The following is a 60948-nucleotide window of genomic DNA, read 5'->3' on the forward strand; positions in this document are numbered from 1 at the left end:
GACTTGTATGGCAAAACTTGTTTTGCATAAATCAGTTTCAGTCATACAACAATTTGTATCCACCTTGTGCTTCTGTTGCTAATAAAGATTTCCATTTGGCATCAACTTCTAGCACTGAATTGTTCTCTTAACAAGCACAGACAATCTTCTTTTGCTGTTACAGGTCAGGGAGGAGTTTTAATGTAGTAGCACTGCAATAGCCTATAAGACCCAGCTAACAGACTAGCTCAACCTCTGACAAATCAAGTGTTCCAGGCAATTATTGCAGGAAGCTCTGAGATCCCAACATGGGATCAAGAAGAGTACTTTTGTGGAAACTGCTTGCCTCATTAAAGCCAAACAAGATGTTAAGTGGGGCCATGGCAGGCACAAGTTGTGGCAGTGCTCCACCTGTTTTCATCGAAGCACATACAGCAAGAGTCCATCACCTCTGCAGCTGTACATGTGCCAGGTTGCAAACCATGAGTGAGAACTCAGACAATAGTATTATTTGTAATTATTCTCTTTATGTCCCCAGTGTAGGAGGCAAAGGCCACAGAATTGAGGATGTGTGAGGGGGAAATACGCAAACCAAAATAGATGAAGAGCAGCAGTTTATTTTAGGGATAGAACAGGCACATGTGCCTGCTGTTCTGTTGTATGATTTCACCAACCTGTGTTCCAGAACTCTGCTCCGCTGTGGTCCCTCAGTGTCAGGTCCACTGATTCTGAAGATTAAAAAAATCAAGTAGCAACAGGGCTAGGAAAGTATCTCAGAATACAGTGAAACCAGCCTGTTCACCCCACTTCCAGGGATATCTGCTTCTCCCTAGTTCAGCTGGGCCACAGGAGAGGAGAGAAGGGTAGCTCCTACTGCTTTACTTGAAATTCTGAGGGACAAAAGTGAGAATTCTCACTTGTTCTGGTGATCAGAACAGCAGCCCTAGGTTGTAGGAAAGAGAAACCTGAAATTAGCAGGAAGCCAATTTACTATGATCTATTTAACAGCCAGTACAGGACTCATCTTCATTAGGAAAGCACAATAAGAATGATGAGAGCCCAGGACACACTAACTGCCAGCAGCTAAGGCTATGTTCTGTATGGTGATTGCCCAGTGGGACAGGTGGCTGTACATCTCAGCATCACGAAAGCCAATGGAACTGCCTGAAGTTACAGTCCAGATCTGACAAGCCTCAAGACAACTCCTTATTTATCCCATTAGTATGTGGTTCCTACACTGTCAGCTCTCCATGGATGACAAATTCAAGCTCTGCTGCTCACAACTTCTGCTAGTCTGACTAATGCTTGTACCAAAGCACTACTGTGACTTCAGAGCTCCTGCATTAGTCCAGTTGTATACAAGCACTTACTATTATACAGGAGTATATAAAAAACGCTTCTGAGAGGTCATTAAAATGGAGAAAAACTTCCACTGTAGTTACAGAGTAGTCAGAGATGCAAGAAGAATGCTGTCCTGAGAAGCAATGTGTTCACTGTTACAAAGCAGGTTGTATCACTTTATTGCTTTGTGCTTCAATTTTCATAGCTATCAGATACAGAGGACTGATGCTGTCCTCTATAAATATTTCATAAATTTACAAATGGAAACTGGAAAAAAAAAAAAAAAAAAAAAAAAAAANAAAAAAAAAAAAAAAAAAAAGCGCTCATGTTACAAGGCTGTGTGCCTTTAGATCCCACCCTCTCTCTCAGTTTGTACATCCTTAGAGTGCCTAAGTCCGTTGCACTTGCTTAAACCTCTAATGTTTTGCAAATGTTGTAAAGAACATTTAAAAAAAAAAAAAAAAAAAAAAAAAAAAGCGCTGCAGCACTATGTAAAAAGTCCTGCCCTCCCACACAGAGTAACAGACTATTTGACCCAATGGCAAGACACCCCTTTCCTCCACACAAAATTCATTCTCCCTGTTAGGACAGCTCTTGGATATTTTGCAGAGCATAGCACAGCAAGCTTTCAAAAAAACAGCCTTCAAGATCTTTAAATGTTATCATTTGCTAACACAAAATCACTAAATTAATATTTGCTCTCATATCCATCCAACCCTCTCAGGCTGCCATAATGGTGAACGGACTGCTCCATCTATTATGCATATCCAGTAAAACATTATACAAATGAGAGAAGATATAGATGTAACACAAGTGAGCAAGTGAGCCTGTTGCTCCCATCTGAATTAAGCTGAGATCAAAGAGACAAGCTGAGATGGGGAAAAAAAGAACAGCAGCACATGGAAAGGCACCGGCAGCTCCTCCTAGGAACTCAGAAACAACCACCAGAGCAGTGGTAAAAACAGGCCTAAACTGAGACTAAGCTTGGCTATTCTCTCCCACATTTATGTCCTCAGTACTCTTTCATAGTCACTCATAACGTGCTTTTACTGGCAGAGAAACTGACAATGTAAGGCCAGTGAGCAAAACCCTGGACTCTTGCTGTCCTGGTAGCTTTCTCAGCTAAAAGCAAATCAACTCACATCCTTCACTTAAGCCTACAGCCAAGCACTTCCGTGGTGAATCTGGCATGAAGGAAGGCCTTGACAGAGAGGGGAAAAGAATATTATCATGCAGGGTGAATGTTGGATTCCAGTCAGAAGAGAGTTTCCGATGGGATGGAAGATGCTAACTTTTATGAGTCTTGTAAGGGATTCTGGACGACAGTGTGGTGGGCAGAAGAGTCTGTTCCAGCAGGATTCTGACACTGCAAGGGGCTGCGAGGCTGTAGTTTCTCAGGAAAATACAGTGTTTTGTAAATCAGATCTTGGATTGCAGAAACATCACCTTTTTCTACAGGAAAAAAAAAGAGAAAGACAATTGGCAGGGATTCTCAAAAGGTAGTAGCCCTTCTCCTCAAGAAGTACCCAGAACTCCAGTTCTCTAGCGCCAGCAGCTTTTCCTCTCTTTTTTCTTGTACATCCCTCATTCTGTGCACTCACCTACACCCAGCTCCTGCAGGAGACTGTCAAACTCTGGGTCACCCTCCAGGATTTTTAACAGGTTGGTGGACTCCATTCTCTCCAGCTGCACATCCCAGTAGATGTAGATCTTCTGATTGAAGCTGACATAAACTAGGCAGGGGCTATTGCTTCCTTGTTTGCATGCATATAAGCCTACAAAGAGCAAAATTATGGAGAATCTGTCTACTTCTCAAAAGACAAAGAAGGCAAATGGATAACTTCTCATGATGAGATAACAAAAACATTAGCAGAGAGCAGCAAGCACCTTCAAGGGAAGAACAGAGATAGACTTGGCTATGTTAAGCCCCCCATAGATGGTCCAGTTGTCTCGAAACTGTCAATAATGTATGCAGCTTGTGGATTTGTAAGCTGCTTTTTGCAAGTCTGAGCGAGAGGAATTAGCAAAGTCAAGGATCAGGCTGGCTCCATGAGGGTCTGTATCTCCAAGCGAGAACAGCTTAGAGACTGCAAATTAAAAAGCAGTGGAGAAGAAAACACTGCAGCACACTCAGACTGGACAGGAAAAAAAATACTCAACTAAACCAATCACAGCCATACCCCAGCATCATTCCCACTCATTCTGCTTTTCCCAATCCTACCAGAAGGAAGACTAGCTGTGCCTCTTCCTGCAGAATATACACCCCAGGAACATTATTCCCCATTGCAGACAGACAAAAGATCCCAGGTTCCCCAGAGGAGAGCAGTAGCTTTGATGGAGAAATGTTGTGAGGGCTAGCTTTGCAGTCAAGATCCTCACCTGCACAGAATGCACTGACATTCTCATCTGCTTGGAATCTGGCAACTGTGCGATTGTGGTCGATGATGTATGTCTGGCCATCCCATGCACAGGCAACTACCTCCTCGTGCCCATTGCCCTGTGGGAACAGTAAGATTAGCACAGACATCAACTATTCCCAGAGGCAGTCAAGAATCTTTCTGCTTGTTCAGAGGCAGAACACTACTAAATGAACAAGACAACACTCTTCATTAACTTGGAAACCATCTCTTCTTTCTCTATCACAATCCTTATGTATCCCATGGGCCTGTAGACAACTGAGGTATTGACAATTTGCAGAACTATTCGATTTTGCAGTGAGATAAAAGAGCAGTTAGGGGATGGAAAAATTCATTGCAGGGTGCAGTGCTCACTAGGTCAAACAGGCAGACACAACTCAACCTCTTGGAGGCAGGCAGACTGACACGAGTGCAGAATGCACTGGCACAGTCAGAGCTCTCTGTGTATCATCCTGTGATAATCCCAGCATTTTTTCAGCTCAGTCATACTCTCTCTGCCCTTCCTAAATTTATGCACAGAAATGCTATGCTGAATTTTTTGTCTTCACTCCTTCACTCTCAGACCTATTCATACAGTACTTACAGTAACATCCAGCTTTTCCAGCGCAAATAGCTGGTGATCAACCTGCACAGACCAGAGCAGCTTGTCTGCCCCTTCCATGAGTTTCAACGTCCCTGAAGGGGAAAAAAAAAGATTGTCTTGAAAATATTAAAAGCAAGCACAATGTCTGCTAACACTGGGCCCTGTGTACTCCTTCAGCACTCATGGTCTGCAGATGGAGGGGAGAGCAAAGTACAAACTGTAGCTGATAGCACAGTCTCATTTCTGGGAGGGAAGGTAGTTCGTTATATTTTCAGCAGTAACAGGAAACAGGAATAAATGGCAGCAGCCCTGCTAATTGGCTTGCACCCTAAGATAAAAAGAAAACTCTCCAAAACATGCTCCCTGGGTACAGTACATCAACAGGTCTCACATGAGACAACGTAAACTAGAATCTTCTCACCATGTCCCACAGATCACACAATCTCAAGAGAGCAGGTATCAGCTGAGAAGTGACTGGCTAGTAGTATAGAAGTGGCCTCCTGGATGCTAAAACCATGCTGGACACTTACCTCATACCATTTTCCTATTACCCAGAGGTACTGTGACAGTACCAGGTAAGGTGCTGGAAGCTAGTGGGAGATGCATATCCGTGTGACAGAAGGTCATACAACATAAACATGAACCTATCCTCACTGCACCCTCCAGTCTCAGTAAGGCTCATGAAGGAATTACAGCGTGACTGAAAGCCTTGCCCCTTGAGGCAGCTTCGCAGTTAAGGGCCAAATAAGAATCAGAAACTCCCTAGCAGGACATCATAGGGTAGATGGACATCTGGCCCATACAGACCAGGTTGCCTATCTGGGAACAGAGATATACAGCACCTTGTCTCCATACAGCTGCTTTTTGAACAGAATCCCTCCATTCAGTTTATTAGATTAAGTCTATCCTATCACTTCTCAGTCTGCAATGGAGCAGAAAAACATGGCCCCAGGGCAGCACGAGGCAAGATCTTCTCTACCAATACTTGAGTTTCAGCATCCATTTCCTTTATTGCTTTTGGAAACAACTCAAATCCCTTCAAGTACAAGGGCATCTCTCTGCTATGGTTTACAGGCTCTTGTTTACATGAATTGCACTGCTGAATTGGCATCTCAAAGAGTTGTTTAAATATTGGGTAAGCATGCGGCTTAGGAGTAAGCAGATGCTAATTCTAGTTTCAAGCTTTCAGTTTTGGGCCAACGACTTAACCTATTCATTCTCCAGCCTGCACACTGCAGCACAGCTTTAACAGTTCTATCCCCATAGGCCATGGAGCCATTCGAGTAAAATGCTTTGAAATCCACAGATGAAGGGACTGTAATAGAGAGCAAAAAAGACAAATGCTAAGACCTTGAAAAAACAAAAAAAACCCACATCAGCAGAAGGAGCAAGAGTCATATTCTCTTGCCTGCATCAGGAAACATTTCTGAAGCCCAGTTTCCTCTTCTTTCAAAATCAAAAGCACTGAGCACCTGTTCCCTACTTTGAATTAGGGACAGGCTCTTCTTCCAGGAAGGTGGTAGGACTTACCATCAAGAGTACATAGGGCAAAGAGACCCGAGCCATTACCCACACTGGAGCAGCCTGTAAATATAGAAGAGAATTACAGCTGAAACCTATTTATGAGCATTGTTCCTTCCTTCTCCCAAAAAAAAAAAGATTCAAAACAACAAGCCGACCCAGACTACCTTTTTTTTTTTTTTTTACCTAGTCTTGAAACTTTGCATAACAGATATCTGCAGTCTTGCAACCAATCCTACCTCATGCCAGCTTTTATTTGGAAGGCACATCTGTCAGTGCAAACCCAAGAATCCAACATCTTTAGTTTGCATTGATATGGGCATGTCTGGCGATGCTGACTGCTTCTAGGAGTTTGTTTATGCCATATGCATGCAGGCCTTCAGCAGTTCTGGTTGTAGTTAACATCATCATACCCTCTTGGCTCCCAGAATGCACAAACACAGGCACAATAATCACAAAGGGACAATGTGGATAATAGCCTAAGCTAAATGAATATTACAACGGTACCCTCACTGTTTCCTTCAGGGACAGGAATGTGGCCTTCAGGTGTTCCAGAAACAAGGGGAAAAAACAGATCCCACTAGGAGGACTACACCTCAGTCACAGTGGCACAAAAGCACCTTCACGGCAGCTCCTGAATGAGTCTGTAGAGATCATGATACCAATATTATCATTTTCACTAGAGGAAAACTGCACAGAAACTGTGGTTCCCACTCAGAAAACACTGATCAGATGCTACAGAGCTCTTGCTTTGAGAGTAGATTAGACATCTGTCTCAATGCTCATGCACCCAGTCTATGCTCCTACAGCTGTGAACTTCCTGCAAAGAGTTCCTCTCCAAAGCCTGTGTATCACACATTTGCGTGCAGGACTAACTAAACCTGAAGACAAGACTTTCCTGACCACCACTTCAAGAAAACTCTCTACCTGGCCATTAGTCAGAAGAGACATGCAAGATAAAGTTTTGAAAGTGATGTCACACTTGGTGGGGGAAGGCTGGAGCTTACTCAACTACAGCTGCATTTTCTGTTTGCAGACAGTGTGGAAAGAGGCATGGTCTCCCTGAGGTCTGCAGCAACCCAGGAAACCTGGCAGTCAGTGGCAAGCCAGCAGAGCTGAAAGCAGTTTCATGCTTTCCCCAGACAGTTTGGCCAAAATGACACTGTACTGCAAGCCTACCTCTGCCGCCCATGCGTAGCTCCAGGCTACAAACACCCCAGAACACAGACTACCCTATTTCTACAGGGTAGCTCACAGCAAACAGTTAGCCAGTTGGGTGCTATACTGCCTGTAGCTGACATTCATCCAGACAGACTCAGTTCTAAATGATCTGCTGTGCCCTCTACAAACTGGTCAGCACGACACACTCTAGCTGTCTCATTACTGCTGCTCCAGCACCAAGGAACTTTTCACAAGCTTCTCATCCCTTATTCTGCACGTCTTCATTCTTAACAGGTTCTTCTCATTACATGCAAGATTTTGTATACACTGAAATAACTGATTTCATGCTCCAGTGATCATGGTACTTGTAGCAGCTGAGACGCTGCAGATATGACAAGCTTAGCAACTGGGTAGGAATTGTACCCTATGGAACAGGGTAAAGGGGAGGGGGGTTCAGTCAGTTGTCCTTCTCTCTCAGCTCTAATCACATTGGACAGCCTAAGTCCTCCTCAGACAGCACTGCAGATGATAATACAAATGCAGATCAATTCCAGCCAGTTCCAGACAAGGAGGGAAAATGACCTGTGCATTGAATCTTCTTCTTTCTTGCATTATGCCCATACGCTCCAAGGGAGTGTGAAACTTGCATTCTCTATGCACCAAAACAGCGTTCAGCATGTGGGCAAGGCACAGACCAGACCACAAACCAGTTGCACGAGGGAAGCACTGGCAGCATGTAAGAAATGTCTGGATACAACAGCAGTGGGTTAGGGCTGAGAGAAGCCAGCAGCTGTAGGTAACAGTTGAACAGTATAAACTCAAAGGAGACAGAGGACAGAGACATAAATGAAATATGGAAGCAGCTCCAGAGGGGTTGGGACTCCATAGGTAAGGGAAGGGCAGGATATAGCTGCTGGAGGACAGGTACTAGGAATCAAGTGCTCAAATGCAAGAATAAAAATGAGGCTGTGGAAAGGAAGAGATGCATCTAGGTCAGTAAGAAGGGGGCATAAGCTGCAGTCATGCAAAAGCAAGGATCTGGTATATCTGCAGGAGCAGGACTTTGTAGCCATTCGAGATGAGTAAATGCAAACAAGTGGAGGATGCAGGGAAACTTGTGCTGGGTGAATAGTAACCAAGGGAAGGACCAAAGGCTGTAAAAAGTTCAAAAGCAAATATGCAGCTGTTCTTTGGAGGCTGACCAACAGGAGATGAGATCCTTCTGTTCTAGCTGCTAACTCACAAAATTTTTAATTTTCAGCCACCGGAAATCTGATTTCATGCTGAACTGCTATATTGAAAAAACATCAGAGACAACTCATGAGGCAGAGACCCCAAGCTCCTAACCTCTCACCTCGGCCAATGCTACCAATCAGATGAGTGGAAACATTCTTGTTGTGAATCCGGCCAGATGTTTGGTGGAGAATAACATCTCGAACAGGGGCCTCTCTAGGGAGAAAAGAGGCAGACATCAGGAAGGGTTAGGAGATCATGCCTGGACCTGTGTCAGAACAATCTCAAGAGCAGAGTACTCCAGAACTCTCCAAGTCCAGAGATGGATAGAGTCAGTGCACAGGCTAATCCTTTAATGAAATACTCAGGAACAGCATGCTATCCCAAAAGCAAAAAATGACAGAGATTGCTCTAAGTAGGGAGCATTTCAATCATTAGCAGAAGGATTACTTGCTGACAAAAAGCAATGAAAAGAAAGCACACCACCTCAGGAATGACAGAAATTTGCTAATGATTAAAAAACAAAACCTAATGATTTGTAGCATCAGAAAACTGGAAAGAACTCAAGGAGGTCAATAAAACACCTATTCTAAACAAGGACATCGGTGATTTTATTTTTTAACTTATTTACTGTCACACATGCCTGAATGCTATTCGTTCAGGAAAACTGTCTGCCTGTGGTTGAACAAGTTGGTCAGAGATCATGTCTGGGCCTGGGTTCTGGCCAGGTGATTACTTACATTTCATTAAGGTCTCTAAGACATCAAAACTTGCCCTGCTCCCATTCTGTAGGTTTTCTGGGTCTGCCTTAACATCTCACAGAACAGCACAGGAGTGCCTGAATAGTAGTCCCTCTAGGGACAAGGAAAATAAACTCACTGCTCATCCTGACTTCTCTGCTTGTAATTTACAGCACTGGCTCCCATGTTCTTATTAGGAAATCCTGCCCTACCTGGAAGAAACCAGTAGTGTCTTACCAGGGCTTCAGATTAATTGGCCTTGGCTCAGCCTTACAGATGCCACCCTTCCCATCATTAGACAGCTCCCCTGACTACTCCTCTTTCTTGAGATCCAGATCACTCTCTCCTTGGCCAACCCGAGAAGAAGAGTGGGACACAAGAAAAACAGTAGTAGTCATCTCTAGGAAAGAGACCTGAATTCATGGGCACTTGGGTGCTGGTGAGCTTAAGTCACGAACTCCCAGCAGGTAGTTCATAGCAGGTACTGGCTTCTCCAGGATGACAGCATTCCCCCTGAGAAAGGCAGTGGTGGTGGTGCCCTCTTGTGACAGGCATCTGTAGCAGAATCTCCTCATCTACTCCATGCAGTCACTGTTCACCTGCTTGGGGCAGAGCTGTCTCTTCCTTCTGTCATGGGTTGCTGCTCAGAGTCCCAGGTGCACAGCAGAATGGCATAACCGCAGCCTGGCTGGGACACCATCATCTCTGGTAAGCCATCAGGGCCTGGGTTCACAGAAAGGCTATCCACCTGTACTGGCACAGGATAAACAAAGATAGAGTTCAACTGAGAACCTTATATAACCTAGAAGTTTCCACTGTGCTCCTTGTACCTAAATCTGACTATTGCAGATTTTCTCACAGAAGCTGAGCATGAGCTAAACAGAGCCAGCTATAGGCAAAATATCCAGGTAAAAGGTATCTTCACCTAGCAAAATCCACTTAGCGACACCCATAGTGGAAAATGTTCTCTAGTCAGGTGAGAGAAGCTAATGGCTTCCCAGAACATCACACCAGCTTCCCAGCATGCACAGGGCAACTGCTGGGCAAATCTCCTTTCAAGCCATCAAGATAACAATTACTTTGTTGATAGGACTGAGATTTTGTGCCTCTTCCTGTATCCTTACCTGACCTTCCAGCAGCCATTTCTTCAGTAGGATCAGCTGCCCACAGACATGGTCTGAATTCTCCGACAAGTCCTCCCAGCGGAAGGCACGCACCACTCTGTCAGTGTAACCTACTACCAGCTCACACTTCCCATCTCCATCTGCAGGGAAACCAGGAGACAGAAGGGCTCTCTTAGGCCTTCGTAACTGCAAAATCTCCAACATCCAGGATCCTAATCCTGTTACAAGAACTCACACTTCGCGAAAATTTTGAAATTCTTGCTCCTCTCAAGGACTGGACTGTCTTTGTTCAAGCAACTGTTTCAGCTAGGTAGTCATTTTCTTCTGCGTGTTCCATACACTTTCTCTCTCCCCATCTCCACTTCACACCCCCAAATTCCCTCACCCTGCACTCCCATCCTCGCTGCCCCACTCACCTATGTCACTGATCAGCATGACCTTGGTGTTGGCAGGAATATGTTGCTTGAACACTGGCTTCTGCTCTTCCGCTAACTCATGGTGGCCTGAAGCATCCGGGTGCTTTGAAGGGGAAGTCAGATCAAAGAGATGAAACCAACCTTCTGCACTTACTGCCACTGCAAGATTCTAAGAGAGAAGGAGAACAGTCTTTGTATTATTTTTTTTCTTTTAAAAACTGTAGCAGGGCAAGGGAAGATGAATGACTGCTACAAGGGAATAAGAGACTATTTTTGGCCAGTATGCAAACCACTCAGGTCCTGAAGGGTCCAAACTTCTTGTTCATCATTTTCAGAATAGGATATCAAGCTGATGTGTGTGCACAATTTCCAATATGTGGCTTTCTCAAACCTCATTTCAGCTCTGCTCTCCCCTGGAGCACAGTATTTTAGGCAGGATGCCTAAAGTGAGAATTTCTGACTTCTTAGTCATTTGTTTAACTCTCAAAAATAGCAAGTCCCCACAAGAAGTCATATTAGACTCACCGGAATTTACTTAGAAGTCTAGTACTATTCTGTGGCTGTCTTGTTTAGGTGACCTTAAACACACACAGTCAAACAGCAGAAGAGCCATGACCCATAGTAGGGCCCAGTCCAGCAAGATAAAAGCCACTGAGGAAAAGGAGTAATCCCTAAACCCCTGAAGCCTCGTGGCACTCACACAGGAGGATGTGCTTTAAAGTAGTGCTTCCTAAATATAAGATCTCTTTGCTCACTTAGACTTGCACAATGTTCACAGACAGATGAGATGCAGGTTACATATAAACAGAAAAACAGTTTTAAAATAGTAGTGTTAAAATTCTGTGCATGAGGGCAGATCTTGAAGAGAAAACACCTACCATCTGTTCTCCTCCACACTCCAGACAAGACATGACCTAAATCTCCTAAGCACCTCCCACTCACCCTACAGACACAGATGGGGAGAGTTTGGTTGCTCTCACCTTTCCTTTATTGCATACATCTCCCACACCAACACACGTAAGCTGCAAGAGAAAAGAAGGCCTTAAGAGTCCATCTATGAGAGAAGGCAACCCAAAGAAGCACTTTTAGATAAACCCCTGCCCTACCCCCTGCTCTCCTCACAAACAGTCTCGTGAACTCAAACAGCCTTTTTAATGACAAAAAGAACAACCCAGGACAGAAACACATCAGCCACACAACTGCCCAGAGCTCTGGGGCAAAATTCACAGTGCGCAGGAACAGGCTCAAGGTGGGAGAAGCCCCAACACAGTTCCTGTGTTTGTTCAGTACTTTGCTTATAATTTCTAGACCCAACGGCTCACTGTAAGCAAAAGAGGGTCTTACATCACTAGATGAAAGGCATCAGAAGCAGTTCTGGTTGCCACTGCTCTCTAGCTTTCATATTGCAAAGCAGCGATCAAGGACAATAGTATGTACACACACTAAAAGGCCCAACCAGTTAAAAGCTTTGTCAAGAACTGACCATTCCTTGGCAGGATCGTACAGTCCAGGGTTTGCTATCATCATTTTTGTACACATAAAGTTTCCCATTGGTGTCTCCTACCACTAGTTCATTCAGCTGAGAGAGAAGAGAACAGGGTTAGTAAGAAGTTATTCACAATTTCAGTAACATAGCACTCCCAGCACTGTGAGAATTACAGAATTCATACCTGAATTGGATAAGAATCAGCAAAACATAACAAGAGTTAAAACCCTGAATGAGTAGGCAAGGTCTAGGAAAAAAAAATAAAGAGCCCTCATTTTATACAAGCAGACAAAACAGCTGGAAAGTGGCTCCAAAGAACAACATCCTAATATTCACTGCTTCTCTAGCCATTATCTCTGAAAACAATCATCAATTCCCCCGTCTTCTGTTCTTCAGATTGACTTGGACTTTCTTGATTCATCTGAGGAAGGTGTGGAGAAAATAAACCTCCGGGAAAAGTCTGCAAGAACATAATACATTTACACTGGATGTTCAGTCTCACTGGCAAACTAGCTAAGTAGAGATTACTTCCTGACAGACGACTGCTGAAAAGTCACCATCTCCTCCTGCTAATAAGCCCACTTACGACATCCCATCCTCTGCATTACGTTTCCACTTCAACTTTTTGCATTTCCTAACTCTCTTTGCACATAACCCCATGTAACACTAGTTCACACTGCTTGCTATAACGCTTTCGAGGATAGCAGCATAGGGCTATAATAAGATTTGTCCGTGGAGACAATCCTCATATATGCGTTCAAACTAACCTCTTCCTAATTACAGCCATATCAGACATATCAAAAACAGCTATTCGTGGAGCTGACACGAATAGTCCTGACACACATCAGCCCATCATACAGATCGAAGGACCCTTAATCTCGACTTTATTCCATCTGTGATCCACTGCACTACAACGCATTGTTTCTCCACAGCTCTACATTTCCAGTCGTGCAATCGTGGCAGCCTCCCTCCCGGGGACCAAAAGTTAATTTCCCTAACAACTTTACAACCCGTGGTGCCTACGATGTCCACCGCAAACGCTGATCGGCCGTAACCCACGGTGACGGTAACATTCCGTTTACGAGCGACCCTCTCTGCCCGCCCGCCCGCTGCGCGCAGCAGCTCCCCGCGTAGCTCCGCTAGGTTCGCCCCGCGCCGCCCACCCTAGCGCGTCATGGCCGCACCGTGTCGTTGTCGGCGTCCCCCAGGCAGATGGCGTGCGGAAAGAGGCTGCCGCCGAACTCGAGTGCCACGCGCTGCACGTAGCTGACAGACCGCATACCGCCGCCGCCGCCACCCCCTCCCCCCCCCCCACACACACACCCCGTGCCGGCCTGCCCTCCAGGCTGGAACGACGGGAAGGCTACGGCGGCTCCGCGGGCTCAAGCGAGGGGGTGACGTCAGAGCGGAGGTAGCGGAGGGGCGGAGCGGAGCTGTGGTCTCCTCACGATGCTGCGACGGTAGGAGCTGGTGTTCTGAGCTACGCGACTAGGCTCTTTTTTGTCGTGAGACTGCCCTACCGCGTCATGCGGAGCAGCTGCGTGATTCTTGATCGGGTGCAGGAAGTGGTTTCCTCTCGCTTATGTTGTAGGCAGTGCATCCACTGCCTCTAAAAATTCCTCAATACTGTATGGAGTACTGCAAAGACCCCTTACTTTAAGAACTGTCATCTCTGTGAAATTTTTTCAAATGGTTAGTAAGTTTCTAATTCTTCAACATTTGACCACCACTTCCACAGCAACAACAGCTTCAGCCACAGGTATACTCGATTTCCTGTAATAATTCTGAACAAATCAGTATTTTCTTGCTGGAGAAAAAGGACTCTTGCTCGACATCCCTGCTCCCCTTTCTGGTGATCTATTATTCTGTATTCCTGACTGAGAAAACTCTACATAGCTCTACAAAGCACTTCCGCTCATGGCCCAATTCACAGTATGAATCAAAATGCTTCCCTTTCACCATTACTATCAACTACAGCAAAAGTTTAAAAATTCTTCTCATTACTTCAGTAAAGTATACCTAACAGGGAAAAAAAATCTCCCTGGCTGTTCTATCATCTGAATTGCATTACTGAGATGGGAACTTGACTACTCCAGTTCCATTAGTGCAGGCATGTCCAACCTGTGGGCCGCACGCAGCCCAGCCCAGCTTAGCTCCCACTGTGGCCCTGGCCCCTGCTGCTGTGTCATCATGGCAGCAGCTCTGACCCACCTATTCTCCAAGACATGAGGAGCACAGTGCAGTACTGACAAATACTATGGTGTTGCACTTAATTTGCAAGGAAATAGTGTCAGTTTTCAAAGATTACAATTTGAAAAGACATATGCAGAAACATGCTGCCAAACTCAATGCCTATCAAGGAATACTTTGTAAAGATAAAATAACAGAACTGAAAAATGCCTGTCACCTCAACAAAACTTTTTTTTTTTTTTTAAGTTAAAACTCAAATGGTCTGTTATAAAAGCTAGTTATGTGATAGGAAGTGTTTCCAAAACAAATGGTGATGGTGAGTTTGTTAAGCAACAGATAGAAACCATAGCAGATATAGTGTGTCTTGATTAAAAAAAAATTTCTAAAATCAGTTTGTCTCATCAGACTAGAGCCAGCTGAACTGAAGAAACAGGAAAATCTATTAAAAGAACTTTTGGAGAGTAAAGCTGCTAATTTCAAATTTTATGTTTTAGTGATAGATTAAGGTACTGATGCTACAGATATGGCTCTAATTACCATTTTCATTAGAGGTACTGATAACAAATATACTGTCATAGAATTATAGTATGGCTTGGGTTGGAAGGGACTTCAAGGATCATCAAGTTCCAACCCCCCTGCCGCAGGCAGGGTTGCCAGCCACTACATCAAGTACTAAATCAGATTGCACAGGGCCCCATCCAATCTGGCCTTAAACACCTCCAGGGACAGGGCATCCACAACCTCTGGGCAACCTATTCCAGCACCTCACCACCCTCAGTTTAAAAAAAAAAAAGCTTTCCTCTGACATCTGATCTACTCTCCCTTCCTTTAGTTTTAAACCATTCCCCCTTGTCCTATCACTATCTACTTGTGTATAAAGTTGTTTTACCTCATGTCACTGAAGAAAGGCCTCCCACCTCCTTTCAAGGCTGTTGCAGAGGTCTCCCCAGAGCCTCCTCTTCTCCAGACTAAACAATATGTTCCCTCAGCTGCTCCTCATAAGACTTGTGTTCCAGGCCCCTCACCAGCTCCATCCTAATTCCCAATCTGCCATTTATGTATTCTCCCAATCCTTACATCCACTTGGGAAGGTATCAGGTCTATGCATACTGATAGCTTTATTTCATACTCGATGAATTAGAAAAGAATACATACCTCTGCTTCCAACCAAAACAAATATACAGTAGGCAACTTTCCATCTGATCCACTAAATCATGTATTTTCAAGGTGAAAATCACCTTATCTGTGCTGTATTTTAGACAGTGACGGTGATGGAAATTAAATTCCAGCAAGTTCAAGTTATGGAAAATAATTTCATGTATTTTGATATGTTGGCTAAACGCAGTCCTGTGAACAGTGAAAGATATGCAGCCTTGCTTTCTGTTTTGATAGAAGAATTTAGGTTTCATGATTTGAAAAGAAAAACCATCATTTTCTGGTATATTTGTGACTCCATTTTCTCACTCTTTTCAACTCACTAGGAATGGCAACCACTGCCACTGAACTAGCCTGATGCATTAGTTTCACAAAAACAAGCTCAAACATCCCACTAGCCTTATGCTTTTGTTGCTGTTTTTTAATAAAAATACATTTTAAAAAAGGACTTGTTACTTGAATATGTTGAATTTGTATATTTTATATGCAACCCATGACAACTCCTGTTTGCTCAATGCAGCCAAGGCAAAAGGTTGGGCAACCATGCATCTGTAGGATTCTCCCCATGTACTGAACATGTATAAATGTTCAATTTAGAGGCAGCTGTGCTCTAGTACAACATAAAGCAGCTTTCAAATATACAGGACAAGTATTATTGAATCAAAACTTACGAAAAGTACCTGCAGTAACTGTTGATGCTTAAGATTATACTAAGCAAATGAAACCGGTCCTTCAAAGTCAAGTCAAAGAAAACAGCATTTCCTTTTATCTGATTACATACAAAGACTATATTGCCTTTTTTCTCTCCTATCCCTTCCCAACATTATGACTCTTAGGGCACTGCTAAACACGCAGAAAGCAGTGCAGTTCATAGATCCGTAAGCTAGCTCCAATCCAGCAGTTGGTGGACTTATCATCTTGGGCCTGGGGTCAGGACAGTATGTCATGCAGGACTTACCACTTTGGTGACAGTTCCGGTCATAAAGCTGCTGGGCCCAAGCTCTCTCTCCTCTGGAACAGATAAAACTACCTTTCTTCTGAAGAACAAGTAATACATTTGTCCCTGCTGCTAGAAGGTTTCAGAAAAGGACAGCTGAGATGCTGAGTTTAACGCTACAGAACAACATGAACAGCACGGTTAAGTCTGAATATTCCATCTCGTACCTACAGAGAGAAAAATAAAAACAAGCACAACAATCCCCCTCCACACACACCATCCTCAAAGCCAACAGAAGAACCACCACAAAAAAAGCAGAAGAGTATTAAGTAGCTTTCTTGTGAGGTAAGGATAATGAGACACTGGAATCATTCAGAAGTTTGCATTTCATTAGGCATTATAAGCATTTTTACCATGTTTTACTATTAGCACTTAAATTTTATCTTCAAAGCCAGTCACTTTCAGGTATAAAAGTTTCTGGTCCAGTTTTACAACATGAAGGGAAAAGAGAAATATAAACAGATAATAATGCATAGGTTACAGGCTTGTGCACAGTTTTAAGCAACATTTTCTTCATTTACAAATAGATGAATAATTCTGTATCAATTGTATACACTTTTTTAAATGGCAATAAATCAACAACATCAGAAAAATGTAGATATTGTGGCTACTGTACAGCTATGTGGATAAGAAAATGCTGAATGACTAGAAGGCAATAGACTCATAATTCCTTGCAAATGCCAATAAAAAAAAACACAGAAAGTTCAACTTCCTTGAGCTTATTTGGAGCTTTATTACTTAAGCTGTGACTTCACAGTCTTCACCTTCAGCAATATGCAAAACAGAAGCATACAAAGAGGGTTACAACACTTAATGGAGGAAGGGGAAGAGGACAATGCCAAGGCAGTAGAACAAGGAGCACTGATTTGTTCTCAAATCTCACATGAAGACTGTTGGAAAAGGCCAATTGCTTTACAGAACAGAAAAAATAAAATCAAGGAAATGAATCCCAGATTCTTCCTAAATTTAAGTGAGCTGGAACCAGAAAGACACAAACACCAATGGCAAAATGCAGATAAACCAAGCGGAGTAAATCCAGACAGAACCCAACAGTAACAGAAGCTGTATGAATAAATAAAGTCCCTAGTATTAAATCAGATTTGTGCTGCCACTCAGCTTCTTTCACAGACATACAGAGCTGTTCCTGACCGTGGCGTGGCAACTCAGCCTCTGCTCCTCTGAAGCCACTGTCCAACCAGGTAGAAAAATAAAGGTCTAATTCACTGGAAATTCTTTCATTTACAAAACTAATGGAATATGGTTTGTTTATGCTTCTGTGTCAGCTTATTTATCTTCAACTCCATTCTGCTCATCTTTCATTTCCGCGTCTTCAGTGTGGCTGGTTTGAAGAGTAGTAGCTGGCTAAACAGAGACACACAAGATAAAGCAAATACCTTCATTTATTATAAAAAAATGCTAAAATTTGAAACAACACCAGAAACGTCATATAATGCCTATCACTGAACTGATTCTCAACATCATCTGACAATATATTGAGAAAAACAAACAAATCCTATACTAAAGTAGATAGCAAAAATTAAGAAGTGTTCTATTTTTACAGCATCTCTAGTGGTCTGCAGTGCATCAATCTGCTGTCTGTGAAGAACAGGACTCCACTGTCTTTCTTAGGGGCAGACATACATTTCAGTAGTGTTAACACAGTCCTTTTGCACTTTTCATGGCAACAGCTTGTTTCAGCAATCTGTTCAGATCTTGTTTCAGCAGCATATCTTTCCATGTGCCACACCTATGCACACCAGGCTCCTAGCAGCTGTGCTGCCTGGAAGGAACCTCCAAAGCACAGCCAGGTAATGAGCAATTCACAGAACCACTGCACTGCAGGGGTTGGAAGGGACCTCTGGAGATCATCTAGTGCAACTCCCAATTAAATCCTGAAATTTTACACGTGAAGATGCAAAACAGTTCTAGTTTGGCTGCTATACCTTAATCTTGCTCAGATTCTTCATTAAAAACAAGACAAGACACTGGGTAAGCACATATGACAGTATTCCAGGATCCAGTATACAAGGACTGCTTTAGCTGACTACAAAACCACCCTACTCACTGACAATGCCACTTTCCTCGCAGAATCAACAGGGAATTTTTAAGTGTTTGTGTACACTTATCCATGAGTAGGAGAACTAAATGCACAAAACTACTGCTACTTTTTGAGAAGCAAACAAACAAACTCACACAAACAGTCCAGAGCAGCTTGCCCATCTAACCACAGAATTAAGAATTATCTCCTCTTTCCCTCCCACCCTTACTACATGACTTCAGCAGAGCTGAAGCATGAAACGCATCAACCATTACCTCTGGGAGAAAACGTGATTTCTTACAGACTTCATTTTGAAAGAATGGGGGAGAGGCAGAGGAAGGGGAGTAATCTGTGATGTGTTTCATGTAAGAAGCAGTCAGCTGACGCAGTCTGAGATGCCTTAGTTGTCTGAATTGCCAGCTACATGCATTTCATTTGAGGACAATAGGCCCAAGACAGACTCATACCAGAGTCACCCAGCCACCAGAAACGACTGTTCTCAGAATAATCAGTTCAAGGACAAAAGGCACTTTTTGAATTCTTGAATGTTGCCCCGCTCACACCTCATCACTGCTTTCTTATTAATACTGCCCTGTTGCAAAATCAGTTTAAATAACTAAAAGGATTTTATGCAATATCCCTCGAGTACTGACAGTTGTCTTGTTCAGACAAGATGATTCCATCATGTTGAGCATTGCCTACCCCCATTATTTCCCCACTAAAAGCAGCTAGCTACTTGTGTGCTCTCTCACTGTATGAGAAGTAAGCCAAATACTCAAAATTCTATTCCTTGTCTAACGTGTGACATTAGACCATATGATCTTCTGGAGTAGTGCTACTTACCTTTAAGTCTTTGTCTGCAAGCCTTTGGAACATATTGGCATACATCTTTTTCTCTTTCTCATGCTGCTCCCGTATTTTTTGCTGACAAGTTACTAGTTGCACTTTGGCAGCTTTGTTACTTGGATAGAGTTGTATCACCTTCTGGAAATCTCCTCGGGCCAATTCAAAGTCATTGACAGCCAAGTGGGCTTCTCCACGCCGGAAGAGGCCTTTTTCATTGCTGCTATCCAGCTCAAGTGCCTGCATTTAAAATAGAGAAAGAAACAAAAACAACATTTGAAAACAGAGCAGTGTTTGTTTTTCGGTTTGCTTTTTTTTAAACTAATATGCAGACAGAGTATCAGCAACTGTTAGAAAATGAACATTCCTATTTTCACTCACTGTTGTCAGGACTTAGTAATAAATTGAATTAAATACAGCAAAAATAAGTAGAAGATACAATACGCTATATCCAGCACCTGCTGTTCGTACTTATTTTATTTGCTAATACCCAACTGCCAGCTGATCAGAAAGTCTGAATACCACATGGCCGGCTATTCCTCAAGTCATTAAAGCAAGAGATAAACCCTCAGATCGCTTGAGCAGTTTAAGAATGAATAGACCCTACTACCTTGTTGCAGTTCTCCAAAGCCTGAGAGTACTCCTTCAGCTTGAGATGGCACATAGCTAGATTAAGGTGGGCAGCGAGCCTCAAGCTCTTGGCTTTTATATCTTCCTCATCAGAGAGTCCTGATTCATGCTCCAGCCACGACACAATCTTCTTATACTGTAATGCTGCTCGTTTGTATTTCCCCTCCTGTAAACAAGGCAGTTTAGTTTTCACAAAGCTCATCACAGTTACTTTTATTTAAACTTCCCCCTGCCCCTTCTGCTTACCTAGAACAATAGATCTGAAAGAAGTAAAAAATAAATCAGAGTAATCAGAAAACAACTATTACCAAAAATACACTACCATCATAGTGTATCTCTACTGCAGTGGATTAGAAAAATCTATTTGGACATTGCAACTCTAAGGCTATTTTTTTTTTCCCCCCTTTTCAGACACCTTCCCCCACAGTCCTCCTCATAAAATGACAAAGCTATGAACACCACTCTCAAATGACCAAAGCTGTAGATAATTATCATCAGTTCATAATATGGACTAAGAAATATTATTGGGTATGATAATTTACCTTGAAGTATTGAGTGCCTCTCTCCTTCACCATGCAGCTTTGTTCCAATTTCTCTTCTGTATTCATTTCCCAAGACTCCTTAGCCTATCCAAACAGGAATAATTCAAGACAGTGACAAGGAAACTGTACGGCCATGCTATTTCTCAGTAACAGCACACTAGAAACAGACTTGGAAAAAACAGTTTTGTACAGCTACTGGAAACTGAGCTAGAGCAGGAGAGATGCTGACAGCAACAGACAGGAAATCAGTAAGGAGAATTTCAATCAAGAGCTCCCAGAGCATAATCACCACAGTAACATCCTCCCTATTTCAACTCAAAGGTTTAAGGATTCCATTGTCCTTTCTTAAGTTGCATCAACAATCCCCACACCTCCCAGTTTTTTTTGCTCTCGTTCCCACCTTTTCAAAGCTTTTGAGTTTCACTTCATATTGTAGTTCCGCATCCGGAGGGATCTGAAATTTCTCCTTCCCAGTACTTCCAAAACCATAGCTGCAAGATTGGGGGAAAAAAAAAGTTCCAAATCTGGATATTCAGACAAACCTCTACACAGGAAGCTGGAGGTAAAAACCACAAAAATCTGCGTATATAGCATATTGCAAGACAAAGTCAAGGAACTGCAGACAATTTTCCAGAATTTGCATGTGCAAGACAAAAGTGAGGTAGAAAAACCTAGGATTAATTTTACTAATTTCCACGTTACCGATTTTTGTTTTGGTTTTTGGTTTTGTGTTTTTGTTTTTCAAGTTTTACTTGTTGTTTGGTTGCTGCTGTTTCTGCGAAGGGAAAGCAAGTTAAAAATACTTTGAGGTTGCATACATCTTGCTTTATATTATAGCCCGAGACAGATATTGCAAAGGAAATAGCCAGTGTTCTATTTCCAGAAAGAAACATCAATACATAGAGATTAAGAGAACACCTGTTCATAAGATACTGCCAATCCACTAATTAACAGTAAATGACTATACAAAGGTTCTGCCCTGAACCTCCATTAACAAACTGTATACTATCAGAAAAGCCCTGAACATAGGTCTACTTTCCCTTTCTTCCATCAAATTCAGTTCCAACTTAAAAACAAATACATTCAAGTTTGATGGAAACAATCAATGCAAACTCAACTTGTTTTTTATTTGTTCACACTGTAAGAGGAAAATTAAATGCTCTTAAATGCAAGCAGAAAGTCCGTTTATATCTCTGAGTTAGTTGTTCTTGGTCTCAGAATTCTGAGATGTTACGTCCAAGGTTTAGACAAAACTCCACATTACTCCTCACAGAAAACTTGAATGTCTTCTTCCAAATTGCTTAAAAATTCAAGCAAACACTTTCTAGTAGCAAAAGGATTTCAGTTACTTTTAACTGACCACATTTCACCTGAACACTATATATCTTAAATCACATAAGGCTACTCAGAAGGCTTATTGGAACTTTTACTCTTCTGTTATTTAATCTAGGTGTCTTTATACACAGTGCTGCATATTAAGTATACTTCCATTATGAAGGACCCACATGAATGTAAGTTAAAAACAGCAACAGTATGTTATAATATTCACTAGGATCAACACTATAGAGACTTAAGTCAATTTCTTTTTCAATGCTAGTATCAGTGGCTAAGAAATCTTAGCTTCATATCTTCCACAAATCAAAGTTTTAGGTCTGATTATGTGTTTACTATAGCACTGAAAAGAGTTGAAAGACATTGCAAACACACTGCTCTCACTAGATGCTTAGAATAAGCACTCTCAAGTACCAGAAGATCATAAACAGCTTACCTGGGTTTGAGATAGAAAATGGATTCCTCAGATTTCTCCATTTTCTGGATTGCTTTTTCCAGACCATGAGGAAGATCATAGTTATCACCTTCTCCAACCTCAAACCGCAGCTCACGCCTATCAAAAACACGATCTCTGTATCTGCCTTCAAACTGGACTGGTAACAAAAAAAGAGAACCCAGACACAAATCAGAAGGTGTCTGTGTGTAGTAAGGGGTAGGTAGCACAGACAATACAAGTAATGCTAAAGCTTCCCCTTCTAACCCATCTTTTCTCTTTTTAAGGCTTACATGCTTATGTTAGATATTGGCAACAAATTCCACTTCTGCTGCTTTAGTTAATAAATACAAAAGTATTTCTTCAAGCTGTTGCGTTGTGTGGGATTTTTTTTCCCTACTTCAACAACAAACCTCAGAACTACTTTCCCTCTTGCTCCTCAGCAAATGGACATAGTTAGGCTCCTTAACTTTTGTGATCAGATAAGCACTTGATCAGATTTGGTATCTCTGAAGAACACAGCTGCTAGTGGAAAATCTAACCTTCTCTTTAAAGAGAATGAAAGCTTACTCTTAGTTATGTTACTTGCTAACGGGAAGAGAAGACTGGTATTCTTGTCTCCCAGAACAAAGAAACTGCAGGTAGAGAAAAACACACTTTCCATCACAGTAAACCCATTTACTAGTTGTGTAATATACATACTCTCTACAAGAGCACCCTCATTGGGCTTCGAGTAGCCTTCGCCTTTCTTACGGATTCTTCGGATGATGCCACCATCTTCATCATCAGTGAGGTCTTCCCCCTTAAACTCAAACAGCTCTATCTATGGAGGGAAGAAAAATCTTGCATTTACTTCTATCACATCAATTCAGTAACTCATAGAATTTGTACCTGAGTTCTTTGAAACCATAGCTGTTAAGACAGCCACTGTCTTAATACCCTGTAAGATATTAGGCAGCCAAGACTCTGAAGATGCCATATTTAGCAGATAATAAATGGAAACCTACTGAGCAGTTTCAAATGATTATTTAGGCTTTTTTTTTTTTTTTTTTTAAGAACCGCAGCAACTTTGGTCTTCCAATACTACAAATAAGATCCTTTAATTGAAAGGACTGTGAGACTGGCTTCTGAGTAAGTGTTACATGAGCCATAATATTTAAGGACTACTACAGAACAAACAAACAGATTCTACTGGTTTATTTAACAGCATTTTTCACAGAATCATAGAAGAATATCCTAAGGGCAAGTAGTAAGCTTGAGTTATAAGTAATGCAAGGAGAGAAGGAGCAGGAAAGTTAAATACAAAAGATGTGATCCTTCCCTTAAGTTCTGATCACACCCTTAATTTCATCTATCATCAAATTCAGATCAACTTTAGAGGGCTTGTAATTGAGCCCAAAATTTTCCAAATCTTTGTCCACCAATAAAAAAATTTCAGTGATATTGTTTTAGCTTAGATTTCAACTATTCTCCGTCCATTTCCTCACCCTCCAACTCTTTTGCCAAAGGACAACAGTTTCAAAACTTGCATCCTTCCTTGCATGCCTGAAGGTAGCTACTGTTCTCATTTTATTTCTCTGACATTCTCCTCTCTACTTACGCCTTATCTTTGTGTATTGCGGGAGCATTTCAGAAAAATGAGGACAGAGAAGAAACTAAGATGAGTAAATTATTTAATCATTAAGAAAGAAGTGTAAATAAAGTATTTGTAAAAATACAACAAAACCATGATCTGGTCCACCTTTTAGCCTAGAACTACTGCTGTAACAAATTGCTTAAATTTTTTAAGTTCTGATGCTAATGTTGGAAAAGACTATCCAGCCTGAATCTTCACATGGTCTTCCAAGACTTTAACTCAAATCATAGTTTGAAGTAAGAGTAACAAGACAAAACGGAAAAATGGCCTAGTCACAAAACAAACTTTGTGACAGCTACAAAATTAATAAAAAAAACTTTTTGCTATCTTATCTGTGAATAAAACAGTAAAAAAAAAACTGCACAGAAAAGTAACACAGTGTAGTCAACTTTGATTATGTCAGGCACATCCAACCCACAGGCCACATGCAGCCCAGCACAGCCCATACTAAGGCGCAACCCCTGCCCCACACCATTATGGTAGTGGCTCTCCCCCACTGAATGGCCCAACCCAGTCCCAGGCATGCAACAATCACTCAGCAACAACCAAAACATCAGTATGCTAATAATGCCATCTCAGCTAAAACAAGGACTAGAGGAGAACACAGTGCAGTGCTAACTCTGCGTCTCACACCTGCCATACATATTCTGTTGAACTGAAACCTGTGTCTATTACACATGACGTGCTCTTGTGCTGCTTGGTGAATAAAGTGCAGTGATTGCCAATAGTACTTCAATCTAGCCTGCGTCCTCTCAAAATAGAGGTGACCCCCCCAAAAAAGAAAACTGGGGATGAAGGAAGAACGCTTAAAGGGAAATAGATGAGGACAAATAATATGGCACTACGTTTAATTTGTAAGAAAATAATGTCAGTTTCAAAGATTAAAATTTGAAAAGACATCGTAAGAAAAAACACGCAGCCAAACCCAAAGCATATCACGGAATGTTTTATAAACACAAAACAGCGAACTAAAGAAAAGCCTGTCATCTCAACAAAATATTTAAAATAAAATTACAACCCAAAGAGACTCTATTCTAAAAGCTAGTTATATGGTAGCAAATCTGGCTGCAAAAAAGAAAATAAAAATCAAAAAATGTACTGACAACAAATTTATTAAGCAACATATGGAAAGCACATCAAATATATTTTGTCCTGACTAAAAAAAAAAAAAAAAAAACAACACATCTAAAATCAGTTTGTCTTACCAGATTACAGACAGGCAAACTGAATCACAGAATCACACAGAACTGTAGGGGCTGGAAGGGACCTCTAGAGATCACCTAGTCCAACCCCTCTGCTAAAGCAGGCTCCCTAGACCAGAAAGTGAAGAAACAGGAAAAATCTATCAAAACAAATTTGGAGAGTAAAGCTGCTAATTTCAAATTTTATGCTTTGGCAACAGATGCAAGTACAATGCTACAGATACTGCTGTACTTGCCATTTTTATTAGAGGTACTGAAAATAAATATAACGTCACTGAAGAAATGGCTTCTCTGGTGTTTTTAAAAGACACAACTACACCTCTTCATTTGTACAAGACAGCCAAAATTACAATAAAGCGATTTTATTTAAACTGTCATCAAATCTGGTATAGCCGCTGGTGCCCTGAAAACAAGTTGCTAAAAAAGAGAGACTTAGAAAATTAATGGAAGGCAATGCAATTGCCATCAGTAACTCACATTTGATGAAATACCACTGCGTCCAACATCAACAAAATTTATGTGCATATATCATGTAATGCAAGTCATCAAAGCTTTCAATTCCATGAAATTCAAGGGATTGAGTCATCACCAACTCCAGGAGTTCCTTAAATGTATGGATACTGATTATGGGGACATCATTTACTTTTCTGAAGCCAGGTGGCTAAGCCAAGGTAAAACACTGAAAATACGATATGATACAAGAAATGAAATCAAGTCCTTTATGGAATCAAAATGAAAATTTGTGCCAGAACGTAAGATTAAAAATTGCTCACAGATTTAGCGTTTCTGCTGGATTTGACTGCTCATTTAAATGAGTTAGACATGCAGCTTCAAGACGAAAATGACCTCATCTGCACTGTGTTTCAAACATAACAGCATTTGAAAGGAAACTTAAATTACAGCAAGTTCAAGTTACGTCAAATAATTTCATGCATTTTGATATGCTGGCTAAACACAGTCCAGTTAACAGTGAAAAATATGCAGCCTTGGTTTCCATTTTGAAAAAGGAATTTGAGAATAGGTTTCAGTATTTAAAAAAAAAACTATTTTCGTTGTATTTGCGGCTCTGTTTTCAGTTATCTAAATACATTACCTGCTAATTTTCAATGTACAGAAGTGCTATCAAATATTCAAGAATTTGATCGTGTCTGTTTATGAGACTTTTGAAAGACCTGTCTTAGCAGAGAAAAATATCCCTCATTTCACAATCATGTCTTATTCACGTCATTGCTTTTTTGGCAGCGTATACATTTGTGAACAATTATTGTCAAGGATGAAGCACAGGAAGAGTAAAATTTCAAAGATCTCTGATGAGCACCTTGAGAACAGAAGAACTGCAACCACTTCCACTGAAACAGACTGATGTATTAGTTTCACAAAGACAACGTCAAATACACCACTGGTTTCATATTTTTATTGCTCTATTTTTAATGTTTTATTTAAAAATACTTAAAAAATAACAGTTTTTTTTACTTATATTAACTATGCTATACATTCAGCCCAAGAAATTTCCTCTTCACTTGGTGCTGCCAGGCAAGCCAGAAGTTTACACACATGGTTTACAATAAAATACCTATTTTTAGAAAGTTCAAAGCTATCACTGCAGAGATTCATGAACTGAAGTAAAGCTACATGGAACACAAAAGGAATTGAATATGCATTTGCACAAAGATTATTTCTACTTGATATTTTGATAGATACCTAACACCAAATACAATCCTGGTCTAATTTAGTTTATCTGACACAGATGCTCCAAAACAGACCACTGATGACAATACAGGTTTCTCCACTTCTTTTAGCATGCTCCCTCCCTACCATACTCTACAGAAAGATCATGAGAGATATATATCTCAGACATCCGCTACTTCAGGTCATAGCCACCAGTATCCAAACACTGATTTGATGATTAATGATAGTTACTAAATCTCTCAACGGCAGCTTTAGAGAGTCCTAACATGAGCACATACACACACACACACAAAATAGTGTTTTATCTGTAAGGCAACTTGTACACAATTCTGGTGTGGTGATGGCATTTGCAAAGGAACCACACTAGCACTGTTGTTTTTGTTTGTTTTTAAGAAAAATATAGAATATTAAAATAAACTAGAAAGAAAATGTAGGAGGTAGACTAAAGAAAGTAGAAGCTTCGTAAACTAAGTATCTAACATTCCTGTTTAAAATGGTATTTTATCACATAATTTTCACAGTGAAATATCATGGTTTTTGTTTGCTCTTCAGTAGTACAGTTTACTTACCTCAAAAATCAGCGTAGCATTGGGAGGTATCTTTGGTGGGCTGCCAGCTAAGCCATAGGCATATTCTGGTTTACACGTAATCTGACAGATTTCACCAACCTTCATAGTTGCCACAGCAATGTCCCATGCTTTGATCACCTCACCTGCACAAACCAAATTTCTATCATGATTATTCTATCATGCTAGGTATACATTAAAGACATAATTGGCTCTTTCAGTACACAAAAGCTAAGACAAAAGAAGTACTGACTTATGCTCATTCTGGTTTATATACATCAGTTTTAACTGTAATCAAGTTACTTGGGCATGCAAATTTAACTAAATTTTTTTTCATTCTAAATATACCGATTCTTCTTCTCCCCTTACTTCCTCACCCATAGAGAACATAGGTAATCTGGACACAGACCATGTCTGAAGTGCCTGGCACAATCTCAAGTGCGAGCAAGTAGTAACACTCTTCAAAGAGGAAGGCCTTAGGGTAAGAGATAGTCTGCTTGTATTTTGAAAACAATCTACAATAGCCTTTTCTCTCTGCACTTTATCAGCTGGCAAAGACCAACACAAGTAGTAACTAAAAGTTGTGTGTGTTTGTAACAGAAGGGGAAAGGAAAGCAGAACAACCATCCCTTCTAAAGCCAAAGTAACAAAATCCTCTTCCTCAAGCTCTTCTACTTGTAGCTCCTTTCAATTCAATCAAGCTGCCTTTTTATTAGCCTTGTACTATTTGGTAAAACTCCTATCATCCCAGATTTCAGGACTCTATAGAATTTACCTCCCAAATAAAAAGGCAGTAGACAGAGAACTCCTAGTGAAAAACACAGACTGAATAGTAAAATTTGCTGGAACTAGGATGTTTGAATTTTCATACTCAAAAAAAAAAAAAACAAAGGTTTTTGATAATGAAGAGATTTACTTCAACAGTTAGATTTGGGAGCTTAGGGAAAAAGGGAGTACATTTCCTCTTTCCTTCAGTTGCAGCTGACAGCTGCCCTTGTGCACTCTGTCCCAGTATTCACGCATCCTTTCTCAGTACCCAGTCACAATAAAGTCCTCTTGAATCTGAGGCAACAAAATACAAAAGCAACGTAAAAACAATCAACAAAATACATGCTGTGGCTATTTAACTGCCTTTTATCACTGTATCTCACAGTAAATTCACATTGAAGTGAGTCTGCTTTCCCTGGAGTGTTGTACCTGAGGTCCTGAGAATTCTGAAGCAGGTACATAGCATGCCCATTCAGAAAGATCTCAAAGCACTTCTGATTGAATCATTTTAAGTGAATAAACCTTAAGCTCTGACAACAAGTTTAGACAGCAATTTTAATAAGTGATAGAGCCACATGTGCAAGGAAACTCCATCTCAATATTACTAAGATCAATCAGAAGCAAACATAAGGTATTACCTTTCCCCAGGTCAAATGAAAACTTGTCTCTCCTGTCCAGACTGGAGTCAAATTTTGTGCCATCAAGAAGCCATCCTGTATAATGGACTGTCACTTTATCACCTATCATCGGAGACTCTGTACCAGTGCCTTCTCTCTTGACAACCTGAGAAAAACAGTAAGCAACACTTAGATGATCATAACTACATTTGCCTATTGGACTTTAATTCTCTTCACTTAATGCGTGTGCCTTACCATCTCCAGTCAACAACAGATTTGCAGGTTTGCTTCAGTTATCTGGAAAGGTAACAATCATTCTGTCTAGAGATGAGTAATGTTTCAAATGCAGGAAGTACATAAAGGTGGCTCTGCCACCACCAGGTACAATCCTCTGGATACTATTCTGATTCAAAGCTAATGAACAATCAAAAGGACCTCTCCTGGAATCAATGCAATAATAGTAGTACAAAATTGGTTTAGGTCAGTTCAGTTACACCTTTTCAATAGGTGTAACCTGCACTCTTGTAACTACTACTACAAAAAAATAAAGTTTGGGCTGGCAGTTGTGCTGACTGGACTTCACAACCTCCACAATGTTTTGCCTTACCAGCTCATAATTGCACTTTTTTTTTTTTTTAAACTTTACACAACATCAGTTCTTTTGCCAGTATTCCCCTCCTCTTTTATATTTTTATTATCAACTGCTTCTTCACCATCAAAGTGTGGGTACTACATATGCTAGACAGATACTTCCTGCCTATGCTTCTTCTCTCTATCCTTCCTTACTATTTTCAAGTAATCAAGGTATATGAGACCTCCAGGCAGCTCCCTCAGCAGTCACACATGTGAGAACTCCAACCTGATACTGTGCTACACACAAAAGCTTGAAACTTTCACCAGAGTACGTCAGCAAGAAACATAGGAAATAGCATTGAGATCAAGCACCTGTTTTTCCAATGTGGTCCCAGCATCCTTCCTGGAAAGGCAGTGCTACTATGACAAACATGGAATCTAAAGCCAGAAAGCTCAAAAGGTTAAAAACAAAATTTTGCCTTTTCTGTGCTGTTGCTTTTAATCGTTCCTAACAATAAGCCTCAAATTTCAAGAAAGACTTCCAGTAATTGTGAAAAGTTTTTAAGACAGACTAGAAAACTTCCTAGAGATATGGAAATTGGATTTCTCCTGTCAGAGGAGGAAGTTAGTGCAACTCCCCTCTCACAGCATAAATTTTGCCAACCTTATCAACTGATGTACAAATACAAAAGAAAGAAACCATACTACAGCATTTCCAGCACACAGCAAGGGCAGAGACCATCACCACCAGCCTCGCAGACAGCTCTAACCAACAACCTCACCGGCAACTCCTAAATAACTCATTTTCTCTAAGAAGCTGAACCAGCAGGTAGCCTTCCCAGCTCTTGTCATCAAACACAAATAAGTCAGGTCCAAGTGTAAAACGCACCATCTCATGCTCCAAGAGATGCTCGTATCAAGATGGAGTGCCCTCATTGTTAGGCTGTTAGAAGCGCTCTGTTCCACCTACGTACAGCAGCAAAGCTCACTACCGGCTACACAAATGTAGGAGATGCACACGCTGTGCCAAGGCACCATCTTTAATTCCAGCCTCCGACCACGTGCTGGGGGCGGGACGGATCTGCGCACCCCCCCTCCCCCCCAAAACTAGCGAGTAGATTGCTCATCCCGGCTTTCCCATACCCACGCGGGACAGGGAGTGACGCCCCTTCTTTCCCCCCGCCTCTCCCTTGGGACTTCCTCACGGAAAGCGCGGGCTCCATCTCGTCCCCGGTTCCCACGGGGAGCCCCGTAAGCGGGTAGCGCCTGCGCAGGCCGAGACAGCCGCCTCCAGCGCTGCGGCTGATGTGTAACCCAGAGGGCTGCGCGAACATTCCGCGCGGCGGGCGGCCTGGTAACAGCCCTGCACCGAGAGGAAGGGGACAGCCGGCGAGCTGGCGGCGCGGGGAAGGACGCCCAAGGGAGCGCCCACTCGCAGGCCGATGCGGAGGTCCCTGCCCCGGGATGATACCCCACCGTCCCCTGAGTAGCACGCAGTGGTCTCTGCAGCCGCTCGGTACCTTGAGAACGCCCTCATCCTGTTTGGGGGTGATGTCCGTCCCCTCCAAGGGAGCCCCGTCCGTTTTCATCTCTTCCGCCGTCATCCCGTCTGTCGCTGCCACCGCTGCGCTAGGAAAAGGGCTGCCTAGTGGAGTCGGCGCCGGCCGCCGCGCTGGGCTGGGCTGGTGCCTCGCTGCACCTCCGGCGCCAAGCAGCGAGCGCAGGCTACGCGCACGCCTTCCCTCCTACCTTCACCGCAGCGCGGGCCTCGGGTCAGTGAGGAGGAGGAAGGGGAGGGGGAGAGGGAGGGGCCGAGAAGTTTCTAGAGAGGCGGCCGGGCTGCCGCAGAGCGTCCGCCTGTGATAGGGGCGGATTAAAGTGCGCGTCGTCCCTTGGGGCGGGGAGATCGGCGCTGAGTGAGGGATCTGGCTGAGCGGTGGAGGGGTTTGGGGAGGCGGTGGGGCTGAGCTGATGCAGTGCTCAGTTTTCGCTATGTGATGGGGTGCTTGGACTGGCAGTGAGTAGTAGTTGGTGGGCTGGGCTTCGGATTTTTCCCCCAAGCCTCGCTGTAACGTCCTGCTGCTAGTGTTCCCAAACGTATGGGTGTGATGGCTTGTCTCCCCGCGCCGCGGTAGGAGATTTATAGACGAAGTCGTACCGGTAGGCTCGGAAGCAGCGCTCTGAGCGTGAATAGTCTGCCTGTGGAGCACGGGCATCTTTTGGCTTGCTGGGCTGGGGGTCCCTTTCTAAGCCGTTATAACCTAGACCTTGATCTGCTGAGGTGCATAGAGAAATGCATATAAGCTGTTTCTGGCCCAGTAGGACTTAGTACTGCAGGCAGCAAAAATATGGAGGCATTTAATAAGTCTGTATGGTACTAAACGCGTGTTCTCTGGTCTGCACTAATGCTGAAGTTCACTGCACTCTCAAGTCATCCAGTTCCTGATTTCTCTTTTTATGTAGATTTTGTAATTCCATACTATATGTTGGTTTAAACTAAGCACTTGCTGGTCACCTGCCTTTTGTTAGGTAGTGAAATTGAAGGAAAAACAAGAAGAAGGTGTCATTGCAAAATAAAATTTGGGAAGAACAAAGGAAGGATAGGGGGTCCCTGCAAAACAAGATAAAGAAAAAGCTGAGAAGAGTTTCAGTCACAAGGATCTGGTTAAACAAACTTATCTTGCAAGTGTATGGCAGGAGATGCTAGCTTAGCACCTGTGTGTAAATCGTGTTTGCTGGAAAGAACAAAGAGCAACAGACTTTACAGGATACAAAGGCAGTTCTAGTTGGGCAAAAGAACAAACTGAACTCAGATTACAATGTATGTATAAACACGCTAAGGGGGGATGAGCTGATAGGTGTATGAGAAGAATGTGAGGTGAGAAGAATGTGAACCCTGACTACCTCAGCAAAGGGGGAAGGGCTCACTAGCATCAGGGTACAGGGATAAAAGAGGGGCTGTGACCCCTGGTACTTTGAGAGACCCCACAGGGGTTTGCCCCAGCAGACTCTCCCTGTATTCGAATAAAGGAAGCTGAATACTCTTTTCTGTCCCTTTTTGGAATAAAGATGATTGAGCAAGCTTATTAGAGCAGAAACTTTGTTAACAAAGTATATTGCTGGGACTAGTACTTTTTAAGCTGTATGTTGTGTATTTCATAAGCCAGCATTTAAGAAATGGTGGTGTGTAGAAATGATGCCAAATTAGCTATGATTGCCAAACATGCCGGAACCATGCATAAGAAAGTGATAAATAGTGAAAAGGAAAGCAAGCACCTTCTATTGAAGACCTCTTGGATGTGTTCTCTACCTCATATATTTTCAGCCATTTCCCTCAATTGCAGCGCAGACTCTTCCATAAGTAATTTAAACCCAGTGCAGTAGGCTGTATCCCTTATTGCCTTTTCAAAGGCTGCTGAAATATTGTCTGAGGGCCTCCGTTACGGTTCAGTAGTTGAAAATGAGTTGTATGTGGAGTGCTTTGTGGAAAAGGGGCACGGGTGATTAAAAATAAAAAGTGAGTGTTTTAAGTTATGTCAGTGACATAACGCCACTAGGTATGTAGGAATGGAAAGCGAGTCACAAGATAGACAAAAGTCTGAGCTTTCCCTTTTTAAACCTCCTTTTAATACTCTTTTAAGATATGTTTATAGTACTACAGCACTGGAAAGGAGCCTCAAAGTCATGACAGGCCTGTTTTCAAGAAGATATGCAATAGAGACAATTTTGAAAGCAAGATGGGGTGAGTACGAAAGAATGATTTCAGAACTTGATGGTTTCAAGCAGGAGAGGTGAAAATGAAAATTTTGGCAATAGCTTTCAGGTTGTTGCTGAAAGACTAGTAAAATGAGTATCTAAAATAGCAGAGAACAGCCTGGGCAGTAAAACATCCTGAAAAAGCTAATTGCAGGAAGACTATGGAACAGCCTTGAAGGAGGTAAAGCCTCGCTACTGCTTGTCTACAACTTGCTTCATCTTACTCCTTTGCTTCATCTGCACTTCCATGTCAGATGCCATTTTGTCAGACTGCCTCTCTGCTGCCATCTCTTGCATGGCAACAAAATGTAATGCAATGTTGGTGGGAAGGTTCAACATCTGCTTTACCACCAACTTCCTCTGACACAATGTGTCAATATAATAAAGTAGCAGGCATTACTTTCAGAGCAGCCCTCCTGTAAAGATTTGCCAGAGATAACAAGGTTTGGATATAGAAGAGGGACAGAGAGCAACATAGCTCAGTTGTAGCTTTTTCTGAATTGCACTTTTTGTTATTGCAAGCAGTGGTGCTACTCTTGGAAGTCCACAGCAGGGTACAAATATTAATCAGCCTAATTTTAAGCTGTCAGTTTGTGTGACACTGCTGTGAACGCCATTAAGGATGTCAGCTGCTGCCTGCAGACAAGTTAACCCTATATATTTGCCTTTCTCAGCTTCAGTGAGTTACCCCACTATCCTTGCTTTCCCTTGCTCTCAGCAGTGTATAGGAAAACAAGTCCCTTGTTGTCCTTTAAACTTAGAAGAGAGAAAGTTTTTTCTCATCATTTACCACATCACAGCAGACTATAGCAGATTGGTGTGACCCACATGCCTTAGAGGCCGGCCTCTTTTATTTTCCTTTTCAAATGAAGAACTGTGGTATTACGCTCATCTCTTGCTTCAAAACCTAGAAACATTTAAAGAAAAATGAGTTGAGCTGAGCTGTTACACTACAGGCATGTATAGGAAGACCCAACCCCTCCTCCGCTGGACTGGAAAAGGGCTCTGTATTTGCAGCTGAGATTTCTGAGCTGTTCTTCCCCTAATTCACCGACAGATGTCAGCACTTCTCTAAAACTAGGCCTGGGGCTTTCATTTAGCTAAGTTCTCATTTTCTGTAAGTTATTTTCTAGTAAGGTTATGATTCCTTCTCCTGTGCTTCTGAATGTAACTACTCCATATTATTTGGGAGTTTAATTTATGTCAGGCATATCCAACCCGTGGGCTGCATACAGCCCAGCACCACTTGCAGTGCGGCCCACCCCCTGCTCCGTGCTATCATGGTAGTGGCCAACATGCACCCATTGCTCAAATATCAGTGAGCTGTTAATCATAAGTGGGCTGAAACCAGGACAAGGAGAGAGAGCAGTGCAGTGCTAACTCAAGTTATGGCAAATAATTCTATGTATTTTGAAACATTGGCTAAACACAGTCTCCTGCAAACAGCAAAAGATACGCATCTGTGCTTTCCATTGTGACAAAGAAATTTGAGAACAAGTTTGAAGATTGCAAAAAAAATTATAATTTTTGTATATTTGTGACTGTGTTTTCAGTTGACATAAATACATTACCTACAATTTTTCACATGCAGTGTTGTATGGAAACTGTTGAGTCATGGCCTGAACCACTGATTGAGCACCTGGGGAAAAGACAGGGTCAGCCCTCAGAGCACAGGTGAAGGCAATTCACTGTGCGACCGGAAGGAGTGGAGCCAGGCTCCATCCCCCTTAGGCCTCATTTAAGGGCTGACTGTCACAGAGGAGGGATCTCTTTTTGGAGAGTTTCCCCTGTGAACCTATACTCTTGGAGATAGGTGAGCAATCTTTTTCCCTTCCCTTATAATACCTTTCTATGGTACAGTTCCTCTGTCATTACACTTTTGTAACATCTTTCCGTTGTGTTGATATTTCTGATTACTATGAATGTATAGAGTTGCAATCAGACATTCAACTCAAAAATTTGATCATGTCTCTTTACTGGGCATTCATAAGCCCTATCTTAACAGAGAAAAATATTTCTGGCTTCATAGTCATACCTTATATATGTCATCGCTTTTTGGTAGTGTGTATATTTGTGAATGACTGTTTTCAAGGGTGAAGCACAGGAAAAATGAAATTTCATCAGAAATCTCTGATGAACACCATGAGACCTCACTAAGAATTGCAACCACTGCTATTGAGCCAGACTGATATGTTAGTTTCACAAAAACAAGGTCAAATATCCCACTAGTTTTATGGTTCTGTTGTTCTCCTCTTTATGTTTTAATAAAAATATTAGAAATGAAAATGTTTTGTTACTTATATACATCACGTTATGTATTTTATGGAGGCAGCTCCGAAAGTAATGCCTGCTATTTTACTATGTTGGCCCTCAACATCAGAGGCAAATGTTGGTGGTATGGCTGTAGAGGATGAATTTCCCTACCAATATTCTATTACATTTTGTTGCCATGCAAAAGATGGCAACAGAGGGGCAGTTTGTCCAAATGGCGTCTAACATGAAAGTGTGTGAAGCAAAAATGTGTCATTGAATTCCTCCATGCAGAAAAAAAATGCACCCATTGACATTCATCAATGCTTGCTGAACACTTAAGGAAACCGAAGAGGGGATGTGAGCACAGTGAGTCAGTGGGTGATGTGTTTCAGCAGTGGTGACAGAACAGGTCACCTCTGCTGGTGCAGGCTTTTCCAGGCATGGCATGCGGGCTTCTGTTTATGGCTGATGAAAATGCAGAGCTAATGGTGGTGACTATGTTGAAAAATGGTGTTTTGTAGCTGAGAACTTGATCTATCAAACAGTGTTACTGTGCTCATTGTATCTGTTGTCGTTTCCATGGAAATAAATAGGAAGCATTACTTTTGGAGTGACCTACATAAATGCAGCTCAAGACAATTTCTCTTCACTTAGTGCCCAGGCAAGCCAAAAGGTTGGACACACATTGTTTATGTGATACATGCTGCTGCCGCCCCTTTTAGACCACAGTTCTAGATTTAAAAAGAATACAAAATAGTCCTTTTAAAAATAAATACTGTTATGATTCTGTGCATTCATGTCTTTACATAAGCCTACTTTTGTGGGCAGATAGGAATTTAGTCAAATTTTACTTTAGACTTTCATTACATTTTCAAATGCAAAATTGTTTTAAAACTCCCAGGGAGATGTAATCAGCTGCTTTCATTCTATTCTTTCCTGATCTTCAAAAAACAATTGAGATTGTTGGATATCTATGTGCTCAGACACTCAGGATTTATTTTTCTTGCATTCTGTTAGCCAGTGAGTATCAGAAATAATGGGCGTTCTTGACCTTGTCTGTGTTAACCTGGTTCTTCTATCAGTCTGTATGGATTACATTTTCTTTCCCCCTGGCTGTTATCAGCAGCCACCTTTGGAAGGTATAAACTATTGAAAATTTTTGTGATGTTGCTCTTGGGGAATCAAGCTTTAGACATTTTAGAGTTATTAGTTTTACAGCCTCACCTGCTCTTCTCTACCTCTGTTTTCCTTTGATTTGCTTATCTTTGTTCCTTTGACTTTTCTTATGTAACATTAGAAGGGTTTTTTTGTTGTACATTTTTCTGTGTCTTTACTGATGCAAGCTTTCTTGCTTGGCTGCCTGCCACCATTTCCTTCATCTCTACTAGATGCTTTCTTTTGCCACAGTTCTGAGCAGTTTTTCTTGAGAAAGGCTCTTGCACAATTTAAGTGTTGCATTCAGTTTTGCTTTTAATCTGTTGCACCTGAATTTATTGCTTTTTGCCTACCAACTTTATTACACGTTGTTTGATCTTTACATTTCATGTCTTACTGCTTTAGCCTATCCTACTGGTAGTCTGATGTTGCAAATTTTCCAAAACAAATGGGTTAGGTTTTTCAAGCATCCTGCAAATGGTGTTTCCAATCCAAATTATTTTACGTTATTTTAACTTAAATAAACACTTCTAATTCAGTAATTGGTAAAATGCTTCATTGACATATACTGCTCACATAAAGTTAAGACAGAAGTCCTTGAAATTGAGAGATCCAGTATTCATGTTTTAAAAAAAAAAAAAGTGAAGGCAAAGTGATGTGCCTACACACTATTTCAGGTTTAGTCACATTATGATGAGTGACTTTCCATATGCACCAACCATCTACACATTTCATGTGTTGTGGGTAGGTTTTGAGCCAAAGATTCCGTTAATCTGTTTTCTGAATAACTGCCTCCACATCCATTCATTATTTCTCATTATATAAGATTGAATCCTATCCTTTTGTTGAATTTGATATATAACCACTTGCCCCTGTTAGTACCACTAGGTAGGTTTCCTCTATACTGGGTACAATTTACTCAATTTACAGTGACACTCTGTAACAAAATCAGTGCCATTTGGCCTTGGGTAATGTGCATAATTGGCCACCCTGTGGCGAAGGCAACAACAGAAGTCAATATATTTATCACAAGTACAGTTGCCAAAGTCTAGAAAACTTCATAACTGTTGGTCCTGCAGATTCTGATGCCCATTGCTTTCTTGGTGACTTCTTCACTCTTGAAAAGTGAATCCAGTTGGGTTGTTACCTGATCTTGACTGCAGTAAACACTGTCTGCAGTGCTCAGAATGGTCCATTCCACTTCTCTTCCAGTGGCTGACCTGAAAAAGCTTTAGTGTACACTCAGTCTTCTGGTTTAAAGGGGTGAATTTGTTGATCTAAATCTCTATTTCTGACACCCAAAACCGCTTTGTTAATTTTGCTTAACTGATTTCCCAATGCAATCATATAACTCTGTAAATAGTTTGCACCCAATTGATTCAGAGCCTCCCCTTTAAACTGATATTGGTAAGGTCTACCATGCAGTATTTCAAAAGGACTCAAACTCTATTTAGATCTTGTTTTACCCTAGTTCTCATCAAGTCTATAGGGAGTGCTTGATGCCAATAAATAAAGCTAATAAATTAGCTTCCTGACAGATTTCAGCTATTTCATATTTTATCAAATGATTCACCTTTTCGACTTGCCTGCTTGCTTGTGGTCAATAGGGCGTGTGCAATTGCCAGTCAATTCCCAGCATTTTACTGACTTGATGTACTGCTTGCCCACAAAAGACAGGGTTACTCTCTGACGATATCATGACAGGTACCCCAGACTGAGGTATTATTTCATTTAATAACACTCTTAGAACTTCTCTTGCCTTATTTGCCCTACAAGGAAAAGCTTCTGGCCAACATGAAAAAGTGCCTGTCAGCACCAGAGAGTACTGATACCTCCCCCTTTTCTAGGAAGTTCTGAGAAATCTATTTGCCACTGCTGTCCTGGAACGTTGCCTTTCCCTGCTTGTACCCTGTTCCTGGTATTAGGATTGTTCTTCAAACAGATTTCACATTGTTGAGTAACCTGTTTCAGTGTGGTGTACAGATTACAACCAACAATTACTTTGTTCAAATACTTACAAAGAGTATCTTCTCCCCAATGTGTTTTATTATGTTCCTGGAGAACCATTTTCCTTATGATGCCAAAAGGTGCAACAATGCATCCATCTGGTATAGAGGCCCATCTGTTGGTTCGCATCTTTCCTTCTAAATGATTAAATTCCTATCTTCTTTAGAATATTTTACAGGTTCTGACTCAAGTTCAGTGATTTGAAGTTTACTGTCTGGAGTTAAAGTCAGTTCACCAGTTTCTTTTCCTTCAGCTGCCTGTTTTGCTGCCCAATCCATCATCTTATTTCCAATTTCCTGTACAGTGTTACCCTTCTGATGTCCTTTACAATGTATTGTAGCCATGCTCTTTGGTAGATTTACAGCTTCCAACAGATGCAAAATTTCTTTGGCATGCTTAATTTGTTCTCCTTGTGTTGTAAGCAATCCTCACTCTTTCCAAATGACACCATGGGCATGTACCACCCCAAATGCATATTTAGGATCAGTCCATATGTTTATCCCTTTTCCTTTTGCCAAGTCTAAAGCTCTTGTCAAGGCAGTTATTTCAGCCTTCTGAGCAGAAGTCCCTGCAAGTAATGGTTTTGCTTTGATTACCTTGTCAGTAGTGGTTACTGCATATCCTGCCTTAGTTTCCTTGTCTCACAAAACTGCTTCTGTCTGTGAACCAGGAATCTTCCGCATCGTCTGTTGGTTCCTTCTTTAGGTCCAGCTTTCTTTCATAGACAATCTCCATAGTTTCCAAACAGTGGTGCGCTACTGGCTCGGAGGTAGCTCCTCTGAGGAAAGATGCTGGGTTCACAGTGTTAGTAGTCACTATGTTGACATCCTCTTGTTCTGCCATTATGGCCTGATATTTCAAAAAATCTAGAAGGGGGAAGATAATGGCTTCCCTTCTGTTCCAGAACTGTGGAAACCAAGTGGGATACCAATACAGTCATTTTCCGACCTGAAGTAAATTTGTAAGCTTCCTGGATATTACTAACAACTGCTGCCACTGCCCATAGGCACCCAGGCCAACCTCTGCGAACTTCATTCAATTGCTTTGATATGGGTTGGATTGTTAGCAATAGGGATTAGTACATTAGTTTAAGAACCAGTATGTTAGTTTAGCAAAAGGAATCTGTAAGTGATAGTTCTAAAACTTTCCATTTCAGCTTTAGTGGGTGAGCAGTCTTGTTTTTCCTCAATAATTTTGCACTGAGGACATAATAGAATACTTTTATCTTCTGCCGCAATGATTTTGCCTCATGGGAAGTACTGGAGTCACAACAAAATACTTTTGTCTTTTGCCTCACAATGTGCAAGGACATTTTCTTTGGGTTCTGCATACATTGTTTTTAAAAAGTGGTTCACTATGGCCTAATAACCAATGGAAATTTTCCAGGGTGGATGAAAGTGAGTCAAAGACCTCAGTGATGAAGGTGATGGTGAAATGTGGGGAAGAAGGAGGTGGGCAGTAGACCACCCTAGATACCACTGAGCACGCCCAAAGGGACATTAGCACTTATTCGTTCTTTTTCAAGGACTCATAAATATATATGTCAATGTACTGCATATGTATGTCTTAACTGTTCAAATGTAGAACCTGAACCTGAGAGGGTGTGCTTGCTTGTCAAGTCCTCTGGTACATATTGTGAGGAATAAAGGAATGCCACTTTCTAACACCACATTGGAGTTAGAGAGTTTTCTTCCTGGATTTTGGATTACCCAGATGGGACACTGCGGCTGAGATCTTGTGGTCTGAAGGACCAGAGGGGACCTCTGTTCAGCATGCACACTGAGTGATTCTTGGGGAGCTCCCCTCTGATCCCAGTTCTGTCGGGTCTGGCCACAAGTTCCCTGGATTATGGTAAGGCATTCCATTCCTTTTTATTGCCTCCAGTAAATCATGTATGTATCACATACGGAGAGCAAGGGTAATGAGATGCCAGGGTACCCTATTACATGATATCAGGGAGACAACCTGAGTGTGATAGGGGCCCAAGGTTCAAGTTCCTGGGCTAGGAAATTGGGTACTTGAGAGAGTCAAGTCCCTGAGTATGGTAAAGGTGTAATGTAAAGGAGGTTCTGATGTCCCCCAGAGAATTGCAGTAAAAGGTGTACTTGCTCCCCTAAAAGATACTGAAACGTTTGTTGGTAATTGTGTTGCATTATGGTTGCTGGCATTGTGATTTTGTATGTAAGCACAGGTGTGTGATTATCACTGCAACAGCACTGAGCTGTTTATTTTTTTTCTCCCCTCTTTATGGTGTGTATGTGGTGAATCTGCATATTGTGTTAAGCTTTGCTTTTTACTTCTGTGGCTGCAGCGGTGTGTGTGTGTTAATGATGCATAAAGGCAATTCACAAATTCCAGACATGGAGGAGTTGGTTGTGGAAACTGCAGAGGAAACTTGTTGAAAATTGTAATTTTAATCACTTCTCCAATCCACCAGTTATTACTTGTAGAATCCTGAGATCTGAGGAAAAATAACAAGTTAAGTTCCTCTCTTGCTAGGGGTATTGGTTATGGCTCTCCCTGAAGGAATTAGGTGTACAAGCGTGCCTTGAGGAAGCTGGCAGACTCCATTTCCTAGCAATTAGAGGAGGGTCAGCTGTCCAACATAGAGCGTACTGGAGGTTGTGATCTGCGCCAGCCAATGCAGATGGGTGCCGGCACGAAAACACCCCCGCACCACACAGCCCCCTGCTGTGTCTCAGAAACGGAACTCTCGGAGAGAGCGAGCCGGGGGCTGCAGCTACCTGCTGTAAAGTGTGTTACTCCCCAGTGGGGGGGACGGGGAACAGGACACTGGAAGCGAGAATAGCCTTCATCTGCAGAAATCTACGAAACCCGATATCCCAATGTCTCAGCTTGATCAGCTTGCAGTTTCTGAGTGCCCTGGGGCTTATGAGAAATAAATCTGCGGTATGGATTCTACTTCTGCAGAACTCTTAAATTTTTGTGTCTGCATGACATATGGTGCATGATGCACGATTTGCTTTCAGAGCAGGCAAACGTGAAATACACGTGAAAGCCTCAGAAAACTGCCAGTATTTGCAGAGGGCAGGGTCAGGGAAAGGGTCGGGCCTGCCCCGGGGCAGTCGCTTCTCTTGCCATTGGTTGTGTCCTCCAGTAATGTGAATGACGAATGATGGGAAAAGGGTGGGACTAAGTCTAACTCTCCTCCTCAAAGCCTTCGAGTTTGCACAGATAGTGTAGTTGTAGTGGAATTCATCTTGCTGAAGAGCTAAGCTGAACTTTTGAACTCAGGGAGCTTTAAATACAGCACATGACACCTGAAAGGCCTTGGCAGTATAGGTGAGTTCCACTCTCCTTGCTTCATAGATGGGAAAATGAAGCTACAGAAGAGAGAAATAATTTCCTTGATGTCGCATGGCTGAAAACTAGGGCATGAAGATCCCGTGCACTGACTTGTTCTCCTAGGTCCTATGTGATTTGAACTGGCAGTTAGTCCAGGGGAGCTGATTGTTATTCTACCAACCCTCTTCCTCCTCATGCTGCCTAGTACTGCTTGCTTTTAGTGCCTAAACAGTGGTAGAAAAGTGCAACTTTGGAAACTCAAGCTGCAGGGAATGTGTATATTTCTGTGCATGTCTAATTAGAAGGAAAATTGTAAAACACATTTTGCATTATATCACATACTGTGCTGACAAGGTCTTTTCATTTTCTGGCAACTTCCATGTAAGTCACCTCTACCAGGCATGTTCCTAGTAGACTTACTGGAGTTCCTGGCACTCTCCCTCTTAACATAAATAGTTAGCGGGAAATTGCTCATCTTTGTTTCCTTGCTGTCTTCCATGATGCATAACAATGTATTAAAACAGCCGCTTCCTTTTTCTGTACCATCTTCATACACTTGTTACTTGAGTTTATCTGGTGAATTGTACAATAACAAAACCAAACAAGCAAATAAAAAAAATCCTATTCACTGAAGAACTTGTGTCCACAAAGCTACAGGACAATGGTCTCAAAGTATGGGAAGGGCTGGTTGTTTCCCATGAGGGAATTTTGAAAGACTCCAGGTTTTCCCAGTTCAGAAATGTGGATTGGCTCAGGCCTTCCCCTGGGATCCTGGTTTGGATTCCCTCTCCCAGCCGCTCCTCAGTGCTGGCATCAGAGTACAGACTAGGGCAGAGCTCAGAATCCCTCAGAAATTAAAATGTATGGATGCCTTTGGCAGCATGCAGGCAAAAAAGCTGGTTTGCTTTGTAAAGGAAGGTGGAGGCCTGCTCATTGGAGGCCAGACTTGGCACTGGGCTAGTCTACACGGCAAGGAGAAAATGCTGTTTAAATTCCCTGGGAACCAGTGTGGTGTGTGTTTCACAGCTCGCAAGGGAGAGATTGGCACTTTCTCTGTGTCCAAAGAAATGCCAAGGATTCCTCTGATCACCCAGTGAGTATTTAAATATTTATTTGCACCATCTTTAGATTCTATTTTACTGTTATTCTGCCTTGAATTTTCTGCTCTTGGTCTCCTGGAACAAAAAAAAAAAAGATACCTTCTCTATTTCCCTAACAAATGGCTAAATTAGAGACCAATGTTCACAAGTTGTTGAGAAACTAAAAAGGAGCTTTGCTCACATGGTCTACGTTAATGTGTTCAACAGATGACTGCTCAGGAGGAAACTTGTCTGGATCTGCTTAAGGCACATTTTATCTTTTTTTTTTTCCCCCCACTCTCTCAATAGTACAGCTTTGGGGCCACTTCCTGAGTTATTTAGATCTGTCTTGATGCAGGACCAAAATAAGACCTTTACCTTTCCTACTCAAGTTCTCTGGCGTGGTGTAAACCAGGCATGCCCGGCCCGCCGGCCGCAATCATCCCAGCACGGCTCGCAGCGCGGCCCACCCCTTCTCCTCGCGGAAAAAGCAGCGGCTGCTTCCCCGCGGAGCGGCCCGGGCACGCGCCCGTCGCTCAGCAACAGCCAAACCGTCAGCGCGCCGTTAGCGCTGCGTCGCCTGGAAGCTGGGCAGGGGGGGCAGCGCTGAGTCACCTGGTGGCAAATAACGGCGCGCGTTTGGGTACATTGGCTGGACGCAGGGCTCTGCACGGCGGAGGAGGCACAGTCCTGCTTTCCGTTTAGATAAAGGAACTTAAAAACAGAATCACAGAAGCATGGAATCATAGAATCCTTAGAGTTGAAAAGGACCTTTAAAGGTCATTTAGTCCAACTCCCTTCAGTGAGCAGACATGCTCGAGTTTGATCAGGTTGCTCAGAGCCTGGTCCAGCCAGACCTTGAATGTCTCCATGGATGGGGCTTCCACCACATCTCTGGGCAACCCATGCCAGTGCCTCACCATCCTCACAGTAAAAGACTTTTTCCTTACATCCAACTTAAATCCCCCCTCTTTAAGTTAGAAAACATTTCCCCTTGTCCCATCACAACAGACCCTGCTAAGGAGTCTGTCCCCTTCTCTGTTATAGCCCCTCTTCAGATACTGAAAGGCTTCTCTCAGGTCTCCCAAGAGCCTTCTCTTCTCTGGGCTGAACAGCTCCAGCTGGTAGTGGAGTTGCCTCGGCCCAGGTGCAAGATCTTGCACTTCACTTTGTTGAACCTGATGAGGTTCCCCTGGGCCCCCTGCTCAGCCTGTCTAGGTCCCTCTGGATGGCATCCTGTTCCTCGGGTTCGTCAACTGCAGCCTGTAGCTTAGGTTTTCAAGTCTGCAAATAAAAATCAATTTACATTTGCAAGACCATTTTCAGTTTATATAAATACATGACTTGCAAATTTTCAAATGGAACATATAGAGTTGCAATCAGATATACAACTCAAAAATCTGATCATCTCTACTGGACTTTAATTCCTATCTTAGCAGAGGAAAATATCCTTTCCTTCACAATCGCACCTCATTCATGTCATTGGTTTTTGGCAGTACACACATTTTGAATAATTAAGTCAAGGAAAAGAGAAAGAATAAAATTTCATCAAGAATCTCTGATAAACACCTTGAGACCTCACTAAGAATTATAACCACTGCCAGCAAACCAGACTGATGTGTTTCACAAAAACAAGGTCATATATCCCACTAGTTTCATGGTTTTCTTTCTCTCTCTTTTTTCTTAATGTTTTAATAAAAATATTAAACATTAAAATGTTTTGTTATTTATATATTAACAATACTGTGTATTTTGTGAGGGCTGCTCTGAAAGTAATGCCTCTTGTTTTATTCTGTTGACCCATAACATCAGAGGTGGATGTTGGTGGTATGGCAGTAAAGGTTGAACCTTCTCACCAGTTTTCCATTACATTTTGTTGCTCTGTGGCAGATGGCAGCAGAGGGGCAGTCTGACAAAATGGTGTCTGATGTGTAAATGTGTATGAAGCAAAGGAGTGTCCTTGAATTCCTCCATGTGGAAAAAATGGCACCCACTGACATTCACCAGGGATTTCTGAATGTTTATGGAGACCAAAGAGTTTATGTGAGCACAGTGAGGTGGTGGCTGATGCTCTTTAGGAGAGGTGATAGTGGGTCACCTTTGTTGGTGCAATTTTTGACAAGCATGGCATGCAGGCTCTTGTTCAGCGCTGGTCAAAATGCTTAGCTAATGGTGGTAAGTGTGTTGAAAAATATCGTTTTGTAGCTGAGAATTTGCTCTATCAAGCAGAGTTACTGCGGTCATTGTATCTGTTGTCATTTCCATGGAAATAAATATGAGGCATTACTTTTGGAGCAAACTACTTATATGCAGCCCTAGACAATTTCTAGGCCATTTAATATGGCCCAGACAAGGCAAAAGGTTGGACACCCATGATGTACAAATACTTCAAAGTATTTGTATCAGGGATATTAGCTTTGTTACAGTGTAGGTGCTGTGCGGATCCATTATGCTTGAATATTGTCCATCTAGAGTCCATGTCCTACCAGTGTGTTACACACTGGATTGTGTATTGTGTAACTGTAACTAGAGGGAGCTAGTAGCGTAGGTTGTCCTATCCTGCCTACTGCTGCTATTAGAGTTAAGGGCTTTTTCTTTTCTTGACAAAAATCCCTCACAGTTACTATAATTGTTCAGAGAACTTCTTGCAAATGGGGTGAGAATTTGAAGTTCTGTAATTGGGGTTTATGGTGCTGCGTAAGAAAGAACATATTACAGCTTTATCTCTCAGAGTTATGTTCAAACAAGAATAGTGGACCATGTCATGATAACAAGACTCTTCTCTGCCAAATCTTCCTGACTCTGCTGAGGAAGCAGCTCTACTAAAGTAATAAGCCTTCACAGTAACTTTTCAAATGTGCTGCATTGCCATTGTGTTTGGAGCCTGCTGATGGAAAGTAGAATCACAGAACAGCTGAGGTTGAGAGGGACCTTTGGTCTTTCACTGGCCCAACCTCTGGCTCAAAGCAGGGCCACCTATAGTAGGTTGTTTGGGATTTTTTCTAGTCAAGCAGTGAATATCTCCAAGGACAGAGATTCCACAACCATTCTTGGTGCCTGTTCAGCTTTAACCACCATTATAATGAAAAAAATGTATATCCTTTTATCTCAGGGCTCATGAGAGGCAAGCAGGCAATTGAAGCTAAAGTTTAGTTAAAGCCTTTGCTAAAGAAACAAGAGAGCATCTGGTTATGCCACTTTGAAAACAACTATCACAATTTTAACATTTTACTATATACTTTCTATTTGGCCCATAACTGGAGGTCACCACCTGAAAACTGAGCTGTTAGAAGACAGTGGCAGAGCCCCTAGACTTCCTGAGAGCAAAACCAGATGAAGTAGTTAAAAACCACTGCTGAAAATATTTAGAGGTATTTGTCTGCTTTTGCACTAAAGTGGATTAGAATGTGCTTGCCTGAACTCTGTGGTTGCTGTGCCCTTTTAGATCTTTTGATAGATAGAACCACTCTGTCTAACATCGTAGCCCGTTGCAGGTAGATCTTACATAAGTCACAAGCACATAGCACCATTCTTGCCTGGAATTCAGTTTAGGCTTAAGAAAAGTTGGTAGTCCATGTAATTTTAACATAGCTGCCACTTCAGTGACATCTCTTAGATTAACTTTAATTTTTTATTTTCTTTATAGAGGTTAATATCCTTTTCTTGACAATTTCTTGAAATGACTGTTGGGGAAAGCTCTTGACTGTATCACTTTTAACAAAGGGCAAAGGTAAGTACAGATTTCAGCATTTATAAATCAGTCTGGTTGGCAGAAATTCCTTTTGGCTTTTAGAAACATAAATTAGATGTGAAAAAAAAAACTGTAGAAGATCTTTTGAAAGTAGTGACTGAATTCAAGATAGAAGATGGCACTGTCCCCTGCCATCTAGTCATCCATGGTGCATTAGCATTTCCCATCACTCCCACTAGGTGTTCCTTGCAGCTGCTCTCTATGGCAGGAGCCATTCATGAAAACTTTTTCCAAGCATTAGTCATAAAAACCTTTATCCTCAATGTTGTTTGTTTTCTTGATGCTGAAAAGGCAGGAGAAGCTGGGATCGCTGATTGTCAATGGTTTATGGGTTGGTTCAGCCCAGTTCCATGACTAATGGGGCAGGGGGAAGGCGGAAGAAGGGAAAAGGTAGGGAGATGGGCTTAAAAACAAAACAGTAGCAACAAGCTAAGGGAGAAAGCTGATTTACTAAATATGATATCAGAATGCAAGATAACATGATATAATACAATATAGTTGGAATTGAAGCTAATAAATCAAATAAAATGAGAGAGAGAGTGTCCAAAACTGAAGGCCTTACTCTAATGTTGAAGGTGAGATGGCTAGGGAGCACACACTGCAGAGACAAGCAGTAAAAGAAGGGGCTGTCTCATGACTTGCGAGCAGTTTTATCTTTCCCTCTGAACGGAAAACGGAAACAAAACAGTTAAAGTCTTCTGGGATGTGTAGATCTTCTTCTCTTCTGAGAACCAGGTACCCAGAACTATCAGCAATCTGTGGAACTGGAGCATTAACTCATTAACTCCCAGTGCACTACATGATGTTATGATGTGGAATACTGATAACAAAATCATAAAACCATGACACTGGTGCAGGATTTTTTCATTCTCCTAAGCCAGGAGAAGATTTCTTGTGAGCTAACAGATCTTAAGAAAAAATTGAGTGTGTACTGCTGCAAAGCCTACAGCAATGAGGAGGTGGAGAAAATCCATGAGTTGTTTCAAGGGGTGGTGGTCTACTGGTTAGAGGACAGACATGGTCTTGGACTGCAGGAAACACTGATCAGAATGCTATTGCGGAGTTCCTGGGGAACAAAATACTGCAAAAGTTAGGAGTTGGCATTTTAGGAGTTCGCATCCTAGAAACAAGTCATCCAGTCTTAGATCCTGATGAGATTTTCCCACTGTGCCACTTTCACAAGGCACTCTTGCAATATCAGGAAAGCCTCCAGGAAAAAAAACAAAAAAGAAAAAATCTCTAAAACCACTATATTCATCCTGGCTCAATACATTAGTACACGAATCAACAGTGTTCCTGAGGATACCAGCTCAGAACTCCCTGCCAATACACTTTGTTCAGGAGGAGATGGCTGAGCCTAGTGCTTTCTCAGGGTGTTCCCAATGTTAGTGCTGACAGCCCAATCAAGGGCAGCTCTGAGGAAATGGTTTTAATCAACATATAACTGCAAAGCCCTTTGACAACTTCTGTGATGTACAAAAACAAATGTCTGCTTCCAACCAAAATCTTGCAGGAATGGCTACATCTCCAACTGTATCTGTTCAGACTGGTGGAAGAAATTAAGGTAGGATCTAGTTTTCTATTTACTTCTTCAGTAGTGCCCAAACTATGGAACAGAATAAGGCTCACCAGAGTAATCTATCACTCTGCTTCCTCCTTTACTCAGCTTTATTCTGCGTTTGCATGCCTGCTGTGTAACTGTGTAATTGACAGATGCTGGCATATTGATGATTTGATGATGTTTTGATCAGAAGATTAATTTTTAGTTATGCAGTAGGGGAGCAGTAGCCAATAAATGCTACCAGAGGAGGCAGTTTCGCTTTTTGGTTGTTGTGAAGAACCACTATTGCTTCCATTGTTATGGAGTGTTTCTGTTTGGATTTATACACCCAGAAATTTGGAGATTGTCCTAAATTCTTTTCAGAAACAAAAATCACTTCTAGTGGTTGTGTTTTTTAGTGATCAAAGTTTTAGGAAGTTGTCACCTTGATATCAAATTTAGGCAATTGAACTAACTTGAACAGCCCCAGATCTCTCAGCCTGTTCTGGTAGGAGAGGTGTTCCATCCCTTGGATCATTTTTGTGGCCCTTCTCTGGATGTGCTCCAACAGATCTATGTCTCTCCTGTACCGAGGACTCCACATCTGGATGCAGTACTCCAGGTGAGGCCTCACGAGTGCAGAGTAGAAGGGCAGGATCACCTCCCTTGACCTGTTGGCCACGCTTCTTTTGATGCAGCCCAGGATATTCCAGTTGGTTCTTAAGCATAACTGGTGAAGTCTTATTCAATAAATATGAGAGCCCCAATTTTAATGTAAATACAACTAGTTTGTGTAATTTAGATAGCAAAAAGTTGAGATTACCAATGGAAATGGAACACAGTATTGTGTGATAAACTGCCAAAGCCAATTTCTGGCTCCCAGGTGAGAAATGTATGTCAACCACTTGCTCTGCAATTATAAATTGTTGTGCAAAATATTTTGGGTTTCGATGTTTTAAACGGATGACCTTAGTGCCCAGTCTTTTGGTTCATACATTGATAGAAATAGCACTGGTAGAGGTACTTGGGAGTGCTGGGGGGGGCGCTGAAATGAAAGGCATGTTTGAGAAAACACAGATCTTGTAGGAGGAGGAAGGAGCTGGGTTTACTGCGGTGGGGAACACAGGTGGAGAGAGAAGAGAACAGCAATGGGAATGCAAGGAAACAAAATGCAGTTTCTGGGCGAGGGTTATGTTTTAGCAAGGTTTTCCACAGGTTGTAACGTATTAAGTAGGCTCCATTCTTCTGCAGGGAGTAGAATAAACTGACTTTCTTTTTTCCCTGTTTTCAGCCCCACAACTACAACTACCAGCTGGACTCACCTTCCTCTGTCTCCCATTCAAATACTATGAACAACTATTCAAGTATAGTTCAGGGTTGAACTCTGGCATCAAGCAACAACTCTGATGGCTGAGAAGGAACAGTTGCATCATCTCCTTATGTTTGAGTACGATTTTGTGTATTCTAGTAAAATCAGCAACTAGACCCTGAATTTGAGTCTGAAATGCTTCATGCATTTGGAGATGTGTTTCAGCAACAAAAAGCTCATGAAGCTACACTGTAACTTCTTTACTGATTGTAGTTCCCATTTTTTGCATTGTGACAGTTTAAAACAATCCTGGGAAATGTGGCTTTTTGGAATGAAATTGTACATCTGTTGTAGCTTGGGTGGGGATTTCTTCTGAGACGTCTTTCTGATTTTGCATATATATCTCTTCAGCCATTTCCCTTAATTGCCACCTTCCAACATCTGCTCCAGTCTGAAATCAGGCTAAGCAATAACCTGGCCATTTTTCCACAAGGTAATGACAGGTAAGTGGAGATATATAACAACGTTTGAAATTATATATGTGCAAATGAACTAATAAATAGATAAATAATTTATTATGGCTGCTAAGGACATTAACTTGCCGAGCTACTACATCTGTACCTCCATCTTACAATACCAAACGGAGCAGGCACATGTGGCTGCTGGCAGACTTGGGAGTTTCATGCTCAATGAGGTCTCTCTAAGCTTATCATTAATATCAGTCACTCCAAAAACTTCTGTTCTGCAGTGAAAATTGCTGTCTCTTCACCCTTCTGTTTGTCCTGGCTTGTGTACTTATTATAACTTAAAACTACCTCCCAGTAAGTGATTGATTCTCTTTCCTTGTGACCCATTCTCCTGCCTGCTCCCAAACCTCCTTAGTATTGGCAGTGTCCCTCTAGGCAAAAGTCTGGGATAAACTAGAGTGGAATACTTTATGTGGGCTCTGTTCTCCCAGGGCACTCAGCCTGACACAGTGAAGTTTTACCAGAAAAGATCTCTGAACTCTGGTTTGGAAAGCAGAGATGGAAGGGAATTGCCCTATAAAGTTTTTTTTTTTCTTCTTTTTTTCCTTCTTCTTTTTTTCCCAGTGATTCTGAGCCATCATACAGCAAGGATGTGGTGGAAGATCCACACAGGAGGTTGTCTGGAATGAGGCAGTCAATTCCATGCCTTGACTGGCATGGAATTGACTGCCTCATTCCAGACTTCAAGACTGCCTCCACCATGAAGGAATAAAAGGCAATTGTCATAGGCAGCTCCCTTCTAAGGGAAATGGAGGGCCCCATATGTTGGCCAGACCCTACTCATAGGGAAGTGTGCTGCCTCCCTGGGGCCCAGGTCAGGGACATTACTAGGAGACTTCGCAGTCTAGTTTGCCCCTCTCATTATTATCCCTACTGATAGTTCAGGCTGGCAGCAATTAAGTCACTGAGAGAAGCCTGAGGACTATCAGAAGGGACTTTAGGGGACTGGGGCGGTTAGTGGATGGAGCGTCAGTACTGGTGTTTTCCTGTATCCCCTCAGTGGTAGGGAATTACACTGAAAAGTTGAGGAAAACCCATCTGATAAGTACATGGCTAAGAGGTTGGTGCCACCACAGGAATTTTGGCTTTTTCAACCATGGGGTGGTTTACTTGGCACTTGATCTGATGGCTGCAGATGTGTCCCACCTGTCTCGAAGCAGGAAACGGATCCTAGCCTGGAAGCTGGCAAGGGCTTTAAACTAGTTATGAAAAGGGAAGGGGATAAAATGAGGCTTGCACAAGATGAGCCTGGAGCAACAATGCCAGGCTTGGAGCCAAGGCCAACATCTCAGCTGAAGTGCATCTACAATAATAGACGCGAGCATGGGCAACAAACAGGAGGAGCTGGAAGCCATTGTGCAACAGGCAAAACTACAGCTTAGTTGCCATCACTGAAAAAAGGTGAGATCACTCTCAAAACTGGAGTGCTGAAGTGGATGGCTATAAGCTCTTCACAAGGGATAGGCTAGGAGGGAAATCTTCTTGCATCCCTCTAGGGATATCTGCACCCTCTGCTTCCCTTAAATGCCCATATACCAATGCACATAGCATGGGAAATAAACATGAAGAACTAGAGATCTGTGTGCAGGGCCATGATCTCACTGTGATCACGGAGACATGGTAGGACAACTCACATGACTGGAATGCTGTCATGGATGGCTATGTCCTTTTTAGGACAGCCAGCAAGGCAAGGTGGTGGAGTTGCTCATTATAGGAGAGAGCTAAAAGAATGTATCAATCTCCACCTGGGGATGAATGTTGAACAAGTGGAGAGCTTGTGGTTAAGAATTAAGGGGCAAGCTAATATAGGTGACACCATTTTGGGGGTGTACTACAGGCCACCTGATCAGAATGAAGTTGATGAGGCCTACAAACAGCTGGAAGTAACCTTGTGATCCCAGGTACTGGTTCTTATGGGGGACTTCAGTCATCCTGATATTTTTTGGATGGGCAACATGGCCAAGCACACACGGTCCAGGGGGTTCCTGCAATGCATTGAATATAACTTTCTCATGCAGGTGGCGGAGGAGCTGAAAAGGAGAGGTGTGCTGCTGAACCTTGTTCTTACCAACAAGGTAGAGCTGGTTGGGGATGTGAAGGTTGGGGGCAGCTCAGGATGCAGTGATTGTGAGATGGTGGAGTTCAGGATCTTGTGTGTTAGAAGTAAAGCAACAAGTAGGATTGCTACCCTGGACTTCAGGAGAGCTGAGTTTGACCTCCTCAAGGACCTGCATGATTGACCAACCTGATAGCCCTCCACGATGTAAAGGTAATGGAACCACTTGTTCTGGATACCATCTCCAAGCAATTGGAAGGGAAGAAGGTTATCAGGAGTAGTCAACATGGATTCACCAGGTGGAAATCATGATTGACCAACCTGATAGCCCTCCACAATGTTATCACTGGCTGGGTAGGTGGGAAGAGAGCAGTGGACGTTGTGTACCTTGACTTCAGCAAGGCGTTTGATGCTATCTGCCACAACATCCTTGTAATGAAGCTTAGTAAGCGTGGGATAGATGAGTGGACAGTGAGGTGGCTTGAGATCTTGATGACTGGCAGAGCTCAGAGGGTTGTGTTCAGTGGCACAGAGTCTAGTTGGAGGCCTATATCTAGCTGTGTTCCTCAGGGGTCAGTGCTGGGTCCAGGCTTATTCAACATCTTCATCAGTTACCTGGATGCTGGGATAGAGTGCATCCTTAGCAAGTCTGCTGATTAAACAAAGCTGGGAGGAGTGGCTGACACACAGGAAGGCTGTACTGATCTTCAACAAGATTTGGACAGACTAGAGAGTTGGGCAGAGAGGAACCTGATGAGGTTCAAGAGCAAGTGTAGAGTCTTGCACCTGGGAGGAATAACCACATGCATCAGTACACGTTAGGAGCTGACCTGCTGGAGAGGAGCTTTGCAAAAAAAGACCTGGTGGACAACAGGTTGGCCATGAGCCACCAGTGTGCCCTTGTGGCCAAGAAGACCAATAGTATCCTGGAGTGCATTAAAAAGAGCATATTCAGCAGGTTGAGGGAGGTGATCCTCCCCCTCTGCTCTGCCCTGGTGAGGCCATCCCTGGAGTACTGGGCTCCCCAGTTCAGAAAAGACAGAGACATCCTAGAAAGAGTCCAGTGGAGGTCAATGAAGATGATTAAGGGCCTGAAGCATCACCCATATGAAGAAAGGCTGAGAGACCTGGGACTCTTCAGTCTGGAGAAGAGAAGGCTGAGAGGGGATCTTATAACTGTTTATAAATATCTAAAGTGTGGGAGTCAAGTTGATGGGGGCAGACTCTTTTCTGCGGTGAGCAACAATAGAACAAGGGGCAATGGGCAGAAACTGGAACACAGGAAGTTCCATACTAATACAAGGAAGAACTTCACTGTCAGAGTGACGCAGCACTGGAATAGGCTTCTGGGAGGGGTTGTGGAGTCTCCTTCTCTGGAGATATTCAAGACCTGTCTGGATTTCTACCTGTGTAAGGAGCTTCCTTTAGCAAGGAGATTGAACTTGATGATCTCTGGAGGCCCCTTCCAACCTCTACAATTCCATGATTCTCTGATAAAATTTTGCTCTTCTTCACTATTATCCTTAGCTCTTTTATTATCTGTCACCTCTGATTTATCTGTCCTAGAGAAATACAGTTTCCCCATTCTAGTCCACTGTACCTAATCTCTTCAGTGTCTCTAAATTTATTCAGAACCAAAAAAGAACCCTCAGGTTTCCCATTCATTCTTCATCCTCTGAGCTACTTAGAATCTTGCCCTTCTATATTATGCAATATCCCTTCCTTACATAGTCTTTGTCTCCCTTAGCATTTTTCTCAAGTTCATCCTATCTCAATTCCCTCACACCAGTATTATATATGTAGTATGCATCTTCTCCAGATTTTTATATGCAACATTTCATCTTTGTTCCCTTATGTCTCCTAGGACTTTGTATTCCCTTCTAGAATTACTAGATAATTACCTTCCAGACCACATCTAAAAATATTTCAACTTCTTCCCTTTCAGTGCTAGGATATGTCTCTCTCTCTCTCTCTCTCTCCACAGTACAGCTTACTAAGATTTGCATCAGCCATTGCAACTGGGACAACCAATTACACTGGTACTATCCCAGTTACGTTAACTTACAGTCTTCATTTCTGTGCATGACCATGGTTGAGAGATTCAGATTTTTGTTACTATAATTTACTGAATATAGGCACGAATCCACTTCTATTCTAAGGTTTTCTGACCATCACTTAGAAGTTGAAAGAAGATGTCCTTGTTAGAAGAGTTGAATGGAGTGTACCAGCTGTAAATGGCAATAACCTTGACCATTAATCACAGAAAGTAGAACTGCAAGTAGAAAGCACTACCACTTCAAGTAGAAATTAAGACTAGTTAAATACTTTAATGTAGGCAAATGTTACTAGTAGACTCAGAGGTAAGGGGACCCTGCATTCCTCGTCCACAAAAGAAAGCCTATACTGGAGAGAAGACACACTAGCCTTGTGGATGAACCACTCAGCACTGATCTCTGTACAGAATTGAAATAAATATCTCACACCTCTGTGTGCACATCAGCTCCTTGCATACCTGACTAAAGAGCCCAGATTTTGGGACATGCATTTTTGGAATGCACTTCATCTCCCTCTTTTGAAAAGAAGGGGGCGTAGAATGGAAAGAAGAGTAGAAAAATGGAAAACCACCACAGTCACCAAGCAAGAAAGAGGGCAGTCAGGTAAAGTCATCCATACCCATGTTATAAACTTAGGGCCACTCTGATCTCAGCCCGTTTTCCTCCTTGTCCTCACATACTCTTCCACACTAGAGGAATGCAGTAAAGCCTTCTCAGAGAGATCTTAGGAAGGGTTGCATTGGTTAGACTGTCCCACCAGGTGGCACTGGAACAGTAGCACAAATCTCACCGGCCTTGCAGAATTTGCCTCGGCATTGGCATTGCATGGCTTCACCACTCTGCTTTTATCCTCAAGGTTAGATTTATCACTAAGATTATAAATGTGGTGATGCTTTCCATGTACCTTAGCAGCACCTCACAGCCAAGAAGGCCATGCAAGCCATTTGGAGCTTCTATTTCCTCTATCCGTTGCATGCAGTGTTCTCACAGGCCAGCAGCAGGGCTTAGAGACCACAGAACAGACTGTAGATGTAGCAGTTTGGTGCACAACTGTCGTACACGCTCAGTCAGGATGGGAAAATAAAGAATCCCTCTGGATACAGCTAGAGAAAGCTGAACTGAACTGAGTGTGTAGCCATTTCAGCTGGACATTGCTGAGAGCTCCCAACATCCAATCATTGAAAGACACTGGAGAATTTTTAATACTAGGCACTCAGCACTGTAGCTTTGGGGTTCGACCACGTGCAAGAGTCTCCTCATGACACAGATGGCAACAAAGTCGGGTGGGGAAAGGCACTTCTTCTTTCCCTCCAGGTGTCTGTGTCACCTACTTACAACATGCTAGGGCACTGAAATCAGCATTTACACATTGAAAGGATGGCAGATAGACAGCAGTCCACCAGCATCGAAGCCAGCGTGGACTCAGGCTTTTTCCGCTGAATCCCTGCAGGCCCTGCTGCTGCTGGCTGGGGCTGACGCAGAGGGCAAAGTGCTCTTTGCTGACTCAAGCTGGCTTGCAGCACTGTGGCTCATGTCTTTTAGACTCTGTATCCAGATTGCATTTATATGTGTATTTTGCATTTTAAGACCAGGAAGAAACTCCAGCACACCATGCTCTCCCTTGCACAACAGATGTGTCTGCTACCCTTTCTGAGCTGAGGGACTGCTGCCAGACCTCATGCACCCCACAGCCTACCAAACCTCTGTATCAGACATCTCATCAGACTCTGCTGGTCTATCACTGGACCCACCTCAGCAGAGCCCAGTGCAAAAATTGTACTGTGAAACCATTCAGGTGAGAATCTCATTCTACCCTTGCTTGAAGCAGGGCTGCTTCTGAAGTTAGATCAGGCTACTCAGGGCAGGCTCACTATGTACAGAAACTAATTCTGTATGGAATACATTATTTAAGGTCTTTTCCTGTTCTTCTATATATATATATTTTAAAAAGTATGCAGGAGTGGTTTCAAAACATACTTTTCAGATGTACCCATGATATTGACTTCAGCTTTAGATATTAACGACATCTGTCCCTAACTCTGGGCCAGACATGTAGTTTAACATGCTAAATCTCTAGCTCTATATTTTATGTTCTTCAAAGGAAATGCCCTCCTATCCCTCTCCTAGTTTTCTGGGTACTACTGCTCAATAGAATTCAGTTCCTTGTCCCTGCTAACTAACCAAAGAAACTGTTTTTGTAGCATTACTGATTTAGAATCTCCACACATTTCTGAAAGAAGTTTTCATAACATCATGCACAAATGCTTAGACTTCACTTCAGGACAAAACCAACCAACCAAACAGGAATGCAGTTCCTAAGGGTCAAACTTAAAAGACAAGACACACACATGCAGTGTATACACTGGCAGAACACAAGAGGAGGTGTGTGCTCTCCCTGGGACATCTCCTTTCCATGACCTACATTACGCTATCTGTGCACAAGAGCACTAAGGTGCACAGGTCATCAGGAGAGCAGAACATTTCTGTATTTGGAATTTCAATAATGGCCAAACTCTCAAGAGAAATGTAATAAACGTGTTTAAATCATGCTTCTGTAAACTTGACCAGAGCTCAGTTTTATATTGTTCATGAACGTGTTTAAATGGTTAAGTTGTGATGGCAGTGGGAATGAAGGCAGATTCAGATGCTGCTGGGGACACTTTTTGTTGCTGGAGTTCTGCTTTATGGCTTGTTCTATACCATGTCCAGCCCCTAAACCCCACCCCCTGGCATGCTTCCTTCAGACACAAGTGTCCCTTGCCCAGTAGAAATCACCACAGGCAGCCAACCCAAGAGTCAGCATATTCTCAATAACAGATACTAGCCATGATTTTTTTTGCAGAGAGTGCTTCTTCAGTGCTAGCCAGATCTTAGCTGCTTGCTAACATTCCACCCATCCCAATTGCTTGGAGCCCAGCTGGTCCCTGGAGAAGATGGACAAGGCCAAGGATTACCAGAAGCCCCACAGTGAGGGAGTTCAGCAGGTGGTAGCACATCGTCACGGGTTAGACTGAACACACATTCCCTAGTCACACATGCTAACAATCCAGACATGCTTGCAGACCAGGCTAGGAGACACTGGGAGCACTGCACTCCCTTACATTCCTAAAGCACAATGCTCAATAAAAAGGCCACAAGACACGGACAACTAATTCCTTCAGTGAATGTCTCTTCACACTGCTTCAAGGATTAAAAATCCTATCTCCTAAGAAAGCCAGCTGCCTCCACCACATCATGCATTACTGCTGCCATCCTATAATGCCTGGGAAAGAAAAGGCAGGCTATTGCATGTCGTTTTGTTAGCCTGCCCCAGACACAAGCGATGCAAACAGTTGACCTCGGTCACAAATGGACAAACATAGCTCTGCTCTCAAGCGCTACAGTCACAGACCGCTGATTGATCTTCCCATGATCAGAGGCAGCTTCAGTGAATGTTCAGGTACTGAAGCCTGGATACGGACACACAGCTATAGATAATGGCAGTTGGAAAATAAAGCTGACTTTCAATAACCACTACATTCTGCAATGTGATTTTCCTGAGTATTAGCATGAACAAAGCTATTACCTTGTGTATGGGAATTGCTAGTTCATGGTCTGAACCAATGATTGAGCACCAAGTGAGAAAGCGTGGCTAACCAAGGGAGCACAGGTGCAAGCAATGCACCTGAGTGACTGGAAGGGCTGGACTGGGTCCACTCCTCCTCACCTCCATTAAAGGGTTAGCAGCTGAGGGAGTGGCATGCCTTTCTGGAAATTGTGCCCTTCTCAAGACTCCACCAGCCTTTGGAAAGGGTGAGCCACTTCTTTCTGTATCACTTCCTAAACTAAATCTTGATGAATACCTTTACAAGTGTGCTCCTTATCCTAGTAGATTGGCTTTCATTGCTGCACACCTTAGAAGTGATTTAGAACTGTCTCTAGACTGAGAATCTATTGTTCAGATAATGTAACAAGTACCCAATATATTGCCTAGGCCTTGACTCACCACCTCTGGAGGTGTTCAAGAAGTGTTTAGATATGGTACTAAGGAACATCGTTTAGTGGGAAAATATCGGTGGTAGGTGGATGGTTGGACTAGATGATCGTGGAGGTTTTTTCCAACCCTGGCGATTTTATGATTCATTAATACATGTGTTAACTCCCTCTTAAAGCTCAGTAGTTCCATGCTGTTGTAAGAGGATGGATCACTTCAGGTTCAGATTCTGTCCTCCCATCAATAAAGCTCACACAGACTTTGTTTTGTATGTGTGTTTGTGTGTTCTGTTTGCTTTTGTTCCATTTAATGGATGTGTCTTCATCTCCATTTCTTTCGCATTCTATACACAGCAAGAAAGTTTTATTATAGCTTGAAAGTTTGTGCTTGCAATACACACAGTGTGGCTGTAGTACGAATAGTTCCTGTACAGCTGTGAGTGGGGGCTTTAAAGCACAAAATGCAGAATTAATGGGGCTAGGGCCAGAAAAATAAAGAAAACCTGATAACCAGACAGGATCTTTCCTTTGACACCAGTTTCTTTGCAGCATCCTGTATTTTTTTTTTTCTATCTGCTGTAGCCCAGTTCCCCTTTTGACCAACACAAGCATGAACTTTCCTCCCCTTTGACCACTGTCCCTCTCAGACTGAGAGCAGTTTATCCCAGCTGCTCAAGGACCCCTTATGCGGAATGCAGTAAATGTTCAGGAGACAGTGGTCAGTTTGATGTGCTGGTCCATATTAAAGGCCTGGCCTTAATCCTTTATCTAGAGCACTATTGTCTGCAACATCAGAGACTGCCTCAAGCAGCCTGCATCTAGCAGATGCTGGATTAGAAGAAAGCAATAGCAACAGAAAGTGCAGAAAGATGGAAAATTCAACTGGTCTAGTAACAACCAAAGTAATTTCATAGAACATCCTGAGTTGGAAAGGACCTGCAATGATCAAGTCCAACTCCTGGCTCCACACAGAATCACACAAAATTCAAACCCTATGTTTGAGAGCATTATCCAAATGCCTCTAGAACTCCAGCAAGCTTAGTGCTGTGAGCATGGCCCTGGGGAGCATGTTCCAGTATCTGACCGCAACCTGGTGAAGAGTTTTTTCCTAGCAGCCAACCTGACCCTCCCCCGCCACAGCTCCATGCCATGCCCTTGGGTGATGTCACCTGTCACCAGAGAAGAGAGCAGTGCCTGACCTCTACTCCAGTTATGAGGAAGCACAAAGTGAAGAACACCACTACTCTTGTGAGTGATGTTCCCCAGGGGTTGGTGCTGGGGCCTGTCCTCTTCAATATCTTTATTGATGACCTGGATGAGGGCATTGAGTGCACCCTCATCTGCACTCACCCTGCACTAAGATTGTAGATGACACCAAGCTGGCAGGAAGTGTCAATCTGCCTGGGGGTAGGAAGGCCCTACAGAAGGATCTGGACAGGCTGGATCACTGGGTTGAGGCCAGTGGGTTGAAGTTCAACAAGACCAAGTGCTGGGTCCTGTACTTTGGCCACGACAACCTTAGGCAATGCTACAAGCTTGGGGCAGAGTGGCTGGAAGACCATGTGGAAGAAATAGATCTGGGGCTGCTGGTCAACGCTCAGCTAAATGTGAGCCAGCGGTGTGTCCAGGTAGCCAAGAAGGCCAATGGCATCCTGGCTGGTATCAGAAATAGTGTTTCCAGCAGGAGCAGGGAAGCGATCATCCGCCCGTACTCAGCTCTGGTGAAGCTGCACCTCAAGCACTGTGTTCAGTTTTGGGCCTGTCACTACAAAAAAGACATCAAGGCCCTAGAGCATGTCCAGAGAAAGGCAGCAAAGCTGGTGCAGGGTTTGGAGCACAGATCTTATGAGAAGTGGCTGAGGGAACTGGGATTGTTTAGTCAGGAGGAGGCTCAGGGAGATCTTATAGCTCTCTACAACTACCTGAATGGAGGTTGTGATGAGGTGGGTGTCAGCCTCTTCTCCAGGACAACTAGCAATAGGACTAGAGAGAATGGCCTCAAGTTGCACCATGGGAGGTTCAGGTGGGAGATTAGGAAAAATTTCTTCTCTGAAGGAGTGGTCAGGCACTGGAACAAGATGCCCAGGGAGGTGTTCAAGAAACATTCAGATGTTGTAGTGATAGATAAGGTTTAGTGGGGAAATATTGGTGGTAGGTGGATAGCTGGATATCGAGCTCTTTTCCAACCTTGGTGATTCTATGATTCTAAGCTGTAAGGCCTTCCCTCAGCTGCCTTTTCCCTAGACTGTCACAGACAACTTTTCTAACCTGTAGACCCATGGGGAGGGAAAGATTGTTCCTGGTGAATTTAGAAAGAGACTATTTACATTAAATGTCAAGCTGTTGCATTGTGGCATCCTCTGCCACTAGCAGGCCCCACTGTGAGGAAGGGCATGAGGACAGGAAGAGCTCCAGGAAGGACAAAAGTCTCTTCCTCATGAACTGTTTTCCAGTTATCTGTGCTTCTGTACTGCACAAGGAAGAACATAACCCAGCACCTCCCCTAGATATACCTCACCTGAAACTTGTCTTAATCCAAAGAAATACCCTCTTATACTGGTCAACTTCTTTTGCTTAAAGTAACTATTTTTTGCTTAAAGTGACTACTGGAAAGTTAGTCAAGCATCACCACAGGATATGGACATGACCCTTTGTTTTCTGCCTGCCAGGACCTACCCAGTATAACCACTACATTCACCAAAAAACAGTAACAACTTTGCTCTTAGATATAAAGAAAGAGTATTTTTCTAGGCCACTAGAGATGCTAGATATCTGACAAATAAATGAATGCCACCAGTGCTTACTGAAACACCTGGATTAAAACGTTAAGACTTCTCACCTTTACCCAGACCACAAGACTTCTGTGATACTTCCAAAACTACAGATGCAGAATTTTGTTGCCTGGCAAACACTGAGCAAATGTAGTTGTGCAAAAAGAGATGGCTGTGAGTAGTCTTGACCAGGCTACAGT

The 60948-nt window shown here is 42.6% G+C and overlaps 2 protein-coding genes and 2 long non-coding RNA genes across 12 annotated transcripts; 2 read left to right on the forward strand and 2 right to left on the reverse strand.

The window, feature by feature from the left end:
* ITFG2 (integrin alpha FG-GAP repeat containing 2) lies at nucleotides 1970-13308 on the reverse strand. Of its 7 annotated transcripts, XM_021394229.1 has the most exons (13): nucleotides 13186-13304; nucleotides 12186-12248; nucleotides 11999-12094; nucleotides 11496-11537; nucleotides 10516-10684; nucleotides 10100-10239; nucleotides 9575-9723; nucleotides 8357-8451; nucleotides 5851-5904; nucleotides 4321-4412; nucleotides 3700-3817; nucleotides 2922-3095; nucleotides 1970-2772 (listed from the first exon to the last, which is right to left on the reverse strand). In XM_021394229.1, exons 3-13 carry the CDS (start codon nucleotides 11999-12001, stop codon nucleotides 2615-2617), a joined length of 1194 nt encoding a protein of 397 aa, XP_021249904.1. In that variant the 5' UTR covers nucleotides 12002-12094; nucleotides 12186-12248; nucleotides 13186-13304; the 3' UTR covers nucleotides 1970-2614. The 7 variants fall into 7 exon arrangements, with proteins under 7 accessions (XP_021249904.1, XP_021249861.1, XP_021249878.1 ...); XM_021394186.1 differs by lacking the exon at nucleotides 12186-12248 and having other exon boundaries at nucleotides 13186-13308; XM_021394203.1 differs by having other exon boundaries at nucleotides 11999-12461; nucleotides 13186-13306.
* FKBP4 (FK506 binding protein 4) lies at nucleotides 17047-31028 on the reverse strand. The gene is made up of 10 exons (XM_021394252.1): nucleotides 30733-31028; nucleotides 28661-28805; nucleotides 27258-27400; nucleotides 22864-22984; nucleotides 22165-22321; nucleotides 20797-20887; nucleotides 20397-20480; nucleotides 19835-20020; nucleotides 19225-19464; nucleotides 17047-17705 (listed from the first exon to the last, which is right to left on the reverse strand). Exons 1-10 carry the CDS (start codon nucleotides 30814-30816, stop codon nucleotides 17628-17630), a joined length of 1329 nt encoding a protein of 442 aa, XP_021249927.1. The 5' UTR covers nucleotides 30817-31028; the 3' UTR covers nucleotides 17047-17627.
* On the forward strand, nucleotides 35790-50522 carry LOC110397677. 3 transcript variants are annotated; one of them, XR_002437916.1, is made up of 5 exons: nucleotides 35790-41686; nucleotides 42716-42782; nucleotides 46415-46498; nucleotides 48033-48083; nucleotides 49351-50522. It is a non-coding gene; the product is annotated as an uncharacterized LOC110397677 (long non-coding RNA). The 3 variants fall into 3 exon arrangements; XR_002437915.1 differs by having other exon boundaries at nucleotides 35790-42782; XR_002437914.1 differs by lacking the exon at nucleotides 42716-42782.
* LOC110397693 lies at nucleotides 53035-58247 on the forward strand. The gene is made up of 2 exons (XR_002437920.1): nucleotides 53035-55800; nucleotides 56848-58247. It is a non-coding gene; the product is annotated as an uncharacterized LOC110397693 (long non-coding RNA).

The sequence above is a fragment of the Numida meleagris genome, chromosome 1 (genome assembly GCF_002078875.1).
Source record: "Numida meleagris isolate 19003 breed g44 Domestic line chromosome 1, NumMel1.0, whole genome shotgun sequence".
Taxonomy (NCBI): Eukaryota; Metazoa; Chordata; class Aves; order Galliformes; family Numididae; genus Numida; species Numida meleagris.

What these genes read in the sequence shown, in the direction of transcription:
- ITFG2 (XM_021394186.1), bottom strand. Translation starts at nt 13,281, where the DNA reads ATGCGGTCTGTCAGCTACGTGCAGCGCGTGGCACTCGAGTTCGGCGGC. An exon ending in AATGGCTGCTGGAAGGTCAG is followed by an intron (nt 9,724 to 10,099) that starts GTAAGGATACAG and finishes GTGCCAGTACAG; the next exon opens with GTGGATAGCCTTTCTGTGAA. An exon ending in TGTCAGTGCATTCTGTGCAG is followed by an intron (nt 3,096 to 3,699) that starts GTGAGGATCTTG and finishes TGCTCTTTGTAG; the next exon opens with GCTTATATGCATGCAAACAA.
- FKBP4 (XM_021394252.1), bottom strand. Translation starts at nt 30,816, where the DNA reads ATGACGGCGGAAGAGATGAAAACGGACGGGGCTCCCTTGGAGGGGACG. An exon ending in TTCATTTGACCTGGGGAAAG is followed by an intron (nt 27,401 to 28,660) that starts GTAATACCTTAT and finishes TGGTTTGTGCAG; the next exon opens with GTGAGGTGATCAAAGCATGG. An exon ending in ATGCTACGCTGATTTTTGAG is followed by an intron (nt 22,985 to 27,257) that starts GTAAGTAAACTG and finishes TTCCCTCCATAG; the next exon opens with ATAGAGCTGTTTGAGTTTAA.